This window comes from Homo sapiens, chromosome 13 (genome assembly GCF_000001405.40).
Source record: "Homo sapiens chromosome 13, GRCh38.p14 Primary Assembly".
NCBI classification, from domain to species: Eukaryota; Metazoa; Chordata; class Mammalia; order Primates; family Hominidae; genus Homo; species Homo sapiens.
In genome coordinates, this window is record NC_000013.11 from 61,394,898 (window position 1) to 61,466,986 (window position 72,089).

The 72,089-nt window shown below is 34.4% G+C and overlaps 1 protein-coding gene and 1 long non-coding RNA gene across 2 annotated transcripts; both read right to left on the reverse strand.

The window, feature by feature from the left end:
- Positions 1–14,787: 14,787 nt before the first annotated feature.
- On the reverse strand, positions 14,788–20,952 carry PCDH20 (protocadherin 20). The gene is made up of 2 exons (NM_022843.4): positions 20,130–20,952; positions 14,788–19,069 (listed from the first exon to the last, which is right to left on the reverse strand). Exons 1-2 carry the CDS (start codon positions 20,259–20,261, stop codon positions 16,346–16,348), a joined length of 2,856 nt encoding a protein of 951 aa, NP_073754.2. The 5' UTR covers positions 20,262–20,952; the 3' UTR covers positions 14,788–16,345.
- An 8,839-nt stretch (positions 20,953–29,791) lies between these two features.
- Positions 29,792–33,049, reverse strand: LINC02339 (long intergenic non-protein coding RNA 2339). Its single transcript, NR_134946.1, has 2 exons — positions 32,596–33,049; positions 29,792–30,089 (listed from the first exon to the last, which is right to left on the reverse strand). It is a non-coding gene; the product is annotated as a long intergenic non-protein coding RNA 2339 (long non-coding RNA).
- Positions 33,050–72,089: the final 39,040 nt, after the last annotated feature.

A 72,089-nucleotide genomic window follows, 5' to 3' on the forward strand; every position in this document is an offset into this window, starting at 1 on the left:
CCTCATATTAATGTATCATGAAGTGTGTATGCATCTTATGAGTAAACTTTTTTGCATGGAATGCAAAGTTCTTGATAAGATGTCTCCCATTGTCCTGTATTACCTCATTTTCTGTTTTCTGTTCATGTTTCAGTTACATGCATGTTAGGTTAAGAAACTCTGCTTTAGATGGATGGAGAGCCTTTATCGGGAGTGTAATAAATTAATATGTGAGAAAAATGAGACAACTCTAGGGATGATTGTCGCTGTAAGATAATTATATGGATGATACAATGAGGTGGTAAATTGCTATGAGGTTTATGAGCATTCAGACAGGTTTTGACAAAGGCAGAGAAGGTGCTCTATAGTCTACACTATGTTTGTATGACAATTTATTTCACCAATTACATATTAATGAAGATGTTTTTATTGCTATCAAACTCTGCAGTAAGTATGCTTATACAGAGGAGCTTGAGATTATTCTCTTTGGTTTTAGATTATAAGGAGAAGTGCAAAATAAAAGAATAATGCACATTTTTAAACGTATGCCTATTGACAAATAGCCCTCCAGGAAAATTTTCCTGGTTTTCACTTGCATGAACAATCTACAGGTTTCAATTTTCCAGCATCATGGGCTCCCTTAAATCATGTGTCTTTTTAATTGTCAATGTGATGATAAAATTATACTGGAAGAGAATTTCATTGTGTATGTTTTCACAAAGCAGGATCTATGTATAGTTGTCTCCTTTGTCCATTCATGGTTTGGTTAATGAAGGGTGGCAGAGATGGTTGCCTCAGCATGTTTACTATCTTGTGACTTAATTTCTAGTCTTAAAGTGCATCAGTGCATCTACCTGAAGCAGTATGACTGGTATGAAAGAGAATTGACAAATTCTCCATTTTTCCCAAACACAATGGTTTAGCAGTGCAGATAAGGAAGGAAGGAGCCAATTGAAGATGGCGTATATTACTGGCAACATGTCTCAGATGGAATGGCCAGAAAAACAAATGAGAGAACCATTTGGATGTAATTAGAGAGCAGGAGGCAGAGAAAAGAAGAAAAAGTCTGTAAAATAAGGAACAGATGATGCCTCTGTAGTCCAAACGCCCCAAAATTTTCAGCTTGCTTTTCCTGCTTGTTCTGCTGTAACAATCTATGTGGACACTCACTGAAATATACTTAGCCCTGAGATTATTAACAATTTTGAAATTGAAACCAGCTGCATACCAAAATATTGTAAACTAAATGTTTGAATTGATTCTTGGCTTTATTCATCCCCTATTAAGACATATATACCATTAAATTGCAGTTTTATTTTCAGTGCCTTATCTAAACTCTGCTCCAAAGAATATTTCCACTTGCAGTTTTAAAGTAGCTCTTTGTATGCCACATCCTAGGTGCTTAATTTGAATTTTAAATAAATTAGCTTATGACTCACTTTCCACATGTCTTTCATGAGTTTCCCTCCCATCTCCATTCAAAACAATTGAATCCCAAAATGATGGCTACCACTTTACTATTTGTTTATTCAAGAAACATTAAGTGCTAGCCCCTGAGGATGCAAAAATTGTCCCTGGAAATTTCTATGCCTATGATACCCTTAAACATGATGTAAAATAGTGTGGGGTGCCCAAAGGGAAGAAGGGAGCTAACGTTTGAATGACTGCCTACTGTGTACAAAGCATTGTGTTGACCACTTCACACGCATTCTCTCCAACCCTGAGAATTGCCCCAGGGTTATTCTTCATGCACATTTTCGGTAAACATAGCACACATATTAATGAAGTTTCTCCAAGGTTTTAAAGGAAGATCCAGGATGTGAACACCTGTTTTCTTTACCTTGTTGGATATTTCTAGTCCTTTCTTATTTCATTGAGCTAGGTAATATTTTTCCTGTTTTATTCAGTCATAGAAAATAGGAAGATAAGTAGGGAGATCCTCAATCAGCATGTCTTTCATTCCTAAAAAATTGCTAGGACTATCATTCTGTTTTTGTTTACTTCAGGTTTTTCTGCCTAGAATTATTTTTTACAGTTTTGTTCTATATTTTCCTCCTATATTTTGTATTTTTTGTCTTTACTAGACAAATCTCAGATGGACAGTTACAACAGGGTTTACAACTCTTAGAAATGAATGTCTCCTGAATAGTTACATCTCTTGCCCCAGTAGCCATACATGAAAGTTCTGCCACCCTATTCCTTCACTTTTGCCTCACCAAGCATGTCGTACTCTCCACCAGAACACTAAGGATAAGCAAAGGGCATGGGGCAGAGCATGCCTGTTCAGGTCCTTCGCAAAGCAAGACTTTCAGACCCAACTCCAAGCCTCTGTTACAGGACCTTCGAAGGTCAAAATAGATAATCCTTTTCTTCTAAAGTAGTGATATGGTTCAGCTGTGTCCCCACCCAAATCTCATCTTGACTTGTAGCTCTCATAATTCCCATGTGTTGTGGGAGGGACCATGGGGAAGATAATTTAATCATGGGGGAGGTTTACCCCATACTGTTCTTGTGGTAGTGAATCAGTCTCACGGGATCTGATGGTTTTATAGGGGGCAATCCCTTTCACTTGGCTTTCATTCTCTCTTTCCACTGCCATGTAAGAAGTGCCTTTTGCCTTCTGCCATGATTGTGAGGCCTCCCCAGCCACGTGGAACTGTGAGTCCATTAAATATCTTTTTCTTTATAAATTACCCAGTCTGAGGTATGTCTTTATCAGCAGTGTGATAATGGACTAATATAAGTACATAACTACTGTAATTTATGTTTAGAATTTCCTTCCACTTATACATTTAGTAATACATTCTACAGATTTTTTGTTGCTTGTTTTTAACTTTCTTTTTTTGGTAGATACATATATTTATGGGGTACATGTGATGTTTTGATACAGACTGGCAATGTGCAATAATTATATCATGGAAAATAGGATATCCATCTCCTTACACATTTATTCTTTGTATTTCAAACAATCCAATTACATTCCTTTAGTTATTTTTAAATGTACAATTAAATTGCTACTGACCATAGTCACCCTGTTGTGTTATCAAATATTCATAGTTTTTATTTATTCTTTCTATTTTTTTATGCCCATTAACCATCCCTACCTTCCCCCACACCACTACCTTTCCCAGCCACTGGTAACCATTTTTCTACTCTTTATCTCCATGAGTTCAATTGTTTTTATTGTTTTTAATTGTTTTTATTTTTTATTTTACTTTAATTTCTGGGCTACAAGTGCAAAACGTGTGGTCTGTAACATAGGCATACGTGTGCCATGGTGGATTGCTGCACCTATCAACCCATCATCTAGGTTTTGAGCCCCAAATACATTAGCTATTTGTCCTAATGCTCTCCCTTCCCTTGTCCCCCCATCCCCCTGACTGGCCCAGGTGTGTGTTGTTCCCCTCCCTGCATTCCTGTGTTCTCATAGTTCAACTCTCACTTATGAGTGAGAACATGCAGTGTTTGGTTTTTTGTTCCTGTGTTAATTTGCTGAGGATGATGGTTTCCAGCTTCATTCATGCCCCTGCAAAGGACATGATCTCATTCCTTTTTATGGTTGCATAGTATTCCATGGTGTATAGGTACCACATTTTCTTTATTCAGTCTATTATTGATGGGTGTTTGTATTGATTTCATGTGTTTGCTATTGTAAATGGTGCTACAATAAACATATATGTGTATGTGTCTTTAGAGTAGAATGATTTACATTCCTTTGGGTATGTATCCAGTAATGGGATTGCTGGGTCAAATGGTATTTCTAGTTCTAGATTCTTGAGGAATTAACACACTGTCCTCCACAATGTTTGAACTAATTTACATTCCCACCAATAGTGTAAAAGCGTTCCTATTTCTCCACAGCCTTGCCAGCATCTATTGTTTCTTGACTTTAAAAAAATCATCATTCTGACTGGCATGAGATGATATCTCATTGTGGTTTTGATTTGCATTTCTCTAATGATCAGCGATGTTGAGCTTCTTTTCATATTTTTGTTGGCTTCATAAATGTCTTCTTTTGAGAAGTGTCTGTTCATATCCTTTACCCACTTTTTGATGGGTTTGTTTGTTTTTTTCTTGTAATTTTGTTGAAGTTCCTTGTAGATTCTTGATATTAGACCTTTGTCATATGGGTAGTATGCAAAAATTTTCTCCCATTCTGTAGGTTGCCTACATACCACAGATGTTTTGTGGGTTCTCTCTTATGTACTAGCCATGATTCTAGGTTCTTGGATTACAACTGTAAAATAAGAGAAAGAAAAAAAGAAATAAGAAGAGAAAGAGGAAGAGGAAGGAGGAGGAGGAAGAAGAAGAAGACAAAGAAGATAGAGAAGAAGACAAAGAAGATAACAATATTGCTGTGCTCATCAGGTTGACAACTGAGTACTGTCGTAGACTAAAATTTCCAAAAGGTGGAAATAGACGTGTTAGCTACCATTCTAGTTACTTGATTTATCTACTTTTGATAATGATGATGACAACATTTATGTGATGATGATGGGGATGAAAAAAAGATCTGATTTCATGCTCACTTATGAGTTTTATCTTTAGATTTTTTTTAAATGATGTCCTAGTTTATAGAAGATTGTGAGTCGATGCAGATGAAGGAAGAAATCCAAAATAGACTGGATGCTAAAATACCAAGTAAAGATGGCAAATTACAGAAATAATGGGATCTCATACTGGTGATTCTCAAACTTTGCTGCACTTTCAAATCACCTGGGGAGTTTTGTTAGAATCCTGACTCTCATTTTTTACCCCATACCAAATAAATAAGACAGTCTGAGGTGAAACATAGGTGTCAAGTGATTTTTGCTTTGTTTTATTTTGTTTATAACTCCCTTGATTATTTCAACATGCAAACAAACTTGAAAGCCAATGCACCAAACATTTTGTTCTCAAAATTTAATGTATGTTCTAATCACCCAGGGATCTTATAAAATGCAGATTCTGGTTTAATAGATCCAGAGTGGGCCCCAGATTCTCTGCTGCTGCTGTTTTGTAGACCAAACATTAAATAGCAGGGCTCTAAACATTCTTCCCCATGTCAGGACTGTAAGAACTCTGTAGATAGCCACCAGCCCTTTTCTGAGCAGTGGGTAACTGAAACCCCATTCAGTATGAATGAAAGCATGTCAATGTGCTAGGACTAGGAAAAGCTCAGAAATATTTAGAGAAGAGGCTCTCCAACACAGGCTTCTGACATGTTTGAAAACAGCCCACAGTATGGTCTGAATGTTAGTGTCCTCTGCAAAATTATATCTTGAAATCCTATCCCTCAAGGTGATAATATTAGGATGTGGGGCCTCTGGGGAGATGATTGGTCATAAGGGCTGAACTCTCATAAATGCAATTGGTACATCAACAGAAAAGGTCCAAGGGAGCTTGTTTGCCTCTTCCATCACGTGAAGACACAGCAAGAAGGTGTCATCTATGATAAAGCAGGCCCTTCCCAGACACTGAATCTGCTGATGCCTTGATCTTAGAATTTCCAGCCTCCACAACTCTAAGAAATACATTGCTGATGTCTATTAGATATGCAGTGTATGGTATTTTGGTATAGCAGTGCAAATGGACTAAATGGGATTCCCATCCCAATCTGAGCATGAGAAAGACTCCTGGGACATACACCTGGAGATGCTTATCTTCTTCGAGGCCTTCAGGGAGTATCATCATCACATACTCGGCTCATGTTTAATCAACAACCAAACTTCTGGGAAGAGAAGAAAAAGGTTTACCATCTCTTTGTAGAACCCCAGTCTTGTAGCTTCATATCCTAAATGTATTTTGTAAGTGAATAACCTGAGTACAGGTTATTGTTCTACCTAGCGGGTGATTACACAAATGATGAATTCTTGGTTATCAAAATACTCATATGGCTTTGGGATTTTGAACTGGTAAATATTCATGATGTGTGAAAAATCAAGACACATATTGTATAATCTCAGTCCCATAAAATTGGATGTTATTTTATATACAGACAGGACCTAGAAGAACACATAAAACTGTAAACTCTATGTGATTGTGGATTACTTTGTTCTTTGCTTCTTATGTTTTTCAGTTTCCTATAATGCACACATTAACATTTTTTTAAAAAAGGGTTATTTTAAAAATTAAAAAAAATGATGAGAAAGACGTGATTTTTTTTTGTGAAAACATAGGCAACATTTAGAAATGAGATATCTAGTCCCAGGAGTGAGCATTCCAATTTCTTCCTAAAACTGTATTCTTAGTAATTGCTTAAGATATCTTTTTCCCCACTCCAAATATTTAGTAGCTCTATGAAAAATTTATTCTTGAAATATGCTTTGCCCATTTGGATTTTAAATTTATTTGAAACAGTGTCCCCACCTTTTTAAGATAAATGTTAGGACAAATACTCTAAAGCCATCAAAAATGACTGACATGAAATAAAAAAGAAACGTACCAGTTTAAGAATGATACTTGTTTTTTGCAAAATGAAGAAAGACATGACTATTTTAGCCTTTCAATCAGAAGAGTTCTGATATGAATCCAAAACATTTGAACTGCACTTGCAAAGTGGTATCATTTTACTAGTACAAAATGCAATGTATAATATCATCCTATGTATTATGTATCGGATATGCCAATAGTAAATATCCAATAAAAAGTTGATGCATAGTAAATCAATTATTCTAATGAACTTCATCTTCTACTGTAAATTTATTGTATAGAGTGAAGCAGCTTTTGAATTGGAAGTAGAATTGATAGAAAAGTAGAATAAGAATCTATTAAAAACATAAAAACACACAACCTCCTGAAAGTGCTTGTTTTCAGAGAAGTTGAGATTATAAACCACTTCAAATAATCCATGGATTCTCATTCATTAGAAAAGATACTTTGTCTGCAATAACATAAAAACCATACATTTTAACAAGTATCTTGTTTTCATGAGGGCAAAATGTTACATATGCAATCAAAACACATCTACCCACAGTATCTCAATTACAAATATCATTCAGTTAATCCCATCCCAAATTGGGTTTGAGATGAATTCAACAGTTCAGAGCTATTCATCCTAGCTCTAATCAACTGAGAAAATATTTTATGGAAATAAAAACACCTCTGGTTTTTTCTTTCCTTTTTTTTCCCGTGACTGTTAGTAAAAGTGCAATGAACATAGAGTGGAACTGGCAGTGTTACAGTGCCTGGAACACAGTAGGATCACAATCTGTGATCTTAATTTCCATTTATATTTACATTAATTATTATAAGATTTTTAAACTTAGAAAATGATACGTATTTAACACCTTTGAATCATAAAAATTAAAACATGTATTGTAAAAGTTACCTGAATAAAACAATATTTTGTTAAACTGAGTCAGTTGAACTTGGCCTTAAATGGATGTGTTATGTGTTTTTCAAGATAGTGTAGTTGTTTTCTATTACTGCTGTAATAAATTGTCACAAATTTAGCAGTTTAAAATAACACTCATTTATTAACCCCCAATCTTGTAGTCAGAAGTTTGGTTACCGACTGGCTCAGCTGGTCCTTTGCTTAGTGCTTTGCAGTGCTGAAGTCAAGGTGTCAGTAGAGTGGTGTTTCTTTCTGGGAGATCTGTGGATGGATCCCCTTCCAAGCTCATTCAGATTGTCAGTGAATTCAGTTCCATGTGGTTACTGGACTGAGGTTTCCATTTCCTACCTGACTGTCATCTGGGAGCCTCTCTTATCTCCTTAAGGCTGGATAATCTCCCTATTTTAAGGTCCATATGTCAATTATATTTGCAAGGTAAATGCAACTTCCCTTTTGCCTTGTAACAGTCACAGGTTCTATGAATTAAGGCATAGGTATCTCTGGGGAAGTATTATGCCCACTGCAGTTAGATAGATAAATGGTGATTGTGAGAATATTGAGCTTACTTTATGAAAGAGCAGCAGCATAGTGACTGAATATGATCCAGGAAGCTGAAAGGGGAAGAAAACACTGGTTTCTTAGAATTCCTCCTGGCTCCATGAGACAGAGGTTTTGTATATTGTCAGAGATTTTACCTATCTTTTCCAATACACATACTTTTAATGCTAAGGTATTTTATCTTCAATCGAGTAAAACAGCATTTCCCATCAAATGATTTGATTGCAAATATTGTTGTCACATGGCATCTAAACCAGGGTGTCCTGAGTCAAACATGAAGTACAAAAAAAGGAACTAATTGGATTCCCTTAAGTTGTATTAGATGTTTTATTTGAAGGAATTATAGGCCAACATAAATTCAGTTATTCTTATACTCAGTTACTCAGAAATCTGTGCATTCATGGACTGAATACATTTACAAATAAGACTGGGGAAATGGTACATTCCGTAGTGCTTTTTACAGAATACTAATATTTTGTCGGACTAGTTCAAGAAATTGGACATATACAGGATAGTTGGCTTTGCTAAATTTAAATGCTTAGATGATTCAGTGGAAGTCTTTTAGGGATAAACTTAAATACATGTTACTGAAATTCTTCTGTTTGCAGTGTATTTTAACTGCTATTTACAAGAAATTCTGTAAATCAAATGGCACTTTTTACTGTTAAAAAATGATTGAAAGCATCATAAATAGGAAGCTGTCTCAACATAGACCAATAGTATTTTTTAGCACCTGGTTCATGGTTAGCATTGCTCACATTCATTTGACTTTGAATATGTTTAGATTTTATAATTGAATTAGAAAAATGTGAAGGAAACTAGTTTCTCAATTTAATAAGGCAGTGGGTAAGTGGGAGAGGAGCTAGGTGGATGATGCCTTTTTGGGGGGGAAAGAAAACTAAAATAATTTTATTTATTTTTAGAATTCAAAAAAATATTTAGTTTATTGTCTTCCTTTGCTCTTTTTATTCTACCTTTAAGGTGTTTTGTTTTGTTCTATGAATTGTTTAGAATTACCTTCTGTAGAGTAATTTTTCTTCATAGTGAATGTATCTGCAGTGATTTTATACATTAATATTAAAATGTCCTTTCATCATACATTTCACCAGACATTATAACATTGAAAAATACTGTAATATAGTATTATTTGAAATATTTATGCAACAAATCGCGAAGTCCATTTTACATTCCATTAAATCAAAACTTCACGTTGCCAAGAAATTACCTTAAAAAAATTTACACAAAACTATAAAATTGAGGTGATATAATTATATTTGCAAAACAAAAACTAGTGCTATTCTTTTGAAATATAGTGGCAGGGTTACTTGTAAATATGTAAAGTCAATTAATATCATAATTATTTTTAAATTATTGTGGAAGGTAAGCATATGATCTTTTTAATGAGAATAATTGGTTCACATCTCAGTACAAACATTTCTTTGATCATTTAAGTGAAAGTTAAACTTTGGAGCTATAAGGAATTTTAATATTTCAAATGCATAAAAGAAATACATAAAAGCAAAAGTAAAAAATTAGATTTGCCTATTCCAGCCATAGAACACACCCAACCCTAATTTTGTAATTCATATATACTGATATTCTCCTCTATTAGCTTCGAATATATAGGGTATATCTCCAAGTAGTGCTTTTATCTGTCATAATGTTTCTTGTCTCTCTCTGGTAGAGGTGCTTATGGAAGAGCTACAGGTCGGGGGTAGATTGGAGGAGGAACATATTCATTCCTATATGTGTGTGGTTCACGTTAGTTCTCCCAAGCTGGAGAATAATTTTGATGGAGAAAAATTTTATCCCTGTGTACAGCACAATGATTTGCTTGTAATACGCACAGACTAATAGTAAATATATTTAGTAAACGAATCATTGATGATAATAGTGTTTATCTTCATTGAAGCTTCAGAGTATTGGACCCTAAAACTGTAAGGAGTAAGAAAATGATCCCAAGTTCCCTTGGAATTGTAACATTTTATGATTTACTGAGATCCTAACATTCAGTTATCCTGAGTTTACCTTCAATTACCTTATTAAATGTAAGCCTGGTCCTTCTCTTTTTTTTTCTTTTTGCATTTAAAAATATTTTGACTGACATCTTTTTCCCTCTCTATATAGTGATTCCAAATTATCTAATGACAAACTTGTTTTTCTCCACTTTTAAAAAAAATTCCTTTAACAAATATCTCCCCATTCTCATTTTCATATCAATCATGTCCTTTGTATTCACACTTGAGCCTGCCTTTTCTATAATCTGTGTGAATTTTATATAAATATTTATTCACATATTAGAACCAAATTTATTCCTTCCATCTTTCTGCTAGTCTCATAAAGCTTTTCTTGATTATTCTCACATATTCTCTAACTTTTTAAAATTTTTACTATTTTATAAAAATTATTATATTTGTCAAATATATAAATTTATTCTTCATATATTTTTCTCTTTAAGAAGGTACAAATAACTTCATTTGGAAAATTGTATCTTTTTTCTCTAAGTACATGCAGGATAAATATGATTCTTACTAATTCATTTTAATAATTAATTTTGATTGACCTCATTTTTAGATGAGATTTTATTTCAGAAAATTTATTTTAACACCTGGTATATTGCCTTTGTAAATATTACTTTGGTTATCTTTCTAATAAAGGTGAAATTAAAGGATATGTCTTCATGGAAATGTTTGAAGGAAAAGTAACTCTGCTAGCTATTTTTCGCAGGATTTTGAATATTTCTTACATTTATGATTGCTGTATTCTCCTTTAATGCACCCTGCTAATTTTTTTTCTTGATTCTCTAGGTCTTAGTTTCTTCAACTGTAAAATGAAGAGGTTGGACTAAGTTACCTCTATGGTTTCATAATTTAAATAATAATTTTTTTTTAAGGCAGGGTCTTGCTCTGTCACCCATGCTTAAGTGCAGTGAAATAATAATCTTGACCATCACGAGATTTCCAGATGAGAAAGGATAAACTTGTCATAGGAATAAAAAAAAGTCAAAGTGTCCACAAAATGCATAATTTGAATAAATAGAGCATATTGAGTATATATAGGCCTTTAATCTAAAACACTATCAACTTTAAGGAATTGTTTTATGTAACAAAAATATTGGCTTGGTGAAAGAATGAGCAAATAAATTGATAAGACAACCTCCCATGGGACACCACTTAATTACAATAGCAATAATTAAGCTAATATTTGTGGAACACAATCTGCGCAAAATATTTTGCATGAATTATCTCATTTAATTTTCATTACACCATGAAAGACAGTAAGTTCATAATTTACACATAGATGAGTCTTAGGAGGGGAAATTAGATTTTTCTAGATGCTGGGACTGTATATAATATTGTTTTTACATCTGCTAAATGTTTATTTAGCCTGAGTTTGAAAATTCTACCATTTGGTATTGGTTCTTATTAAATTCTTCTTTTTAAACAACATGATACTTGAAGCATAAGACATGCTAAATGACTTCACTGGGTTTTAAAATGATGTTAAATGTTTAAAATAGTGATGTTAAACCTCAAGATCTGCATACTTCTTGGCTCTAACTAGCCATTTCACCTGGTCATATTTCCTGGATCCTGTTAAGAGTTGCCTACAACCATCATATCATTCTTTCTTGGTATTCACATAACACTTGAAGTTATATTTACACCTTAAATTATCCACTTGACATTTTATTATCTTGTTTTCAACAGGAAGGACTCCTCTACATGTGTCTATTTTTAGTACAACCACAAGTAAAATACCACAAATGGCTTAGATGAAATGTTCTTGATGACGTCAACCTCATATTGGAATATCTGTCACATGGGCATAGAGTAATGTTTGTTAAATTGAAGAGGATTGACAGTCATAAAGATGGAATAAACTGGGTAAATTAGTGCCTTTATAATTCCATCTGTGTTGTAAAACCCAACATTGGAGAAGCGGGTTATGGCTCCGATACTTTCATTGCTGACTTAATGTTTAGTAAATGAGTTCTGTATCTTTTTCAAATTTTTACAATAAGCTCAAAAGCAAATTATGAAAACTATTTACTTTCTGGTCATCCCATGCAGATTAACTCCTATGGCATCACAAGTTTAATCAGCTATACATTATTTATATCCTATATTACCTCCTATAATAGATCTCTTTTATATTCTCTGGTTCAAGTCCCCATTTTTCACTTAAATTGTCACTAAACCTTATAACTAGCATCCAGAATTTTCTTCAACACAAGCTGTACAGGTGGCCAAAAGTGATCTTTTAAAAACATAAACTCTCTGGTCTAAATTCTTAAAAGTCCCATTACCTTTCAGATAAAATTGTAACCTCCAAGTATGGCATATAAGTTTCTTCATTATTTGCTGTACACTTATGTCTCCCAGCTCATTGTTAATAATCTTTTTTATTCTCTTCATCCCTTTAGCAAAGGAAAACTGCAATATTTGTGGCTCTTCAACCATGACATGCTCACTCCCACATGTGTGCTTTGCCTACTGTTCCCCACTCAAATGCCCTTCCCTCCTGGCTGCCATTTTCTCTCATTTTCTCAACTTTTCCTTTTTTCAAGCTCATAACTTCTTATGAGAAGGGTTCAAAATAGACATCACCTCCTTTAGGGAGTCTTCTCTGACTTTCCAAAATTGGGTTAGGTCCTGCTCACATAGCATCCAAAGAATAGGCATTTATCACATATGTTTTGAAACTGGTTTTCTTATTGGCTTTCCACAGGATGATGTAAGTTCATTAAAAGAGTTGTAATATGGGTACTAAAATATGTATGGGATAAATGACTGTATGACTGATTTTTTAGAAATCACCACGGTATTCTTACTTCTTGACATTAGTGGGTTAAGTTTTAAAGTTCACTCAATTTTGTTTTATATCCTTAAAGGAAGACGTTCCTAGTTTAGGAGTCTATTTTACAAATGCTACTATATAAGGACAATATATACAAAAAGTGACATTTAAAAATGATTATAGGTTATGTATTTATGTATATATTATCTGAAAAATATACATGGTTTGTTATTAGAAATAGAAATAACTAAAAAAAAATACTGTGCTGCGACTTTTTAGCTCAGGAATCCAAATTGTTTTAATTGATTTTTTCTCTGAGTCTTCTTGTGGGCCCATCAGTTCTCTTCAATAAATATTTATTGACTACTTGCACATAAAGGCACAGTGCTAGGCAGAGAATGCCTAGATCTGCAATATGGCATTTCGTGGCAATTTTGACTTTTTTCAGTGAGCAAATTTACCATAGAGCGATGAAAATGCTCAGGTATTTATGTCCCTGGCCTCCATGAATTGAGGCTGCCCAACGATTTGAAGAACACCAGCTGGTTGGTGCTGCAGTTTCATTACATTCTCCATTGTCTGCCAGGGATCAGGACCTCACAGAGTCCTCACCTCAGGAGGAGAGATCGGAACCTGAACATCCAGAGGACAGAGGTTTGCTTAATTTCCCCCTTTATAGTTGTCAATTTAGGCATTTTCTGGGAGCACAAATTAGAATCCTTGTGAGAGATCTTACTGCAATCAAATCAGCTTCATACACCACTCCTAAAAATTGTTTCCAGTGATGTTATTTCACAGTAAAATCATGCCTGGTGTTTTCCTAAAATACATGTAGAACATCTAAAACACTCAAAATTTACATTTTTTAATGCATCAATACTACAAAACTGTTTAAAAAGAATTTATTTTTCTCTTCTTTTCCAACTACCATTGATGAAAGCCTAACTGCCAGGAGGGCTTTTTTTTTTTTTTTTTTTTTTTTAATAGGGTCAGGAAATCTACCCTAAGTAGTCAAATAACGTAAATTGTTTTTTTCCCTGTAGCTGAAATTGCTATGTTGGTTTTAAACTTCCCAATTCAAATTAATGAACAATTTTCTCTGTAGTGTAAGAGTGAATTTGGCAGTGCAAAGATCACAGCAATCTCTTCTTCATTAAATTGGGCAAAGAGAACTCATTGGTTCACAAACTGTTAAATGGATATTAGGGGTTTTAATGAATGGAACATTTATTTTTGTGCCAGCTCAACTAACAACATTGACATGATTAGCATACATTTTGGCAACTATTCTAGCACAAGGTGTCAGTAAAAAGGGGCTTTTATCTTTTAGTTTAATTTAGTTTAGCTTTCCTCGCTATTAATGTTTTTAATGTGAATGAGATGTTTTTGTAAAGGAAATCCTGCCACAAGAAGTTATTCAGAAATACATCTTTTTATTAATGTTACAGGCATTTCTCATGCTGGAGATCAAGTCCATTCCCCAAAACACATGAACCTTCTTCAGATTTGGAAATGAATCGAAAATTGTGCTATTTATACTGATGGTAAAATTATTGCACTTATGGAGGCTTCTTAAAAATAAATAGTGTTACTTTTATCTCATGAAGTTCCTTTCTTTAAAAAAGAGAAATAAGAAATAAAATATGACTAGTAAGAGATGTTTCCTCCATTGCTACATATCAGTTATAAATGAAAAGTTTTGGGGGTTAAATGATCTTAGTCTCTTAGCTCAGATGCCTCTCGTACAAAAGGAATTTCCAATAAAAATATATTTACTTTTTGTAACAAACATTGCTGCCTCATATACTTATTATTTTATTTATTGAAATTCTCAAATTGAAGAAAAATAAGATAAATGAGTTAATTAATACAAATCTAAAAGAACTTGGTTGTTTGCATTCAATGTCTTTTTTGTAGAGTATTTTTGTTTTAAAAATTATTGCAAGCTATTGCAACACAGCTAACAGAGGATTTGTTATAAATCTGTAGTAAAATGAAAATTTATAATGATATTAAATCTATAATAAATTAATATGCATGTGCACATACATGGGTGCAAATTTTCATATGAACTTACATCAAACATTTAGGCATACTCTCTTTCTACTATATATATGTCTATAACTACACACACATTTAATAATTTACCCAATGTTTAATTGAGTAATGAATTCATTTAATATAAACTTTAGTATAGCAGAATACTACAGGTTACCCACATTTAACCCTAAAAACAAACAAATGACAGGCACTTCAGTGAAATAACAAGCCCATGTTCAAATATAAAATGCTAAAAGTGAGAAAGAAATTATGAAAATATATACCTTTAATTTGCAGACATATAAACACTTTTGGTACAGTACAGATGCATGATGCCAAAAAGTAAAATGATCCAGTTTAAGCTAACACATTCCTTGTTTATACAGATTATTTTGCTATAGCTCTCATATAAAATAATATTTCCAGCTCACACAATGAATTGAAAGTGATAAATCACTGATGAAATAGCTTTCTTCATTGCAAGAGATTCAGTAAAAGCTAAATTATCAAAGAAATCTGCTGCAGGGCTTACAAATAAACTGTTGGATTTAATCCAAAACCAAAGAAAGGAAGCCAGAAATGGTAGTCAACAAACCTAAACAACAACAAAAAGATAAGTACAGTATAACTTTCATATAAAAGGCCCAACTAAAACAACCAGTAGTGTACACAAGCCTCTAGAAGAATTCACTTTTAATATGATTTCTATTTTCTTATGTGATGGATGATTTCAAGCCTATAAAAGTCTAATATATAACCCAAGTATAAAGTACGACCAACAAGTTGTGAAAGCACTAAAATGTCATGAATGCCTATGAAGCAACTAAAGATTGAAGCATTTCTTTGCTTCTGGCTGTTTTTCTTGGGCACAATATCTAGTTACATTTCCTGTAATGAAGAATATATATATGTATGTATAAATCTATTTCCCTTGTAATAATAACAAGTGCAGTGGTAAAGCAAACAGAAAGCAATTCGAGTACACAGAAAGTGGAATACTCTTCAGCAGGCTGAATCTGTAACACAAGGCAATGATTTTATCCTTGCTAAAAAGGAATTGCACTTCTTTTTAATGCCTTCTCTTTCACACTATATATGCACTTATGAGGTAATAAACATTCTGTTTACAAGTGCATTTCTTTTTTTATCATATGTTTAAATAGGGTGAAATTTAATTTACTTTAATTTCATATTTGTTTAATGTTAAAAACAATATATTTAAAATATACTCTTTCATTAATTTCATGTACAACTGCCAAGTACAATACCCCAGTTTCCTGCAAAGGAGCAGCTGATGCCCTCTTGTGGTGACAGGAATTTTTAGATAAAAATTTGTTCCATTTTTCTTACCTTACTCCCAGGTTTTATCAATCATCTGCTTGGTGTATGAAAGCTGCAAACCATGTCCAAGCTTTTTTTTTTTTTTTAAATACAAGTCCTATAGCTGTTAGTACTAATTTTCACTTAAAAATGCTGTACACATTTTATAACCTCTGAATTTAAATTTAAAAACCTGTAAACAGCTATTTACAATATAGAACAAGTTATAAATTAGTTGTCCTTCATTGGAACTGCCATCAACACACTCTTTTTTAGGTGATGAAGATCCAAAGTCAGTTAAAACATTTCTCTGTGTTATTCCACCATGAAATATCAAATATTAGAAATATCCATTGGCTTTCTCTCTCGCATATGCAAGTCAATTTTTCCTTTCAGTGGAATCTGTACTTCCAAATTTTCATCTTCCCTGGGATGCTTTTCCCCTTTCCTTAAACAGATGTATATGCCCATCCCTGTGACCAGTGTGATGGAACCCAAGCTTATTACAGACAGAGCTACTAAGGTGGGCATACAAGACACAGATTCTACCTTCCTATGAGTCGGTTCTATTGAGATTTGTGGTTCTTTCTCCTCTATATTAATCTCTGGTTCTTTTCTTAAAAGACTCTCAATGTAACTCTCATTACTGACAGTGTCATTGACAAATAGGTTCACCATGACTGTGGAGTGGAGAGGCTCGGGATAACCATGATCACTCACTTTCACCAGTAAGCGATGGAGCCCATAATCTGTCTGCAGCAATGCCTCTTCCAAAGTAATGTTGCCAGTTTTAGGGTCAATCCTGAAGGACTCAGGCCTAGGACCTCTTCTCCCTATGATGCTGTAAGCTATGACAGCATTCATGCCTGTGTCTTTGTCGACAGCATAGACTTCTGTAACCGGGGAGCCTGGCAGAGTAGAAGGCAGTACTAACAGATAAGACATATTAGACTGAGGAAACAAAACAAGAGGAGGGTTGTCATTGATATCTAGAAGGAGAATTGTGATTTTTGCTGTAGAGGAGAGGGCAGGCTCACCCCCATCAACAGCTTCAACCCACAAAGTATAGGAGCTTTGCTGCTCTCTGTCCAAAGAGACTTTAGCCCTCAGCATACCCTTTCCTGTATCTATGACAAAAATATCACTCTGGTTCACCACAGAGAGGGCGACCCATCCATTTCGTCCAGCGTCAGCATCTGTTACACTAATTACTCCAATCTCACCATAGCCTGGAAAGTTTTCAGGCACAAAAAAGCTGAAGTCCTTGTTGATAAACCGAGGACTGTTGTCATTTTTATCCAACACTGTGAGGGCCACAGTGGCTACTGATTCTCTGGGTGGCTTCCCACAGTCAACAGCTCTGACAGTGTATCTGTACTTTTCTTTCTCTTCTCGGTCCAGCTGAGTAGAAACTGTCAGAATTCCTGTGACACTGTCTAAGGAAAAATATGATGGAGCATCAGGTCCCAGAAAATATGAAACTTGGCCTCTCTCCTCGCTGTCGGCATCTGTAGCATACAGCTTAGTCAAAAAGGCATTGGGTGAGTTGTTCTCTTCGATGGTTAGTTCTATTAAGGGTTGAAGGAAAATTGGAGCATTATCATTGTCATCTAAAAGTTGCACTTTAATGACCCTTTTGACATGAAATCCCTCAGAGTTCCAAGCCACCACAGCTACTTCATAGAACTGCTGTAGCTCATAGTCCATAGGTTTTGTGGTCTCTAGTAAATATTCATTATTGTATGGTTTGTAAGGTGATAACCTAAACGGCCCTTCACCATCCAGGTAGCAGTTAACCTTGTATTTACCTTCTGGATCTCTTATGGTGAAAAACGCAATGGGAGTGTTAACGGGTTCCAGTTCTTTCAGATAAACCACACCATCTATCTCGTTTGCTATGTAACGAGGGACAATTTCAGGGGGTCTGAAAATAACTTTAATAATGGACACAAGAGCAGTGATTACAGCAGGGATGCAGCCTGGTCCATTAGCAAGGATGGTGAGCTTGTGGGACTCCAGAACACTTCCTCCAATCTTACTGAAAAGTTTAATGACTCCAGTGTTTTCATCCAGGTGAAATAAATCCTTAGATGCTTGTGGAACTTTCTGACTGTAAGAATAAGTAATTTGAGCATTGGTCCCCAAGTCTTTATCCACAGCCTGGACAGCTGCAATTGGGGTGCCCACTGTAGCATTCCCATACACAGTGACATTGATTTGTGAGTCTGTGAAGAGAGGGCAATTGTCATTAATGTCACTGATGCCAATGGTGAGAGTGGCACTGCCCAAAAGTGGTGGAGACCCACCATCCTCAGCTATGATGATGCTCACATACTGGTCCTGGGTTTCCCTGTCCAAAGCACCCATGACAATTAGGTAGGGGGTGCGCTCCCCATTCTCATTCTCCTCCACGTCCAGGGTGAACATACCATGGTAGTCCAGTAAGCGATAGGTCTGTACCCCATTAATGCCTACATCTGGGTCCACAGCAGGATGCTCTATGGCCAGTCGGGTGTTTACAGGTGCATTTTCCGGGACCCACACCGAGATCTGGGAAACAGGGAACTGCGGGGCGTTGTCATTGATGTCTCTGATGGCGATCTTCACCTTCACAAACCTGAAGTATTCCTGAGGCAGGACAAGCACATCCAGCAGCAAAAGACAAGAGTCAGAAGGAGAGGAGGAGATGGAAACGCTGCCGCTCCACGCAGTCCCTCCACCCCCTTCAACACACAGGGCCTCCCTGTCGATCTCCTGAGCTGAAGTGTGCAGCTCCCCAGAGCGGTTGTCTAGGGTCACGTACTGGCCACTCAGTCCCCGGGAGGCCAGGCTGAAGGAGAGAGGGGGGTTCCACTCAGCACCGGTGCGCTCTGGCAGCTGCGACTGCGGGTCCGGCCTCCCTGCAGACCTGGGCAGCAGCCGCAGGTCCTCGGCCAGGCTGCCGATGAGCACCCCCGCGGGTAGTCCCTCGTTTAGGCTGTACAGAAGCTCGGTGGCCCGGCTGTAACTCCCGAGGCAGCTGAAGGGTCCCACGAAGAGGAAAAACAGAAACAGATGCTGGAGTTGGGGGAGGGAAGAAAGCTCATTACACACACGGGGAAATAGGGGTCCGAGAGAGAAACTAGCGCCCCTGTGATCCTTGCTGTCCCCATCCCCGTTCCCAGAAGCAAAACCTCTAATTAGAACGGGGGCGGAGAAGAACCCTGCTGCGAAGGAGAGATCTGTGGGGCAATATCGTCTCCAAAACTTAATTTTGCTGTTCACTTTCTATCCCCTCCGCCCCCGCCTTCCCCCCTCGTTTCCCCATCACCACCCTCATCCAGCTAACATTCAGAATCCCAAACCGTAAAACATCCCTGGAAACACACACCGGAGTGGAGAGGATTCCGACTCAGAGACTGCGCAAAGCGACACGGAAACCCAGGGTAGGTGATGGGGAGGGAGGGGGCTGGTAGTAGAGAGCACTGAAAGGTGGGCAATTTATTTCTCCTTGAAGTGATTCTGCCATTAGAGTGCTGGAACACGCAGTGTGTTACATCCCTTACTAAGAGAACCATAAAAACAACCACAATCGCAATAATAATAATAATATAGAAAAAATACCAACACTTCCTCCTCCACCTCCAACACTTTAGGTCTTAGGTCGGAAAGAGTGATTTTTATTTTAGCACACATCTGAAATCAAACCGAAAGGATCTGGATTTCCACCCCTTACCAAGCAGTCACTAATCCCCCTCCCTTAGGGGGAAGCAAAGTAAACGCGGAAAATGGCTATGCAAAAACAATTTGTCAATTGCAGTAGGCATTCATAGCCAGACGCCAGCAGCAGGAAACGATCCCGAACCCCTGTAGCTAAAGCGGATTGAGCGCACCCCCGATGCCCTCGACCTTATCTGGATACATTTCTTGCTTCAGAAACTTCCTCTCATGACCCACGGACTTCCCTATTCCTTGTTAAAAGGAAGACACATTATCCCAAACTCCCTTTCCCTCCCGGCGCCATCCTTCCCGTGAAGTTTAGATAAAGGTAGAAGGTTTGAAAAACCATCCGAGTGGGAATTGCTTCACAATACTGCAACTTGTCGGGGTCGCGGGGTTCCTTGACCCTAACCCTTACCGGCAGGTTCCTGTAGCTGGTGCTGCTCCTGGGACGATGTAGACGCCCCATATCCAGGCGCGGGTGCCAGGTCGCCGGGCACCAGCTCACTCCCAGGGCCTGTGAGCTGCGCGCATTCCCTCGGCCGCGCATTCCCTGGGAGGCTGCAGTCAGAGCGCTCTTGAAGGGAGGGCGGCAGAAGACACTCCCTCTCGGTTCATGCAAATCGCTGGGGGAACTTCAGCCAATAGTCACTGGCTCTTCAATTAAGGACGGGAACTCAAAGAGTGGCAGAAAGGCAAGAGGGCAGAAGGGCACATTCATGGTTTCCTGCCCCGGACGCAGGTAACTCCATACTCTGCCAGAGGAGCTGGAATGGGGGACTTGCTCCTGAAGACTGCGAAGAGGCAGCTCGGGGTTGGGCACAGTAGCGCTTACCTACCAGCCTCCTTCCTTGCCGCACCAGTCAGATGCCAAGTCCACAGGTTGCTAGCAAGAGAGGGAGAATTAAAATAAATAAATAAGCTTGCATTTGTATATGGATGTAACAGAGAGAGGAAGTCGGCGCCACAGAGCAATCACAGGCGCGGTCCCAAAACGCCTGCTTTGCCAACAGTTCCTCCTGGAGCCTCGGATCCAGCAGTGTTGGCACAGAGAAAGAAAATGCACTTTTCTCAGCGGAGGGAAGGAATCTCAACTTCTGTGTAACGTAGGGTGAACCGGAAAAGTAAATATATGAATTCAGTGAAGGTTTCGACATACCCCAATTTTGAATCTTTGCTGTGGGCAGTGGTAGAGCTTCTGCTAGTTTCCTAGTTGGAGGCTCAAATGTCTCTGGGTGTTTGCCTTGTGGTCTTATTTTAGAGGCAGTAGTGGCTTCTGGATGCGGGGAAGAGCCAAGGGGAAAGTAGAAACAATTGTGCTGTAACACAAGTAGTTCTGCCTGCAAGTAATCTTAAACATATTTATCTAAGCGGTAAATTGGTGTGGGGAGGGGGAGGTATTCACTGAAGCCTAGGTAAAACATTGGTTATTTTTCAAATTAGTCCTTCCTTCCTTGTTTCCTTCCTTCCTTCTCTCCCCCCCTCCCCTCTTTCCCCTTCCCCCTTCCCTTCTTTCCTCTTCCCTGCTTCCTTCTTTCCTTCCCCCTTCTTTCCCTCCCCCTTTCCTCCTTCCTTCCTTTCCTTCCTTCCCCTTCCCCTCTTCCCCTTCCCCCCTTCCTTTCTTCCTTCCTTCCTCCCTCCCTCCCTTACTCCCTAGCTCCCTCGCTCCCTCACTCTCTCCCTCTTTCCCTGCCTCTCTCCCTTTCTCTCTCTCTTTCTTTCTCCTGGATTGCCTACTGGAAAACTGGTCCTTCATAAAGGAATTGTGGAAGAGTGTGGTGCCAAATGATTGCCTATCTTCTATGGCTTTGACACTGAATAGCTATGTAACCTGGAGTCACCTAACTCCTGGCCTTCTGTTTCCTCATTTATAAAATCAAGGCTAGTGGGATACTCCAGTGCATTAAGCCTCTGAAACACTTTTTGATCTGCAGGTTGCCATGTAAGTAATGGAAAAGCCCATGATTCGGCCTTTCCTTGAGAAGACATTTCTCTTCATCGCTAGGCTTCCAGATATCCTCTGCAGGGTCCTGAACATAAAACCTCACATGCTGAATGACCAGTGACTGAGCCTAGAGTGAAAAAAGGTCTTTGATACCTGATTTCCATATGCTTTCTGTAGGAACTACTTCAATTTTCCCCTTCCACCAAATGCTAACTAGAATATAAATTGCTTGGCTGAGCTAACTGTTTTGCTTCCTATCCTTCCTATTTTCTCCTCATTTCTAATAATCCTAAACACAGAGTCCTAAATATGGACAACACACTACATCAAAACACCTGGAGGGTAACAGCTTGTTATTGTGCAAATGGGGCTGTACATGGAGTTCACAAGTCTCTCTATAATACAAATTTGGCATACAATTTGAACCTGGCTGGTAAAATCAGTTCCTTCAAACCCTTTACAGTGAAAATGGAGCACTGATGAAGTGGTAAACCTCAGCCCCCAATCACCATCACCCCACCCCTCACCCCCCTACCCCTCTCCCACTCCACCTCCTCCCCACCCCACACACACACTCAAAGGAACATGCACATCTGAGTTGAAGGTTGGTAAACAAGCTGCAGCCAGGGAAGCATGATCTCCCTCCTTGTGCTTTTTAGCTGCTGGTTCTGCCCTACAGCTGAACTTTTGCCATATTAGTAAATATTTACTTTGAGGTCTGTAGTTGAAACATACTTGACTCCCCAAATCAGTACCAAGCTGCTTCTGAAACGTGTTTAACTTACATCTTTATACAATACCCACAGCTTCCCGAAGTTGGAGGCCCACGGCCAGAGTTAGGCAATCTGTCAGCAGTCAGAGAACCTGCAGTCTGCAACAATTCTCCCCCAGAGACAGAGCAGCAGAGTGGGCTGTTTATCCGCTCACAGCTCATGCCCTCTGCAACAAGTTAAGATCATCCACCTTTTTGGTGGAAACGTAGGGAGCTATTTTCTTCATTTTTCCTTTGTTATAAGGACATTGTACAGGAGCTGTTGTTTATGATGATAGTCCAGGTGAAGTGACATTTTCTCTTTGTAATTATATCTCAAGTTTTTACTTTTCCCTGGCCCCTTACTCTCCCTTTCCCTACTTTGCAGTGGTTGCTTGTAGTACAGATGCACTTCCTTTTTAAAGTGTTTCCCCCAGCCTACACCAGCAGAATCTTCGTCTTCTGACCCTATCACCCAGCTGGTCTCTGTGGAAAGGGTTATTACCACACCTCCCTTTATTAAGTTGAAAAGAAATTAAATATACCCATTTGGCCATAATTATTCTCTAGAGTGTTTCTAAAAACCATAAACATGAATTATAGCAAAAGTTCTTCATGTAAGTTGAAACACTAGTATTGAACACATCTTGAAAATAATGTTTGGAACGACACTAACAACCACATTTGCTTTAAGTGACTACGGTGATTGCAAAGTCCCTGCATGGAAGTTTGTCATCAAGATTGGGAGATCTTGGCATAATATTGAACAATACCTTCCACGTCGCATTTCAAACCATTCACTGAACTACTTGTTATTATCTTTCCTCTCTGAAAATCCAAAGGTTTTACACAATGTTTATACCCTAATTGGGCTTAAATAAAATAAAAAGGACTAAATAGACATCTTTCTTCCCATGTATCCCTTCTCTGGGCCTTGTGAAAGCATTCCCAAACTCTTATTCCTTATGATGCCAGCCTGCGACCTACCTTCTGGTGTCACATATTTCTAACGATGACTCAGAAAGCTTCTATGCTATTAGTCCCTTGAAAATAATACTTATGAACTTCTTAGACGTCTCAATTGCTCTGGGCCTGCTTCCCACATGTTTTGTAAAAATCGATCTAGAAGAATAGTTAGATTATATGCCTCCCAAGCCTATTTTTCCTATAGACAAGGAAAACAGCAGGATACAATAGACGGTGCACTGAGCTGAGCCAGAGGAGTGGATTACATTCTCTGGGTTGTTGCTAAGTTCTGTGTGACTTTAGACAAGTCATCAAACTTCTCTGTTTCAATTTCATAAAAAAAGACCCCTACACACTTCATGCACGTATATGCATGAAATTGCTTACCTCATATCTGGCATTAACAGACACTGCATGCTGATACACGGGTTAACTTGATTATTACTTATTGCATTCTATCACTAAAACATACTATTTTTCATTTACTGCAAGCCTTCTTTTTGTAATTTTATTATCTCCACTACAAAGATGTGAGCAAGATTATAAGTATATATCAAGATACCATCTTTGCCTGGGCGCGGTGGCTCACGCCTGAAATCCTAGCACTTTGGGAGGCTGAGGTGGGCGGATGGTCTGAGCTCAGGAGTTCAAGACCAGCCTGGGCAACATGGTGAAACCCCATCTCTACTAAAAATACAAAAAACAAACAAACAAACTAGCCGGGGCGTGGCAGCGTGCGCCTGTAGTCCCAGCTACTCTGGAGGCTGAGGCACGAGAATGGTGTGAACCCGGGAGGCAGAGCTTGCAGTGAGCCGAGATCGCACCACTGCACTCCAGCCTGGGCTACTGAGCGAGCGAGACTCCATCTCAAAAAAAAAAAAGATGAGGAAAAAAGATACCATCTGTAAACTTTTTACGTTTTAAATCTTTAAAAAAAATTTTTGAAGCACTATGCTTTACAGGTAGTTTTATTTGTATTTCTCAATTAAATCTATTTCCACTATTTAGATTAGTTTAATAATATTGTGGTATACACAAAGTTTCATGTAATCACTATATACACAGATATTTAAAACTATCTTGAACCATAACCGTGTACATGTTCTGGTTAATTCATAATTGCAAATAAATATAAGTTTAGAATATTACCTTATTTTAAGGCCATTTCTCTTTGTCTTAATAGAATTTTTAAAATTAGAAGTCCCTTTTGATGAATTAAAATATATGTACATGTGTACACAAAATATATTATTAATATATAGGTACATATGTAAAAGTGTAAAATATACCACATATAAATATAACATATAATAAATATATATACAATGAAATATTATATCTGTATTCTTTTTTGATTCAATCATCAAGGTTAAAAGGATGATTACATTTGAAAAACCAATAAAATACCTGAGAAATGATAGATTGGTTACCTAGTGTCAATTATGTTTCAAACATGCTACTAGGTGGTTGACATATGTAATTTAGTTAATCCTCACAGCAGTTTTATAATATAGTTATTATTATACCAGCTTTATAGCCATACATAACATGCTAGTCCAGAGCCTGATCTGTGACCTTCAAAATATGTGATCTTTCTACTCTGGTATGCCTTTCTCATCAGAATGGGAAAATAAAGGGCCCACACACATTTAAATGTATTTCTATTCAACAAACATTTATCACTCATTTAAAATAAAAAAAATTGGAGGCATAGATGTGTTATATGATGCCTTTTCGAAGGAAAGGATTCTTTAGTCCATTACTACTTCGTAAATAGATACATACACATGGATATAACTTGTCTAAGCTGTGTGGCTAACTTAAATCTCCCAATGTATACATGTAAAATATATAATGTGTGTATAGCTGTGTGTATACTTGAAAGTACTGAAAAGCTTTGGATAATTTTAGGGATCACCTAGTTAGCCCTCATTTTACATGCTAGGTGACAGTAAGAAAGATGACTTATAGCTGACTCAAATTATGAAAATACTCCCATTTCTTATAATAGTACTAGATTTTAACCTCACAATTGCTCTGATATTAGAGGATAACCTGTAAAAACAGTATATTTTTTAAACCATCTACGGTTAAGATCAAAAGCCTTGATTTTAAGAGTTACTCTAAACTTTATTTTATTTTATTCATTGTTCAAATTTACAAATATTTACAAATATTTTTAAGTAACTACTGAAGTACTAATTATTTTTTAAGTATATCACACAAACTGAAAAAATCCTACTTCATTTCCCTACACGATTCAGAAATTAATAGTGAGACTAACAGGGAATCAGCAGTGAGGCCTTTTGCTAAAAAAGCTGGACAGTTAATTCAGTAAATAAACATACATTTACACACTTGCAAGAAGAAGGTCCAAATGAGCTAATTTACTATAAAACTTGTATTCTAAAACATTTACTGCTGTACTGTGCAACTTATACATGGGACCTTTGTAAGCATTATTCCGTCCTGATGACTCTTTTTTATGTTTTAGAAAACTTTGTGTAAATAGATTGTACATTTCTCCTCTTTCCCTATATATTCCAATAGGAAAGAATAAGATAGGATGGAAGGGTCCTTTCATTTCAGAACTCAATTAGCATCACTTTAACAGGGATAAAAATAACTGTGTGAAGTCATTAGAAAACCCCAGGCCTAATTTTAGCTAACATTTTCAACTTTTCCTCCTTATCCTGAAAATAAATTTTAAAAGTCATTTTCAACTCATTTTAATTTCACATTCTTCCTTCTCACCTCTGGTAGAGGTGATAATGAGCAGCGAAATCATCAAAAGAAAGGTGGTGGGATTGAGGAGGGAAAGAAATGAAGGGCATAGAAAATTCCACGAAGTGGATCAGGAGTTGCCGAATAAAGAACAGTTAACTAAATGTGGTTTATTGATGATGCATATGCCTTACTTCCTGGAGTCCATCCCTGGGAGATTTGAAAGAAGGAAAAAATACAGGCTGTGCAAAGAATAAAGCAATCGTAAACCCTCTGAATTAGCATAGAAATTAGGTCAGGGCCAAAACAAATCTATTGAAGGAGAGAAAGAATTTTAAATTATGTTTTAGGAGACCGATCGTCTATTTCTTCAGATACCTATTTTTGATTCTCACAAATTTAAGTGTTACATATGGGAAAGTTTAATGAAAATTTATGCTCAAGTAATGTTTTTATACCGATCAACAGATCTTTTGACTGGCTTGATAAAATCTCTTTTTATCTGACTCTGTGAGCCTAAAGTGCGATTGTTAAAAACTGCATGACTGTTCTAATCTCAGCATGTGTGGCATATATAAAGGCATTGAGTGAGTATCATAGGGTCAGTAAAAGACTTTGTCAATGATGTACGTAGTCAATATTTTCATGGCGAAAATATGAAACGCTATGATCACTAGCTACTTCTTTCTTGATATCTCTTTAGAAGGAGGTAGAGTTTGCTGATCTCAATTTCATTTACTGCTAACAGCCAGCAATATTCAGCACCTAACTTTCACCAAGTGCGTGGTGGACATTACATTGAATATTCACAAAGTCTCTGCAAGTTAATGATGACCCCATTTTACAGATGAGGAATAGAAGGCTTTTAGAGGTTAAGTAGGTTCTTGTGGTCACACAGCTTTGGAAGTGGCTAAGTTAGGAGGAACAAGGAAAATTTGAGTTAGTTTATTATAATGTTGGTGAGCCTTTTAAAAACAAATATGGGCGATATTCTAATATTAACTGAAGCAAGCACATATGTTGAATAAGGAATATGTACACATTATAAATAATGCATATAATCTGATAGTAAGATAACCATTTCAAAAATACCAAACATCTGGAAAAAATTAAACAATTATAAACTTCCATAAAAATGTACATAAGCTATACTTCTGAAACAATGAGTGCTCTGTTTTTTCTAAATTATTTGAATTATCAAGAAAAGAATGTGGGTTTTGTAACAGAATTTTTATAAACAATTTAGAATTATATGGCAATAAAACATTTACTTGGCGAAAAGAATGTGCTTCTTGATAATGAAATTGTAAATATCCTAAAGGCCCACCATTTCTTAATTGTAGATAATATTAAAATTTGGTCCAGTTGATATCAACTTTATTTAGAATATAATAACAGTTTTTTTGTGGATTCCTTCTCTTTATGAATAAATATATTCTGCATTAACTAGATTTAAATGAAATATGAATAATAATTGGTTTTTAATGAAAAATTTTATTAAAGCTTATTTTAAATATTCATATGTTCTTTTAGAATTCAAAATGTCAGACAAATGTAGATAAGAATTTAGATTTTGTGCAATTTAACAGTCATGTAGACAAAGGTCAAAAAAAGCTAGAAGGGAAAAAGAGATTTGGAGATTTCCATGGGAAACAATATTTTTTATGGTATTTTTCTTTAAATAAAAAGAATTAAAACTTTTTAAAATGTGCCATAAGCATGGCATATATTCTCTTGAACGTCTAACCTCAAATGATTCTCCTGCCTCGGCCTCCCAAAGTGGCAGGATTTCAGGCATGAGCCACCACGTCTGGCCAGGATGGCATATATTCTATATAGGAGCAACTATTCTTATTCTAAATGTGGATGTACATGGTGTGCTTTCTTAAAAAAAAAAAAACACAATTACTGCCACTTTGTATTTCAATACTTCTCCAAAAAAATCCAAATCTATTAGAGTCCTGCCAGAGCTTGTTAAACTATTCAAGAATGATTATAAAAGGTGTTTTACACATAATGTACACCAGTCATAAAGCTGAGAGACCTCAGGTATCCTTACTAGCTGTGACTGTGACTATTTAAGCATTTCTGTAGGATTTCTGGATCCAGGGTGATTCAAGATGCCATCTCCACACAGCCATACAATATTTAAGAAAACCTCAATTAGGCTAGCCATGGATCTATCAACTCTGCATCATTGTCACAGGCTCTCTGAGGTGTTACATGCAGCCTACAATAGACCTCCTTAATATCATAATCAAAATAGCAGTGAGCTTTTCAGCAAAAAAGACAGGTTTTCACTTATCACTTAAAACCATTTATCACAAAATACTAGAAATCTTGATTCAATGTTATATTCTCCCTCCAGTAGATTTTGGCAAATGAATGCCATATTTCTCAGAAGTTATCAGACACTAAAGAAGGGTCATAACAACAGAGAAAGTGTCACGCTCTTCTTGTTATTGCTTTTCTTACAAGTCCTTTTCACATTCATAGTCCACTTTCCCTGACTTCAGTGGCACTACACTTATTTGTTTTGTACCTTACATCTCTGTCCTATTTTTGTCTTTGCTCCTTTTATCACCTTTTAACTATAGGTTTCTCCAAAGGTCGTTTCTGTTTCTTTCTATAATCACTCACTGGGGAGTCCTTTTATTGTAATTCTAGTCATCCACTTCTATATTTAGGCCTTCCAATTGCACTCCCAATGCCTTCAAATTTTATGCATCCTCAAATTTTCCTGTAATTAGGAAACATCATCTAGAGTTGAAAAGTCATTTTTCCCTAGGTGAAATCTCATCCCTAAGGATTTTTATTCCCTCTTCCACAAATGGCCTGTTCCTAGTCAGACAATCTACATATGACAATGCTTCTAGCATAAAACAGAAACATCCATACTTACAAACTTTTTAGCTACTTAAAGGTAGTTTGCAAGTATATTTATTTGTACATCCAAATTATTATGAAACCAACTACTATTGCCAGCTCTTGGTGGAAGGCAGAACTGAGGTACATGGCTTTGTTCTCACCATATTAGTACATAGAGGACTGACTATTCTTGGAACATAGCAGATGTAGAAGTTTGAAAAAAGCACACAGTGGAATAGAGCACTGTTGCCTAAGAAAAGTCAACTGCCTGACTCACAAGAGGCCTCAGAGAGTGGCATTAGAGTCATGAGACATAATAACAGCTACCAGTTTTTGAGTATTCACTGGACTAATGTATTTATGTGTATGTGTATGTATACATATGTAAATATGTGTTTGGGGCGTGTGTGTGTTGTATATAAATTCTCACAGATAGATATCATTATTTGCAATTGAAAACTGGGGAAATTATAGCTTAAAGCATTATGTACCTTATCCAAGATCACACAGACATCATTTAAATCATATCAAGCATTACCTTAATTCAAGCACAATTACCCTGAGGGTATTAGGCTATGCAGTCTATAGGCTGAAAAATTGAATTTGGGGAAGGAGAGAGGATGGAGAGAATATTTTAAAATCTCAGGCATTAAGTCATATTGACCTAGCCCGATGATAAGCCCCAAATTTCCCATGAGAGTTTGTTTACAGCCTGGTTTCCCATGGCATTGATTGGGCTCTTTTTTACTCTTAAAGTACTGTGGTTTAAACAATAAAATATGCGGTCAACTTAAATTATTCATATTAACAAGATTGGTTCAGAAAATCAATGTGCATGAAAATATAATGAAAATGTGTTACAAAGACTTCCATATTCATGCGGCATTGTCACTGCGCTTTTTTCTGAAGATAGATTGCAGTGAGAAGCCAAAGAAGAACCAAGTGAATCAAACTGTAGAATGAATGAAATGTTTCTTCACAGCAGGCTGAAGCCTCGAAGTATTCAGCCAATGGAGATGGGATACCTACAGCCATTTGGCTTTGATTCCCTCCATGCCTCTTGGTGCTTCCATGCATACTTCCCCTGGGATGCTCTTCTTTTGGTTTCAAAAGCTGGTAAGTCTCTGCCGATCAACACATGATTTCTTTACAAACACAGAACCTAACTCAGGGTGTGGGAAGCCTGAGGTCTACCATTCTCTTTTTCAAAGAGCTCTTTTGTGCTTCTGTTCTGATTGTGTATCAAATCAGAGGAAAATATATCTTCCCTTATTTCCAAGGTATGAGAAGGCATTTCACTGTAGCCTATGGGTATGAACCAAGGAGACAGCATGGTACTTATGAGCCCAGGCTTTGTGATCACACGGACCTGGCTTCAAGTCCCCATTCTGCAAGTTACTTACTAGTGGTGTTACCTTGAGCATTACTTAGAATTTTTAAGAATCAATTTATAGCCCAATTACCCTGATTTGATTGTTACACATTGTATGCCTGTGTAAAAACATCACATGTACTCCATAAATATATGCAACTATTATGTACTTGTAATAATTATATACAATTTAAAAAATAAAATTAAAATTTTAGAGCATTTACCATTTGCTAGACAGTATCATAACATTATATGTGTTAAGTTATCTAATTTTTATAGCAATAATTGAGCTAGGTACTGTTATTGTCATTATTTTAATATGAGTCATAAAGCAGCTATGTAACTTGATGAGCTTTCACAGCCAATAGTAGAGGAGCTGAGATGGGAAAGAAGGCAAGTTGCCTCCAGAACTCTCAGTCAACCATTTCTCTGCACTTTGTCCTGTTAAACAGGATTGGGAGTACTTACCTGCCTCAATGAATAGTGGTAGATATTTAAATAAGTAAGTGTATTTAAAATGTTTATCACAATTCTTGTTACAGAGTAAGTTTCAATAAATACTAGCTGTAATAATCTTAATTATATTCTCCCCTTTCCGTCTCCTTCCAATCATTCATTTTCATTCAAAGTAAACCATGGTTCTTTTGATTTCCTGTACACTATATAATTATTGCTATTTCTGTACCTTTGCCAGTGAATTTTTCTTCGATTAAAAATTCTTGTATTGTGTGGACAGCTTTTCCAAAACATGATTTTTCTTCACAGTCCGATGTACGTGACTTTATTCATTCCACTTTTTGGTGCCTTTATCCACATTCAGTTTGATTTCTCTGGATTTTTACTGAACTTAGAGATTTTAAAAATCATCTAATTTATGTTTTATTATGTTATAATCATTTTGCATGTCTTTACGTATTCTGTATCATTTTTGGACAGAATAGAATTTCCTCATATCAGTTTGTAATGTGGATATGAACATTTTACTTGTTCAATATTTTATATAAATATATTTTCAGTGAGGCTTATTTTATCGACATCTTTGGAAATATTTATGATAATTTAGCATGAATTACTAAATATTGAATATATGTTTTAACTGGAATGTAAAATTTTAAGACTTTCTGGTATATGTAAAACAAATACCTCCAGAAATTTTAGTTATTTATAATAGCACTGTAACTATATGAGGGTACTCATTTCTTCAATGATATCATTATTGGATTAAAGGTATTTTATTTATTTCCAATATGATAGTTCCAAATAGCATTTATTAGATGAGAATATTAATAATTTTTAAAAATGGGAAATTTCTTCCATGTGTTTTTGGAGGGGGATATTAATAGTTTTTCTTATTTTTTCAGGAACAATACTATAAATACACCATAAAATATGGGTGCCATTATTTTTATTCAAATATTTGATAAGTTTCTTGCGTATTTACTGTATCTTGACTTGGATTTCCCCAATTAAATAACAAGCTCTTAATGGATAATGGTAAACACAGACCAAGCAGGTAGTCAACGTTCAATTAATAATTTTTAAATGGCTGAAAGCAGTAATCTCTTAAATTTTAGTTAATTAAATACTATTAAAATATCCTTAACTCTAGCAGTATAAATGATAAATTTCCAGATATAGGAGACTCTGCCTGCTTAAGTAATATCTGCCAACACTATTTATTTCTTTTTAATGCTTGTAATAATGAATATAAACATAAACGTTATTTGACTATGATATGTTATATTGTTCTCTAGTGTGAGCATAATCAATTTAATTAATATTCTTTTACCAAAGGTAAAATGTAATGTGATTAACTTTGCTTATTGAAAAAATGTGAAAATGTTTTTCTCCAAATTAAATACATTAGAAACATCGTATTCTCATTTGTATTTCTGCTGAATGGACCTCCTACCATCTGGAGACTCTCAGTCCATGAGATCTGCTAATCCACTTTTTCTTCTTTCTTTGGTCAAATTGTTCCCTAAAGTTTAGCAAAATGAAAATAATGTAAAAATTCTTTGCTCCTCCAGAGAAAATGTTTTCTTTTTGTCTGCTTTGAAAAACTGCTCTTTTCATATTTTTCTCTAGCTTACAACGTGAGAGTTAGCAATAAATGAACAACTGAATGGAAATGAAGACCTCAGAGTTGTTTTCCCCATGGAGTCAATGCCTTTGGGTAACCAGTGACTCTCTATTCTTCCTGTGGCTTATGGTATGATGGTATATTTTCATTATCTGCAAAGTACAGAAAATAATACCTTTCTCTGATGTCATGCAGATTAAGTAAAAAGTGTTTCCGTATAGAGCTTAAAATTTCAGAAGCAAAAAAGAAAGTTCTTATTTCACTCCCAGGGTTGGAGATGAATTCACATGGTCTTCAATGCCAAAGCTTGATAAGATAAAGCTGTAATCAGCATCATAGAAGAATCCTGCAGTAATCTTTTGTAGTCCAATGTCCACCAGTCTTCACTATTGTCTCTCTCTACCTTTTCTCATTTCTTCCTGTTACCTAGTTTGTATTTCCTTATATATAATAGGAAAAAAAATTCAAATGGTCAAAGATATTATCAATAAATCAGCCACTGGGATATTGCTGTCAATATGCAATATTTTATATGACAAAAATATTATATATCTTATTAGAGCCATTTTACATTAAGGCAAAATTTGAGACTTTTTTTAACTTGAGATGGTAGGCATTGCAGAAAGTGTGAACTCAGTGTATATTGTTTGGACTTTATGACGCGAAATGTTCTAGAATTTAAGATCAATTAAATAAAGGATATACAAACTATTTTTATTTATAGGAATTACAAAGCTGTATTAATCCCTAAGTTCAATAAAATTTTGCTGACAACCATCCAAATAACTAGGTACTGTTATTCTGGTTATAGATGCAAAAATCAAGGCACAGAACTTATATTATTTTTATTACCTTAAAGGAATACCCAAGACTGGGTAATTTATAAAGAAAAGAGGTTTATTTGGCCCATGTTTCTGCAGGCTGTACAAGAAGCATGGCACCAGTATCCGCTTCTAGTGAGGGTTTCAGGCTGCTTCCACCTATGGTGGAAGGTGAAGGGGAGCCAGTGTGTGCCGCGATCACATGGCGAGAGAAGCAGCAAGAGAAAGCGAAGAGGTGCCAAGGTCTTTGAAACAATCAGCTCTAGTGAGCAAGAGCAAGAACTTACTCATTACCCTGATAAGTCATTCATGAGGAATCTTCCCTTGGGACCTAAACATCTCCCGTTAGGCTCCACCTCCAACATGGGGATCAATTGCAACAGGCAATTTGGGCGACAAACACCCAAACTATAGTACACTGTGAGTATGTTAGGCAAAGTTATAAATTAGTTCCAAACTCTCAGCAGCTTAACACAATCAAGGTTTATTTCTTACTCATATTACATGTCTATTGTTATTCTCCATATATTTTCACTCAAGGATCAGGCAGCTCTCTTTCACCATGTAATCTCTGTATGTACTGGCACCCCTTCACCTTCCACCGGGAGTGGAAGTAACCTGAAACCCTCAAGAATTGGATGCTGGTGCCATGCTTTTTATACAGCCTGCAGAACAATAAGCCATATAAACCTCTTTTCTTCATAAGTTAAGGAAGACCGTTGCTTGTGACTCCTCGTGTCCAATTCTTAGCTTTCAGTGTCACTGTGGAAGGAAGGAGTAAACATGGAGCACTCATAGCAGCTATGAAATGGCTTACCCAAACTGGGCACACATTGCTTCCACTCATAGCTCACTGGCCAGAACTTATCACATCCCTCCCATTCCTACTGCCTGTAAGAGATTAAAACATGTAGACCTCTCTTATACCCAGCAAGAAAAACCGAATCAGATCTGAACAATTAGAATAATTTTAGAAGAAAGTTTAAGTAGCTCATCCAAAACCCAACAGCTGGTAAATGGTGGAACTGAGATTTAAATCCAGATAAACTGGCTGCAGAGCCAGCATTGCAAACCACCTTTTTATCATTAATATTCATTTAGAAAACATCTGATGTCATTTTATGGCCTCCATTTCTTGTTTCAAATTGTAAGCTTATGATCTGATTTTAGAATCATTTATTCCAAATATCTATTGCTCTAAAATCCAATAAACACATGGCTTCTTAAGAAACAGTTTTACCCTTATCTAATACACATCTATAAGTGAGTGCAGCTATTGAACATGTTCTCAGTAAATATATATTTGTGTGCAAATATAGACACACATATTATAAATTGCATACATATGTATTATATGATATGTATTACAAATATATCATATTATATATGTATTTACACAAACATATAGACATGGTATTTACAAGAAACAGCACTGACAGTACTGTTTTTAAAAGAATCATTTTAATTGCTCATTCTCTTTAGATTTTTAAATGTCATACTACATCTGTTACCTTATAAGGCTACTAGCCAAAAAAAGGACAAAGCATTTTGGATATTTTACCCATATTCTGAGATGATAAAAATTCTATTTCCTCAGACTGCCAAGCAAACTTAATATTTTAGTAGCTCTAAACATTAAAGAACTCTTTGTATAGTGTCTTAAATAAATAGCAGATGGATTTCAGGTTGTCTACATTAAAACGTACATCTGCTCTGAAAAAGATATAAATGTAGAATTTTGAGCTTTCTGTTTATACCTTCAGCCTAGTGAGGAAAAACAAACAAACAAACAAAACTTAAAGCACACATTAGATTTCAGAATAGCTTCTTGTTATTGTCTGCTCAATAGCAAATAATATGAAGATCATAAAGTCTTGAAGAAGATGTTGAATTTCTTCTGGGAGTTGTTAGAAGTGCTCTCTGGTGTGTTAAACTCATTTCAAAGGGTGCTTTCTGGAAAGAAAAACATTTTATTGCCAAAGAAATTTTAGGTATATGTGGGTTCACAAACTTCTATGGACCTGCTAGAAATAGTAGATGCAGCAATGAAGTAAATAAATCAAGATATTGAAGGTCTTGTGTTTTGTGCTTAGATACTGGTGTCTGTCTTTTGATTTGGATTAAATTTTAGCTCATTTCAACAATTATTACACTATCAGCAAAATGTTGAAATATGTAATAACATATTACCTTTAATCTGTTATTGAATTACCATTCTGATAAATTTTCAATTTAAGATATTTTGAGGTTTTTATAATTAAATATGAACATATGTTACACATGCTTTAAATTTTACTGAATAAGCAACAACAGAATTGAAGCAATGCAAAAATAAGTTAACAAAGGCATTTATTAATTCGCTATTATGACAAATTTAGTTGTGACTTTAGAAAGCTTAATTTGCTTCTCACTGTGTTATTCCACAGGTTACAATATCATTTAGTCATCTCAAAAAAGAAATACTTTTTTCTTGTGGAATCTATGAGACTATGACACTTGGACAATTACATACAATAGCTTTTTATTGCAAAAATACATTTTAATTACAATGTTGTACTCTTTTTGTAAAAAAGCATTTTTTAAGAGATTTAGAGCTCTGCAATCTTGATATTATTCCAGTATCTGCTACTACTGTATTTCTTCAGAGAAATAATTAGTAAAATATTGTTGTAAAACAATGTACTACAGTAGAGAGCCTTTCTACTTATAAGTCAACAATTAATATATCACAATAGCTAAAAATAGATCTAAAATATTAATTTCATATTGAAATATACCTCTTCCTGATCACAGATTTCTAATCTTTTTTTGAGTCTGTAATAAGCTACTCTCCTGTTCTGTAGAATAATATTGGATTCTGAACTAATAGGAACAAGATAACAACAGAGAAGAAAACCAAGTTGTGAGGAGTGTGTTTCCTCTTGGTATGTTTGCATGATAGTTGGTAAGGAGCTGGAAAATTTTTGGATGATTATGGTTCCTATTTTGTCTATTTTTTTGAAAATTGGGAGAATATTTTTTAATGGGGGAAAGGTGACAAGTAATATATTACTTGTAGAATTTCATATGTCTTATTTGAGAAATAATTGTAAAAGGGCTTAGAGAAACTCTGGAGAGAGGTTATAGTTAAAGATGTGATAATTCTATACATACAGAAGTGGCAGGTGAAACCGTGGACTTAGTAAAATCATCTAAGGAAAATGGCCAGAGGGATGAAAGAAAAAGTCAAAGGCAAAATATGGATTATAATAACAAAGAAGAATCAGCCACAAAGGGCTAAGAGGCTGAGAAAGAGTAATCAGAGAGTTAGAATTTTAAAACCAAACTAGACAAGAAGACAAATGAAGTAAACATGTCAGTAGGGAGTAAAGTATAAATTAATAGTTCTTATATGTTAAAAACTGTACCGAACTCTTTTCATACTTTATCTCGTGTCAAGTTCCCAATAATCTTTTGAAGTAATGTTATGTTCCTAATTTACAAATGAGGTGAATAAAGCAGAGAACAGCTATATTTGCTTCCTGCTGCACGTCTCATAAGTACTAGAGATGAAGTTCAAACTCCGGTATGTCCGACTGCAGCTCACACTCTTAAATTCCCCTCTCTACCAGAACAGGACAAGAGCTGATGATTTTGAATTGATTTTTATTTGACTACTTTTGACTTTGGACATTATCATTGAAAAAAAGATTAGATTTAGCAGCTAGTAAAAATACATTTGGTATATTAGAACAAGGAATCCATTGAGTCTTGGGGAATTTATGAAAAAAATATTTTATAAAATGTAATGTGAAGGAAAGAAGGTTACAAAGAAATTTATAAGAAATAATGATACACAGCAATGATCTGTATAATTATACAAACTGTGAACAATAATGAATATACTACTTAATATTTCAACGTCAGTTTTTCCTTTGATAAACTGAACATGATGCTTGAATTATTTTAGGTGAATAAATTAAGTAATATACACAAAATATCCTGTGACTATGAGTAGTACATAATAAAAGCTCCAATAAAAATAATATTTACTATCTCTCAATATGTGATTTTGCTGAGTTCTACTTTTGAAGAGTTGAGACTAATAGAAACCAGACTGCAATATGCTGATGAATAGATGAGATATGTGCTAGTGGAAACAATGAAAGTAGATTTTTTTTTTTTATTGTTTGACAATGAAAAGAATTGCATTAGGGATCCAGTTGAATGGGATGATGACAGTTAAAGAACAAAAATGTTTACAGACTAGAGAGAGAAAAAACTAAAGATGAATAAGTTGATAGAACAATACCTTCGAGGAGGCCTGATAAAATTGAAATCCGTTAAAATCATTGAATTTGCAGGATTCCCATGATAATTTGTTTCTTTCCCCCTTCTTTTCAACCCTTTTTAATAACAGGTACTGGAGATCTTGACATAAAAGATCAGGTTAACTTTCAGAATATCTGAAACCAGGTCCACTCTCTCTGCTGTGGACTAACGATGCGACTATGGGCAAGTCATTTGGTGTCCCAGGGTTTAGTTTATTCATTTGTATAATAGGGCAGTTGGATTAGAGAATTCCTGAAATCCTTTGCTGTTGTTCAGACTAGTTTTGACTGATTAAAACAGGTTGTTTTTGAATTTGATACTTGTCATCTCTTTCTTTGTTCTTAACAAACACTAGTCTCCAAATATCTGGAGGAAAAAAACACAGAAAACAACACAAGAAAACCTTTACACATCCTAAGGGTGGGTGAAATTGGATAGGGAGGAAAACTTTCAGTCTTTTGCCTAGGTGATCTCAGATGTTTATGGCCTAATTATGTATATATATAATTATTTATAATGTATACACAGAAATAGATATAAATATACTATAAATATAAATGTCAAAGCTTTTTCCTCCCTCCCTCTTTTTCTCCCCTTTTCTCTCTTTCTCCTTCCTTGGCTGACTCCCTCTCTCTCTTTTCTCATTCTCTTTTCTTCTTTTTCTCTCACTTCCTTCCTTTCTTCCATCCTTCCTTCATTTTTTTCTTCATTCTTTCCTTTTCTTCCAAACCAGCAAGGCAAGCTATTTCCTTTACAGTGGTCTTGCTATTTCTCTTACTCACTGCCTAAGTGAGAAGTTCATTTAGATTAAAATAACAAAAATTTTCATATAGGAAATAATGAAAATATGCAATGTAAACAATATTAAACAAAGTTTGTTTAATAAATGCAAAGCATTAAACACTACGGAATCATCTACTTTTATGTTTTGATAATTTACAGACCTAAGATTTCCTTCTGCAGAAGATAGGAAAGTGAGTATAAATTATCTTACTATTTCACCTTTTAAAATCAAATATTTATCCTTTAAAACCCAACATTAAACTCAGAATTATTTTATTTTAAAATCTACTAAACATCTTACCAATCTATGTGTATAATAATTTCCAGGAAAACTGGGTAAAATTTAAACTTATTTAGGTTTGAGTTTCAGGAGACTATCATTCAGTTCAGTTTTTGATGATCAGCCACTGATTAATGCATCAAACATTTCATGTGTCCACTATGTCTGCTACTAGCAAGGTTGCAAGATTTAAACTAAAAAAATACAAAAATGATGTCAAAATATGACCTAAATCTAGCCAGGAAGTAGACAAAACCTAACGGAGACCACTAACTTCTATAATCTTTACTAAGGCAGTCATTAAGCAATTAAATGAAGTCAGTGTCTTCCATAATGTCTTCTTCATACAGAAGACATTATCTAAAATTTCACCTACATCTCTAAATTCTGAGTAAATAAAATTTATTTTCTTCCAAACTGAAATAAGTAAATAGATAAATTACTTTTATTCTGTATGTTCAAATGAGGTAGCTGAAGTGTTTTATGGATGAAACACTTTAGGCAATTTCGCATATAGATATTAAATATCAATTTAATAATTTTTACTTTAAAATTTGTCCATCTTTTTTAAAGAACAGAATAGGTATTCTACACTAAATATATTGAAATATGTATTTCTTCCCAAATCATTCAGAAAATTTGAAGATCAACATCTTAGATGATTTTACAGATCATTCCAGATCTAATTCTATGATTACTGCCTGCTGTTTAAGGACATGTAATTATACCTCCATACTCACAGTCTGTACACACCTTTACACATATACACAGTAATGTACATATACATACACAAACGAAAAAAAACCAAATGCATCCACATGCACATATACCCACATTTCTGGTTTACATTGTGAAAGGAAAATAAACGTCGGGACCTCAAACTCTCTAAGGCAAAGGTAGAAGTCAATATGGGAACTACATCATGCAAACCTTCCTCCCTCACAATTCGTGCACTAGGAAATTCCTTGTGGGCCCCAAGATATCTACCTTGATACAGTCTGTTGAATTTCACCCTGACAATGTAAATTGATAGCTTTTCTTCACAGGTATGGGACAAAGGAGAGAACTTACATCATCCCTCTGCTCACCTGAGACAATTTCATATCTGATTGCTTCTTCTGCCTTATGTTTATTTTATCTTTTGTAAAAATGCAGATTCACTGAGCTAGATGAATGCATAAGTGACTATTCCTCTATGCCACTCTCACATGTTACAACTGATCAAAGACTCAAAATAATGCAACCAATGGCTTGCCTCTTATCTACCCACACCTTTGTAAAATTTCTTCCTCTTTCCCCAATATCTGAAATTTCCCCTTTAAATAATGAAGCCTACAAAATCATCTTTGGAGAAAGGTACAGACATGTCTCCTGAGTATGCATCCTCATCCTGGGCAAAATAAAATTCTAAATTGATTGAGATTTGTCTCAGATACTTTTTGGTTTACAAGGTAATCATTTGTGGAGGAATAAGAAACAATACAAATTTTCCACAAAATTACTTTAGTGCATTTGCAGCAGACATTGTAAACCAAATGTTTTCAGACATATGCTGATTTGGGAAAGAGATTTAAAGATACATTGTTTTTTAAATAAAAAAGTGGAAATCACAATGCATTTTAGATCTCCTATCCCATTAGTTCTTTTTTCAATTATTCCTTAGGAGAAATGTCTTAACATAATAGTGATTTCTGTATTGTGCTGAGGAAAAGTAAGGTCTGTGGTATGGTGCTAATATGATACAGCTGAAATGTTTAATACCATAAATCTTTCATATCATTTCTTATCATATTAACACAGGGACAGCATTCCTCTCTTGGCCAGCTTAGTTTTCCCATTGCCTGCAACTACTGGGCATTCATGAATACTTAAAAGTTGTGAAAATAAGCTCTTGTTGACTCTGCGTTATGGTTCAAGAGCTGAGGTTGAGGTTTCCTTTTTTTTTTTCCTTACAGTAGTTAGATCTCTCAAGGAAGATTCTATCACTTGCAATGGAGCACAGTACCTGAGAGAAAATGGTTAGGCCTTGCCAGGTACTTCTCAGAACACTGGAGCAGGGATCTATGATATTGTTTTGTTTCCTCCAGTTGACTACAGAGGGCCCACGAGCTGCAGGCAGAAACTTCACCATGTTAACGGCAAAAGAAGAAGTATGTATATTCGGAGAGTTTTCTGTTTCTTCATTGCCAAGCTTCCTGCTGATTTTCTTGCAATTGAGGATGTAGCAATTTAACAGTTTACTATTGATCCCTCTGAAGCTGACAGATTTGCATAAATACTGTGCATAGGCACTAGTTCATTTCATGTGTTTGTCTATGTGATTTTGTGTTATTTCTTGATTCCTTTTTGCTGAAGAAAAAAATAGCAGTAAATGAGTCTGGATTCCATTATGACTTCTAATTTGTAATTTTTTTCTTTTTGTGAAACAGACAGAAAACATATCCATTCAATACATAAAGGATGGTGCTGATAGTCCTCTAAAAGCGGAGATATAATATCTTACAAAGATACATTTTAGTTTTGAATGGTTTGTTTAATTTAATTTAAATATGGCTTAGGTAAAATTATTATATATCATGTGGATTCAGCATAGCAATGGTTATTCAATCAACTTTCATTTGTTCAATGATCACAAGCTTTTCACATTGTCCTAAACACACTAAGCACAATAAAATCAAGCTATTTGAACTTTATTAATTTACATCCTTTCATCTTGGATAAATGTAAAGACTCATATATGCTACTTTTACTATGAAAACATTTAAAATGTTAATATATTTTTTCCCTGTAACTTATAGAGATTTAATCTTTTTTTTGTTTGTTTTTGAGATGGAGTCTTGCTCTGTCCCCCAGGCTGGAGTGCAGTGGCGCGATCTCGGCTCACTCCAAGCTCTGTCTCCTGGGTTCATGCTATTCTCCTGCCTCAGCCTCCCGAGTAGCTGGGACTACAGGCACCTGCCACCACACCTGGCTAATTTTTTGTATTTTTAGTAAAGATGGGGTTTCACTGTGTTAGCCAGGATGGTCTCGATCTCCTGACCTCGTGAGCAGCCCATCTCAGCTTCCCAAAGTGCTGAGATTACAGGCATAAGCCACCACACCCAGCCACTTAGATATTTAATCTTTAGCCAATTTGAATTTAATATTTAAGAAGTAAGAACTACTTCAACTTCTAGTTATAGTCATTATATATCATGGGTCAATGGTAATTTAGTACGTATAATCTTAAAATACAAGATTATCATGAATTAATATGCTGCATCCCTAACAAAACCTTCAATCAAGCTGACTTAAACATTTATGATACTTATCCCAAATAAAAGAAAACCTAGAGATCAGGTGGATTCTAGACATGACATGATTCGGGCCTCTGGTTCAACTTCTCCTTGATTTTCTTATCTGTACGCTCCTCCTTACGTCAGCATTTTTAACTCCATCCTGATAGTCCTTCTGGTTAAGTCAAAGCAAAAAACCTAAACTAGACAAAGTTAAGCAGGCAAGAAAGAGTTTATTTAAAGCTATTGCAGTCGGAAAGAGAGAACAGATCTGAGTTCAAACTTAACTGTGGTAAAACACAAGGCAGGAGGATTTTCAAGGACTAGGTTAAGGTATATCACAGGTCATCGGTGTTTGCTAACTGACTTTGTCCAAACTACAAGTTTCTTGTATCTTCATGACAGAAGATAGTTTTGCAACTCAGAGCAAGGGAACAACAGGCGTTAGCCTCCTCCTCTCCCATGGATATTGCGAGAGAGGGACACTGTCTCCCTTGATGACTATATTTCCAAGAGATGGTTCATAGTCCTTTAGAAAGACAGTCCTGGTAGCAAAACTGGCAAAAGTCTTTTTAAAAGGTTTACATCTCAGAAGGGCTGAGAAAGGATTTATAATGAGAAGTTTTCTAAAATAAGTGTTCTAAGAAAAGGGAGGTCAGGGCCTAGAGTCAGGCAGGAGCATGTCTGAAGTTAGGTCCAGCTGAGGGGAACACTAAGGCTATCTTAATCAGTTTTACCATGATTTCCAGTAGCAATTAGGCAGCTTGCTTTATTCTTTAAGTCTCATGGGAGGGAGGAAAAAAACCTATCTTTCATCTATAGATTATAAATTCTTCCTTATAGTCTATTTAGCAGACTCAGTCCACATGCTCACTTGTCAATGTCAATAAAGATTAACAGGACAATGTCATGTGATGACTGGCTTATGCCTGGGTTCCTGAGTCAATCGTTGGAAATAGGAATTTCATTATTGGTTTGTATTTACTCTGGATTTGACAATGGAAAGAGTATTTGAATTACATTTGGGGTCCCTTTTGAAAAACAGAAGAGAGAAATGGATTCTGGGTAGGCAAGAATCATTGTCACTACATCTTACTTAAAGATGTTTTTCATTTATCTATCAATTTTATTAGATCATGTGCTTTATTTTAAAGCACTAGGATAGCATTTTAAAAAATATCTATTGCTAGTCACAAAAATCCACGTACCGCATGATTCCAATTCCACTTACAGGCAGTATTTAGAGTAACCCAATTCACAGAAACAGAAAGTAGGGACTGTGGGAGGGAGAAATGGGTAGCTGTTTAGTGATTAGTAAGTTTCAGTTTCGCAAATGGAAAAGTTCTGAAATTCGTTGCACACCGCAATGTAAATATACTTAAGAATAATGAACTGTATACTTAGAAATTGTTACGGTGATAAATTTGTTATGCATTTTTCCTCAGTAAAAAAATTAAAATCTATATAAAAATACCGAGGTAATTTGCAATGAATTAGTTTAACAGTTTCTATTATTGTCATCATTCTATTTGTGAGGTTGTCTTTTAAATTCGTGTGTTTACATTTTGCTCATAAGGAGATTTTAATTTTAATTTTTTTATCATAATAATATAAATTATTGTAAACCCTGCTACATTGAATATGTTTTACACTTCTCTGGAAATATTTATTATGTTAATTTTTTAAAAATATTGGAGTTAATTAGTTTATCTTCATTCCAAAATGCATAAAATAGTTGCAGGAATTTAAGGCACTACAGTGACACACTTTAAACACACAAATTAGAAAGCAGAAAACTTATTCCCTTTACAATTCTAAAACACCTTTCTACACCTCTTACCCCACAATCATACACATATATCTTTCTGATATAAAGAGAGATACAATTTTACTATACAATATTTTATGTACATATAATACCACAAGACAAAGTTTCAGAGGTTAATGTCCATGAGAAACCTATTTTAGAACAAAGTATGCAACTTTTCTAATCATAATACATCTTCTAAAATAAATGTGAAATGTTTCTCCATTAAGATAAAATTTATGAGCTCTGGTTTATGAGTCATTAACACATTAATTTACTTCTTGAATTAAGAAGGACATATACCAGCTGGTTAAGAATTAATAAAATTAGGTAATTATCATAATTTTTAACTTTTATTTTCTTTTTCTAGGATACAAACTTTAAAGTTACTTCAAGACTACTCAGAATACTCAGACATAGCCTATATAACCTCATTCAAATATGAAAAGCATAATTTTACCAGTAACAAATTAGTGCTTGGCAATATAATTGTATTGTTTATTTCACATACTTAATATTTGTCTAAATATTAAATTAAAATTTTAAAAAGTGAAAGTTTAGCTAGATATAATTAATCCCACTTAACTACTAACAACACTCGAATAGTTATATACTTTTGAATATCTGAAACTCAAGGAATAGACAAGGTGGGGGCCACAGAGAGAACTCAAAGCTGCTAGAATGTAATATTTTAACTTCATTTAGTATATTGATCAAGTTTTCTAGGTCTTAATCCTTTTTATTATTTCTTTTTTCAGGGAAAACAATTACTGATTTTAAGAAAGATGTTATACATCTTTCTTAAATGGTAATATCTATGGATATTACCATTTTTTACAAGGGTGGGGACAAGATGGCCAACTAGAAGCAATGGCAATGAGAATCAAAGACAAAAACCACATGATTATCTCAATAGATGCAGAAAACGACTTCGATAAAATTCAGCATCCCTTCATGTTAAAAACTCTCACTAAACTAGGTATTGATGGAACATATCTCAAAATAGTAAGAGCTATTTATGACAGAGCCATAGCCAATATCATACTGAATGGGCAAAAGCTGGAAGCATTCCCTTTAAGAACCGGTACAAGACAAGGATGCCCTCTCTCACCACTCCTATTCAATATAATATTGGAAGTTCTGGCCAGGGCAATCAGGTAAGAGAAAGAAATAAAGGGCATTCAAATAGGAAGATAGGAAGTCAAATTGTCTCTATTTGCAGACGACATGATTCTATATTTAGAAAACCCCATCATCTCAGCCCCAAAACTCCTTAAGCTAATAAGCAACTTCAACAAAGTGTCAGGATACAAAATCAATGTGTAAAAATCACAAGCATTCCTTTAAAGCAATAATAGATAAGCAGAGAGCCAAATAATGAATGAACTCCCATTCAGAATTCCTACAAAGAGAATAAAGTACTAGGAATAAAGCTAATAAGGGATATGAAATACCTCTTCAAGGAGAACTACAAACCACTGCTTAAGGAAATAAGAGAGGACACAGACAAATTGAAAAACATTCCATCCTCATGGATAGGGAGAATCAATATCGTGCAAATGGCCATACTGCCCAAAGTAATTTATAGATTCAATGCCTTTTCATCCAACTACCATTGACATTCTTCACAAAATTAGAAAAAACTACTTTGAATTTCATATGGAAGCAAAAAAGAACTCATATAGCCAAGACAATCCTAAGCAAAAACAACAAAGCTGGAGGCATCACATTACCTGACTTCAAATTATACTGCAAGGTTGTGGTAACCAGAACAGCATGGAACTTGTACCAAAACAGACCTATAGACCAATGGAACAGAACAGAGACCTCAGAAATAACAGCACATATCTACAACCATGGGAAAACTTGTTAGCCATATGCAGAAGACTGAAACTGGACCCCTACCTTACACGTTATACAAAAATTGACTCAAGATGGATTAAAGACTAAAATGTAAAACCCAAAACCATAAAAATCCTAGAAGAAAACCTAGGCAATACCATTCAGGACATATGCAAGGGCAAAAACTTCATGATGAAAATGCCAAAAAAATTGCAACAAAAGCCAGAATTGACAAATGGGATCTAATTAAACTAAAGAGTTTCTGCACAGCAAAAGAAACTATCATCAGAGTGAACAGACAATCTACAGAACGGGGGAAAATCTTTGCAATCTACCCGTCTGACAAAGGTCTAATATCTAGAATTTACAAGGAACTTAAACAAATTTACAATAAAAAACCAAACAACCCCATCAAAAAGTGGGCAAAGGATATGAACAGACACTTTTTAAAAGATAACATTTACTTGGCCAACAAACATATGAAAAAAAGTTCAACATCCCTGATCATTAGAGAAATGCAAATCAAAACCACAATGAGATACTATCTCATGCCAGTCAGAATGATGATCATTAAAAATTCAAGAAACAATAGATGCTGGTGAGGTTGCAGAGAAATAGGAACGCTTTTACACTGTTGGTAGGAGCGTAAATTAGTTCAACAATTGTGGAAGACAATATGGGATTTAGAACCAGAAATACCATTTGACCCAGGAATCCCATTACTGGGTATATACCCAAAGGAATATAAATCATTCTACTATAAAGACACATGCACTCTGATGCTTATTGCAGTACTATTTACAATAGCAAAGACATGGAACCAACCCAAATTCCCATCAATAATGGACTGGATAAAGAAAATGTGGTACATATACACCATGGAATACTATGCAGCCATAAAAATGAATGAGATCATGTCCTTTGCAGGGACAGAAATGAAGTTGGGAACCATTATCCTCAGCAAACTAGCACAGGAACAGAAAAATATACACTGCATATTCTCAATCATTAGTGAGAGTTGAACAAAGAGAACACATGGACACAGGGAGGGGAACAACACAAATGAGACCATGTCCTTTGCAGGGACATGAATGAAGCTGAAAACCATCATCCTCAGCAAACCAACACAGGAACAGAAAACCAAACACAGCATGTTGTCACTCATTAGTGGGAGCTGAAGAAGGAGAACACATGGACACAGGGAGGGGAACATCACACACCAGAGCCTGTTGGAGGGTGCGGGGTTGAGGAGAGGGAACTTAGATGATGTGTCAATAGGTGAATCAAACTACCATGACACACGTGTGCCTATGTAACAAACATGCACTTTCTGCACATGTATCCTGAAACATAAAGTAAAATCTTAAAAAAATTGCAAAACTAATGTTTGCTATGTAAAAAAAGTTTAGGTATGATTTTATTATATAGTCTCAGATAGAATTATTAGCAATCAAGTTGTGAATTAGTTTCCTTTCATGATTTGTAGAACTTAATTGAATTAGACTAATAGTAATTGTCCTTTAGGGATTATTTGTCTTTTCTATGTATAAAATGATAAGTAAAGAATTTTATAAATATTTCTTGCCATTGGCATATTCTTGTTTTACTTTAATAAAGCAACAGCAATATAGTTTCATCCAACAAGAACTACCAAGAGAAGTATTATATTTTAGAAAGGTTACATAAAATCAGTTTTTTTATGTCTTTTTATATAAAAATTCTGTATGCTATATAACCATTATTAAAAAAAAAAACTTAAAAGCAACAGAAATGCTAAAAAATTTTTAGATTTAATCTGTCCAAGTTTTAGGAAAGACGAAAACCCAAATATTCAAAACCAACACTACAAATGCCTTTGCCCTGTGGGAATTTGCCTATCTAAAGCAAACAGCTGTGAAACTGAGCTATGTTTTTGGCAGCTTCGAGCTAAAAAGAAGTAAGAGCCAAAACCCAGGATTTGCATAAGGTAAAGAGTTTGATAACTTTCCCCACTTTAAGCTGGAACCCTGATCAGCTACAACTTCATGGTAAAGGTAAACTGGAATTATCAGGACCTCATCAATAAGATAAGTCCTGGTTTCTGGCACCTGAGCGGTCCAGCTACCTTAATGTGTTATAATTGGACTAAAATGTTTCCTGGAATTGTAGTGCCCATAAGATCTCAAATAAAGCTAACAAAATTCCTCTCTGGGAAAATTTTCTGCTAGCCTAGACCTCAAATTATCCCATAAGTAAATTTTCACTCAATGTCCAAGTATCCAAGCTATAGCCCCCAATAACTAGGAATACAAGAAAATAAAACACAATGAATGAAAACCAATAAAACAATAGGTAAAAGAAACAGCAGTGTAGAAATGTGAGATGCTGAAATTATCAGACATGGATTATGAAATTAGCAGACAATATTTTCAAAGAGATAGGGAAAATCATGAAAATGTTTTTGGGCAGCAAGAAACTGTAAAAAGTGAAATTCCAATTTGGAAACCAATCAAACTGATATCCTAGAAGTGGAAAATACAATAACTAAAATGGCCAACTGCAGATCAGATACAACTAAATAAAATTCATTCAGAAGCATTATTGAATAATGCAAGCAGAAAACTGAGGAAAATATAGGAGAGAAAATGGAGAAAGATATTATGAAAAGTCATATCTATTACAGAAGACAGTATAATTAGGGCTTCAATTAAAAAATAACCTGGAATACTTTGTCCAGTGAAGTATATATTTTAAATCAGAGCAAAAAATCCCTTTTTAAACAAACAGAAACGTAGAGTTTACCACCCAGAGAACTACGCTAAAGGGAGCTATACAGGATGTATGTCAGGCTAAAGCAAAATGATCCCTATTAGAAGGCTTGAGGGGTAAGAAGTAATGAAGAGCAAAAACAACAGGATAAGTATACACGAAGAAACACAACAAATTAACATTAACTACATGAAACTACTCAACAAACAAAGAAACACTCATTTTTTTATTATAAACGAGACATTTAAGTGCAGAAATAGTGACTAAATTGACAGAAAATAAACTTTCAGTAGTTAAGTAATTATTTTGATGAGTAGGAGACCAAAGATTTTTATTAAAGTTAGATTTTGTGAAGTAGTGGATGCATGATGAAATCCAGAAGAGCGAATCCAAAAGATCTCATTTTTAAATCAAGTGCATGCACCTTATTCAAGACGATTTGACAATGCAGGGAGACGTCTGGGCAGAGAGGTCGCTACACAAGTATTTTCTTCTCTTATGGCCCAGCCTCTGGCTCAGAGTGGAAGAGTTCTCTAATTGTGGTGTATTAATTGTTACCTCACACAGCGGGGAGTATTCATTCTATTAAAAATATCCATTCATTTTCTTAACTTATGTTTTCTTAGAGGACAATTCTTTATAAATCTATAGATTCCAAAAGTTTATTATTATAAGTAATCCTTTAGCCTGGGATTCCTGTTTAACATTACATCAATAAAAACTTTCTCCTTGGAAATATCATTCTTACTTAGAGCTTCAGTTACCATGTTAATCACGAAGTTAGACTAGTCACCTGCTTTGTTTTCTTTCCCCCAAGAGCATCCTTTTAGTAATCTGGAAGAGAATGGATTAAAGGTTAGCTGTTTAACTCCTTCCTTTTCATTATGGTAATCAAGGAAAAAATAAAAGCAAGATAAATAAATTTGATATTGGTAGAAAGGACAAAATGACATAATAAAAAATATTCACTCAATCCTACAGAAGGCAAGAACAGGGAAAGGCACAGAGGGGACAAAATATACAAAATAATATAGTAGAGTTAAATAGTTGTATTAAATATGCTGTAATTATATTTAATGTTAACATATAGCACACTCCAATTAAAATATAATAGTTATTTGGTTCAAAAATAAAATCCAATCATGTGCTGTTTGAGAAATCTTTAATATACTAATGGAAAAACCTTTAATTTAGTATTTACAATCAGAGAAACGTAAATATTAACAAAAGGCAGTTTTAATTACATTGATGACATTCAAAATACTCTTTATTACAAAAAGTATTACTAAAAACAAAAAGATTTCATCATGATGAAAAGATTTAATTCACCAGGAAAGTGTAGTATTTAATATCAATAATGTTCTTAAATTACATTAAGAAACAAAAATAATTAAATCCACAACCATAGTAGTTGATTTTAACTCATCTCTATTAATAATTAGTGAAAAGAGTTAACAAAAATGTATAGAAGATCTGAGAAACATTTTAACAATTTTGACTTAATGGCCTATGTGGAACATTTCACCCAACACCTGTACAATATCCATTATCTGGAAGATAGAACACAATTACAAATATCAACCACGTATTAGTCTGTAAATGAAGTCTCGATAAACTTTAAACAATTCAAATCATACAGAGTGCATTCTTTGACCATAGCACATTAGTGCAGAAATGAATAACAAAAGATAACATCTTTGTGTGTGGGAGCCAAGATATTGTAAACCAAAAAATGACTGAGGCAGGCCTCAAGGGATTAGAGATTTATTTTGGCAAGTGATTACATTCTTGTGAGGCTCTGATTAGCACTCAATGAATCTACATTTTACCTGTGAAAAGAAGGGAGTAGGAGAAAGTCGATTATGCATTCGTCTCACACCGATTTACACACAATAAATCTACATTTTACATAGGATAAATTGAACATGTGAAATTACAGCTGTTTGGGAAAAAAAGGAAGGCAGTTTTGCGTAATCCAGCTCCCAAGCTTAACTTTCCTTTTGGCATAGTGAGTTTGGGGTCCCGAGATTCTATTTTTCTTTCACAATATGTAAATCTAAATGATCCATCTAAAATCTAGCCACTAAATTCTAAACGATCCTTCTGGGTAGAGGGTTGGAGGTAAGTTGGGTTGAAAAAAAAGAAAAAAGAAAATAAAGAAGATTCAGTTTCATATAAAGAAAAATGAGAGCCAAGAAAGCATAGACTGATTTTCAACTCATAAATTTATTTTCAGCAAGACTCTGAAGGGAATGTAAAGGTAGAGGAAAGCATTTTTAACCATGAAAAAGTTCTTAAAATTTACCTTCCATGCACTCTTTCTTACTAAGGTACTGAAGAATGTACTTCACAAAAATATGATAAGAAACCAGTTAAGGTACAAAGCTGAGGTTCAAGAAAAGATATAGTTAGCTGAATAGAGTAGCAACAAAGAGTCCTAGAAATGAGAATGAATTGGAGCTAGAAGACTCCAGGAAAAATCCAAGAAAACAAACAAAGTAAGTGAATAAATAAATGAATAAATGTGTGAATGAAGAATAAATTACAATTTAGAAAATAACCATACTATACCAGATCAATGGTTATCAACCATGACCTCCTACCATATTACTACAGCCTGGGGAGCTCAATGCTGGTGCATAACTAAAGAGCATTTGATTTAATGAATCTGAGTGGCTTTGGTGGTGGACATGGTAGGTTTGAAGAGAGGGTGTGCTTCAGGGGCAGAGGGCTGAGTTCACCATACTCCTCATTTTAGGGCCATCATTGTCATTCTTCCTTGCAAGATCTGGCTCATAATTTTTAAATTTCCTTTGACCTTTATGCCACACTTCCTATCCTACCACAGGAAACCAATTAATATATTTTTTATGTATTGTTTGTGTCTGCAATGATTATGCAAAAATAGATATTATTTTGTATACGTGTATTTTATTAATGGTAATGCCAACAGATGATATATCTTATTCTGATTCTTATTTCTTTTCCATGGAGAACTATGTTATAAGGTCACTCTATGTCCCTCTGTGTACACAATTTACATGAAGCAGCAATGACTTATTATTTCTCATGTTTCTGGGGCACTTCGGTTGATTTTCTGCAATCACTTATATCTTTGCTTTTGGACATAAAAAGCAAAGGGTGTCTGGGCCTCTCTCCTTGTGATCTTCATCCGGGTTCTTCACATCAAGTCATCACATGGTTCCCAGAGAACAAAAGCAAAATCTGTAATGACTCTGAAGGAGTTAGCTAGGAAGTAAACAATATAGTTTCTTTTCATGTTCTATTGGTCAAAACAAGTCGAAATCCAGCCCAGATTAATGAGGCAGGGAAACTGAGCTTTTTTAATGGGAGAAATAGTAAAGTAAGTCACATTGCAAAGGGGATGGACAAAGAGAGGCATGCTGCCATTGGGACCATCATTGTAACCATCAGCCACAAAAGTAAAACAAACAAAAACCAAAACAGTGAATGGTGGAAAAATAAGAAAGTATTAAAATAGAGAATAATCATAGACCACTACATGGCTCTAAATTATATTTACATCATCATAATAATGTAAATACTATTTATCAATATGCATTAAGAGAGTGTGGTAACTCTAGGAAGGTTACATACTCGACAGATAAATTACCAACAGATAATTTAATAAAATCATCTTTTTTTTCCCTCAATACAATAAGGAAAAGTAGCATATATATATTATATCCTAAAAAGTAAGATAAATATTCAAAGAATATCTTGAAGAGTTGAAAGTTGTTGCCTGTGGGCAATGGTTTGTTGGCTTGAAAAGACATGAGTCAGGAACTCCTGCTTTTCATTATGTGTCTTTTGCCATTTTTTAAGTGACCACAAGAGTTATTATATTTGTAAGAGAAATCTGAACCAAATGAAACCCAACTAAATAAACAAACAAAAAATAACTGATTGTTTTCTCCTTAAAATATCTCTGAATTGGTCTCACTAGAACAAATTCTTCCAACATCTAACTAAAATATTTAAGGAGATACAGAATAAGACTAAACCTCTCAACATTCCACAAACTAGGATTTGAAATGAGTCTATTATCAAACTCCAGGAAGAAATTCTAATTACAAGGATGAGAAGTCTGCTCTTTTAAAAAAGCACAGTTTAAATAACTTCTCTTTGTGAATATCTGCTCCCTGGTTCAGAATTTGAGAGCACTCAGAAATTCAGTCTGAAAGCTGGGCAGTTATATCTTCTGAGATGATGGCTACATTTGATAGCAGAACAGCCAGAGACTAACAATCTTCCTGAATCTATTCCTAGACTGCAAGCACAACAATTTGACAGGAAATCTTTGTGGTTGTGGGTGAAGCGTGGCCTGGGGATAGTGCGGATTATCAGGGGTGCTTTGCATGTTGCCAGAGTCCCAATAGACAAAGTGCTTTAGGACGCTTCAAGCCAGCAAAAAGCCCTAGTAACAGTCTATATTGTTTTGCATTTGTTTATTTAGTATTTTGCATTTAGTTTGTATAAACCTGTGTATTATAATTTTGTCCTTAATGAATCGTTTCTCTTTTGAATTTCAGAGAACTAAGCATGCAGAAAAGAAATATCCTACTTCAATTCAGGAAAGCAATAGTAAAAGAGAGCCTTCATAATGCAGGGGTTTGAGATGGAAGCTACACATATGAGCATGTTTTCAAGCCCTAAAATAAAGAGGTAATTTGTGAAGAAACTATTTTTGCATAGAGTGAAGTCAACAAAAGATATATTCAATTGTACATACTAGTTTTATCACATTTCTAACAAATATACATAGGAAAAAATAATGTAAGAATATGCTGTATCATGTTAACTTATGATTGTATCTTGGCTGTGGAGTTCTGGATTTCCTTCCCATCCCCTCTATTTATATTTTCCATAGTGACCAAACTAACTTTTAGGACAAGAAAGATCTATATTAATTTTTAAAAAAAGATTAAATAGAATAGTGAATATTCTGAAAAAATAGGGAAAAATGCTCTAAGAAAAAAATTTTGTGCACAACTAGCTTATTAGAAAGATTCCATTTGGTAGCAAAAATAACAAAAGAAAGCTCAGTGTCTGCACAAAGTAGGCAACTAGCAAATTATTCTTTTTTCACCTCCCTCCTCTTTTCATCCTCATGGCATTCTTGAGTACTATGATTATAACTCTATTTTTCTTGTTTTTATTTCTGGCTTACATAGTTGGGTGTCTCCTTCTTTCTTTTTTTTTTTTTTCTGTGTACAGCTGTTTTTATTTCCATGAACCAAAATTTTGGAAATAGAATTTGCTGGGTCAAAGAATACACACACACAGTTTTTACTGAATAATAAACAGATATAAATAATATTCATCACACTTAGGATAGACAAAATAACAAAACAAATATCTATCCACTTACTTCATCTAGTTTAAGAAAAAAAATTTACCTGTGCGTTGAGGCCTCCTGGGTGTCCCTTATATAATCCCTTTTCCCGTTTAGAAAGGAAACTTCTAAGTTGTTAAATTTGTAAATTTTTTTGTAGGCCCTTTACTTACTAATAGTATTCTGACTAAACAAAACCTTGAATGCGGGGTGGCTTAACCTCTTTGGAGAGTGTGAAATTATTTGTTTAATATAACTTAAATATCATAGGTACCAAATATAGTGTAACTCATAATAATAAGGAATACTTTAAAAGTAAGCAATAATAAGTTATTGCCATTTTAAGCCACTAAGTTTGGAGATGCATTACTATACCGATATAGATATTAGGTAAGTGGGATACTACTAATAATTATATATAAAATATGTATGATACTATATATTATAGGATGAGCTGATCACTCTACAAAATTTTTTAAAAAATTAAATTTTGGGGAAAGTTGTTGCCTGCAATGACATGCAATATAGTAAATGTACCTAAAGATTTTTGTCCCACTTGTTCTTTAAAAGGATGGACAGGGCCCAGAGTGGTGGCTCACGCCTGTAATTCCAGCACTTTGGGAGGCCGAGGCAAGTGGATCACCTGGGGTCAGGAGGTCGAGACCAGCCTGACCAACATAGAGAAACTCCGTCTCTACTAAAAATACAAAAATTACCCTGGCATGGTGGCACATGCCTGTACTCCCAGCTACTTGGGAGGCTGAGACAGGAGAATCACTTGAAGCCAGGAGGCGGAGGTTGCGGTGAGCTGAGATTGCGCCACGGCACCCCAGCCTGGGCAACAAGAGCGAAGCTCTGTCTCAAAAAAAAAAAAAAAAAAGAAAAGAAAAGAAAAAAAAGGATGGATAGTCAGGTGGATATTGAAATAATGAGCTTTACGCTGGCTGCATATAAGGTTCTGCAGCACAAGAAAGAAGAGCTTAGGAGAGAATTAGCCAGTTTGTCAGGAGGATTGTTGGATTGGAAATAAATCTTTTTTTCTCATCTTTAGTCAAGCGAGTCAAATTTCAAAACCAGAGTGCTGACAATAGCATAACTTCAAGGTAAAGATGAAGTCAAGGATATGGCTCTAACAACCCTTTTGTTAAGTTCTTTAGAAGTGATAAAGTAATTTCTAGTGGAGACTGTTGGTAAGGCAATAGGTCTCCTTGGAAAAAATTAAGTCTGAACTAAAAGGTATTGATGCTGTTTTAAATAGTAAAAACAAACAAACAAATGATTTCTGGGTCCCTAAATTTCTACACACAGAAAGCAGGTCAGGAGGGCTTCCCTCTTGCTAAAGGCGTTCATTTTACAGTGCCCTGTTCAGACATGACCAAGGAGGATGAGAAAAATGTGGAGCAGCCCTGGACCCATTGAGCTCTAGCTTGAAGCAAAGCTCTCCCTGCCTATTCATAGATTCTTGAGAATAAATATTTGTTGTTCTCAGCCACTTAAAATTGAGTGGTTTGTTTAGTCAGTAATAGCTGACTGACACAAAGGCCGTTGCATATGCTCAGAAATTGATGTAAGGCTCCATCATTACTTTGAAGGAGATTTAAAGTTAATGAAAGTTTCAGATGCTGGCTTCCAGGCATTGCGTATTTTCCTCTTCTAATTGCAAAATGAATACTTAATAATATCATTGACTTAATATACAGCCTACAGCTGGCAGAATTTTGGTATGTGTAGTAAATATGCCCCCAAGTTTTAGTGTCATTGAAACATTTAGAGAGCATGGTCCATTCTTTGTATGGCCTATGCTAAAAAGTAAAGGGGGAATTTGGAAATACAAAAGCGCGTGTGATGTAAATAAAAATATTTGCTATGGCTTATCACATAACAAGAGCTCTCAGAATCTTGATATGATATTAAGCTTTATTTCTACAGTGGAAGGAATGTCTTAAAAATGTATGAAGCTCTACATATTATGAAAAATGTCAATGTTAGAAATAAACTTAAAATACAAAATATAGAAAAACTAGCTTATTAATTGAAAAGCTATTTATAAAAATAAATAGATAATTGAACAAAATAACTTTACTGTATTTTGAAAAATCAGTGATACATGAGAGTCTGTACTGGTAGAACAATGCTAATTATTAATAATATATGAATTATTAACTACTGAAGGTAAGTTGGTATCAATTAGAAGTAGATTGTTATAAATTTAGTATGTTAAATGTGACCTCCATGGTAATCATGAAGAAAATATCTAAGAAGTATACACAAAAGAAAATGAGAATGAATACAAAATGGTTCATTGTAAAAAATCAACTAAACAATATCAAAGGCTGTAGTAGAAGATACAAAGGACAAAAGGGCTTAAGACAACAAAAAACAAATAGAAAAATGGCAAGAGTAAGTCGTTCCTTGTTAGTCATTACTGTAAATGCAAATGGATTAAATTCTCACATTGAAAGAAAGGGATTGGCATAATGCATACAAAAACCAAGATCCAACTGTAGGTGGTTTACAATAGACCAAGTTAAGGTTGAAACACAGAAATAAATTGAAAGTGAAAGGATGAAAAAAATATTCTATGCATATAGTAACCAAAAGAGAGCATAGGTGGCTATATTATTCTTAGAAAAAATAGACTTGAAGTAAAAAACAATTATGAGATAAAAGATTAATTAATTATATTAATGAATAATACACAATATTTGTGGTTTATATTATTTTAGTATATTTATAATAAACTTTGTTTTATGTATCAAAAATTGTATCTCTTCAGTTTTCACAGAAAAGTTATTGAACTAAGAATAAGAGACAAAACTTAGTTTATATCCCAAAAATGAATGAAATTCAATTTTTCTCTTCAGCAAGAAAACAAATTCCCACTTTTTTACTATTATAATAAACACTGGACAGTCAAACTGTTGAGTGTTCATTTAGGGCAAAGTATTGTGGGAATATATGAATGTTTTCATATCTTTTTAAATGTCATTTAAAAGAAGCTGAGAAAAAAGCAAGTAAATATTGAAATACCAAATATTATAAATATATTCTACAAATATAAATTCTGTTTGTAAAGCTCACTAAAAGATTAAATGGAGTGAATAGAATTCATGGAAACTTCTTGAGGTTCTCAGAAAATAGCTTTGATTTATCAAAAGTAAACATATTGCTGATTTATGCTATTCATGTTTTTTTCCTAAATGCCTAACAATCACTTTTATTTCTAGGAAGTTAAGTTTTAACTTCAGTCTCCAAAATCAGAATTATGTATTCATTGTGCAGTTGTGTTCCAATTAAAAAAAACTACTTTCTTACCAACTTTCTTATCAATTCACTTCTGTTTCACAATCTGAGAAGCCATCACTTCTCCAGAGTTCATCCTTGTCTCAGAATAGTGAGAAATTTATTGTGAGAAACGAAGGCATGATGTTCCACAGCAGATTTCTACAAACTTACTCACCTTGCATAACTGAAACTTTATACCCATTGAGTATCTACTCTCAATTTCCCACACCCTCAGCCCCTGGCAACCACCATTCTACTCTCTGCTTCTCTGAGTTTTACTATTTTAGATACCTCATATACGAAGAATCATACAGTATTTGTTCTTTTTGATTGGTTTATTTCACTTAGTATAATGTCCTCCAGGTTCATCTATGTAATCACATGTGGCAGAATTTCTTTATTTTTAAAATAATATTCTATTATTAATGTACCATATTTAATTATTGATTCATTTGGCCAACAATGGACATTTATATTATTTCCATATATTGGCTATTGTGAAGGATGCTGCACTCAATGTGAGACTGATATCCTGATTTCATCCCTTCTGGATATATAACCAGAAGTGGATTTGCTGGATTATATGGTATTGCTCTATTTTAGTTTTTTTGAGTACTCTTTTTCTTAGCAGCGTCAACATTTTACATTCCCACAGTGTACGAGAGTTTCAATTTCTCCACATCTTTGCCAACCCTGATCTTTTATAATAGCCATCCTAGCAAGTTTGAGGTGATATTCCATTGTAGTTTTAACTTGCATTTTCCAGATAAGTGATATTGAACATCTTTTTATATATCTGTTGGCCATTTGTATATTTTCTTTGGAGAAATGTATATTCAAGTACTTTGTACATTTTTAAATGGGTTATTTGTTGTTGTTGTTGTTTTGCTATTGAGTTTTTTCTGTTCCTTGTGTATTTTGGATATTAACCTCTTATCAGACATGTAATTTGTAAATATCTTCTCCGGTTCCCTAGGTTGCCTTTTCATTTTCTTGACTGTTTCCTTTTACTGTGCAAAAGGTTTTTAGTTTGATACGGTATCACTTGCCTATTTTTGCTTTTGTTGCTGTGTTGAAATAGCCTATGTTGTTTTGTATATGCCTGTGTCATATCTAAGAAGCAATTATCAGGACCAATGTCATGAAGTTTTTTCCGTATGGTTTCTTCTAGGTGTTTTACAGTTTTCAGTATTACGTTTAAGTGTTTAATCCATTTTAAGTTGATTTTTGTGTATGGTATAAAAGGCTGGATTTTGTTCCTTTGAATGAAGACAGCATTTTTCCAATACTATTTGATGAAGAGACTATTCTTTCCCCCTTGTGTATTCTTGGCATCCTTGTCTAAGATTAGTTGAGCATATATGCATGATTTTATTTCTGGACTATTTTGTTTTATTGGTCTATGTGCCTGTCTTTATGTTAGCACCTTACTGTATTAATTACTATAGCTTTGTAATACATTTAGAAAAGAGGAAGTGTGATGTGGCTAACGTTATTTTCTTTCTCAAGACTGTTTTCACCATTCAGCATCCTTTGAGCTCTATATGAATTTTAGGATTTCCTAAAAAGTGCCATTGGGATTTTGATACAGATTGCATTGAATCTGCAGATAGCTTTGGGTAGTATGGACATTTTAACAATATTAAGTCTTCCAATACAGGGACTCAGGATATTTTTCCACTTACTTGTATCTTTGTTAATTTATTTTATCAATGTCTTGTAGTTTTCAGTACATAAGTATTCCCTCCTAAGTTTATTTCTAAGTATTTTATTCCTTTTGATGCTATTATATCTGGTTGTTTTTATTAAGTTCTTTTTGGGTTATTTGTTGTTAGTGTATAAAAACACAACTGATTATTGTATGTTGATTTTTTTATCCTGAAATTAACTCAATTTTTTTATTAGTTACAACAGTGTGTGTGTGTTTGTGTGTGTGACTTTAAGGGTTTTCTACAAGAGATCATATTATCTTCAAACAGAAGTAATTTTACTTCTTTCATTTTGATTTGGATGTCTTTCATTTCTTTTGCTTGCCTAATTGCTTTGGATAGGACTTCCAGTAACATGTTGAATAAAAATGGCAACAGTGGGCATCCTTGCCTTGTTCTAGATCTTACAGGAGATGCTTTTAGTTTTTCATCATTGAATATGATGTTGATGGTGGCCTTTTTAGATATAGCTTTTACTATGTTGAGGTATTTTTCTTTTATTTATATTTTATTGAGAATTGTTTATTATAAAAATGTGAAATTTTACAAATATTGTTTCTACATTATTGAGATGATCATGTGATTTTTATGCTTCATTTTGTTAATGCGGAGCATCACATTAATGATTTGAGTATGTTGAACCATATTTTTATTCCAGGGAAAAATCTCACTTAGTAATGGCATATGGCCCTTTCAATGCGCTGTTGAATTTGGTTTGCTAATATTTTTTTGAGGATCTTTACACCTCTGTACATCTGAGATATTGACCTGTAGTTTTATTTTAGTGTGTGTTTTTGTTTGGCTTTGGTATTCAGGTAATGCTGGCCTTATACGTTTGAAAATGTCTCCTCTTCTTCAGTTTTTGGAGAGTTTAGTAAGGATTGTTATTGATTCTTTAAATATTTGGTAGAATTCACCAATGAAGCCATCTGATCCTGTGTTTTTCTTTCTTGGGAAGTTTTTGATTACTGTTTCAATCTCCTTACTCATAATTATTGTGTTCAGATTTTCTATTCTTTCATGTACAGTCTTGTCAGGTTGTATATTTCTAAAAATGTATCAATTTCTCCTAGCTTATCTAATTTGTTGTCATATAATTATTCATATTAGTTTCTTATGATCCTTTTTTCTATGGTATCAGTTAAGTGAAATATTAATAATTATTATTGATAAAAATAATCATCTTTCATTTCAGATTTTGGGTACTTGAATTCTATTTTTCCTTAAGTGAGCTAAAGGTTTGTCAATATTGTTTATCTTTTCAAAAAACCAACCCTCAGTTTCGCTGATTTTTTTCTGTTGTTTTTCTATTCTCTATTTTAAGTCTGCTCTAATATTTATTTCCTTCCTTCTACTTACTTTGTGCTTAGCTTGTTTTTCTTTCTCTAGTTCTATTTAGTGTAAAGTTATATTTTTTATTCTTCTTTTTGAAAGTATTTATCACTATAAACTGACTTCTAACTACCACTTTTGCTGCCTGTCATAGGTTTTGATATGTTTTTGTTTTCATTTGTCTCAAGAAATTTTCTAATTTCCCTTTTGATTTCTTCTGTTGTTTAAATGTGTGTGTTTTTAATTTTTATTTTATCACATATTTGTAGATTTTTCAATTTTCCTTCTGCTATTTATTTCTAGTTTTACGCCATTGGGATCAGAAAAGACTATTCGGCATATGTCTATATATTTATCTGTTAGGTCCATTTGGTCTATACTATTTTTCAAGTCCACTGTTCTCTTTTTGATTTTCTGTCTGGATATTCTATCCATTATTGAAAGTGTGGTATTAAAGTCTCCCATTAATTTAATTCTGTTTATTTCCTCCTACAGTTCTGTCAGTGTTTGCTTTATGTATTTTGCTAGTCTGATGTTGAATGCATGTATGTTAATGATTGTTATATGAATCAGTCCTTTTAAGAGTATATAATGTCCCTTGTCTCTTGTGATAGCGTTTGACTTAAACTCTATTTGGTGTGATTTAGGTATAGCCTCGCCTGCTCTCTTTTGGTTACCATTTGGATGGAATATCTTTTTCTATCCTTGCATTTTCTTCAGCCTATGTGTGTCCTTAACTCACTTAAATCTAATGTGAGTCTCTTATAGAAAGTATATAGTTGGATCCTATTTTTTTAATTAATTCAGTCACTTTATAGCTGTAGATTGAGGGGTTTCATTCTTTGTATTTAAAGTAATTATTGATAGAGAATAACTCATTATTGCCATTTTGTCAGTTTCTTTTTTTGTCAGTCTTGTAGTTCTTTTGACTTCTTTTCCTTTTGTTGTCTTCATTCGTGTTTTATTGATTCTTTGTATTGATATACTTTTATTCCTTGCTTTTTGTCTTCTTCTTTTCTAAATAAACCATTTTATGTATTACTATTATCATATAGAGACAAGATCTCACTCTGTAACCTACAGTGCAGTGGCATAATCATAGACTACTGCAGCCTCAAATTCCTGGCCTCAAGTGATCCTCCCACCTCGACCTCCCAAATTGCTGGGATTCCAGGTGTGATGGCTCACGCCTTTTTTTTTTTCTTTTGTATATCTTCTGTGGCTATTTTTCTTTGTGGTTACCATGGAGTTTACATAAAATGTTTTATAATTATAACAGTTTGTTTTAAGCTGATAACTTCAATCCTATACAAAACTCTACACTTCCCCCTCTATCTTGTATATTATTGACTCACACTTTATTTCTTTTATACTGTGAATATATTAACATATTTTTATTGTTATAATTGCTTTTTATACTTTTGCCTTTTAACTTTGTACTGGAATCAAAATAGATAGACACACTTTTATTACAGCATTAGAGTATCCTGTATTCTTGTATATATTTATGATTTCCAGTAAGTTTTATATTTTTATATACTTTCATAGTGCTGTTTAGTATATTTTTGGTTAAAGTTGAAGAACTTCCTTTAGCAATTCTGGTATGGCAGTGCTAGTTGTAATAAACTCCTTCATCTTTTGTTTGTCCAGAAAGTTTTCATCTCCTTCTTTTTTGAAGGACAGTTTTTGCTAGGCATAGTATTATTTGTTGGCAGTTTTTTCGGGGAGAAGGAAGGTCCAGGATTTTTAGTTTCACCATCTTGCTGACCTCACTCAGGTAATACATGTATAGAAAGCAATTACAAACCAAAATGTATAGCATTGAAAACAAATGAAACCAATTGGAATAGAGAAGTTTCTTGATAGTGTGAGGAATAGTAGAAAGAATTGAAGAGATTTGGTCAGCTGAGAGGTGGAAGATGATAACTACCCTCAAATATAGTCATGTAGAAGAGGTTATAAATACACTGTATGTCATTTTACAGAGGAAATAGTATCAAATGTAGAAGGTAGGACAATAATTGATGATTGGCCTTTTCCACCTCTCTAGTTTCCTCTGCAGCATTTTCCCTCTTGTGCAATTTTCTTCAGTCACTTTGTCTCTCTTTTGTTTTTTTGAATGGAATTATTTGCCTCCCTTCTCAAAATTTATGGATTCCATCTTGCTCACTCTGACTTCTGAAGTAAAACAGTCTTTTCTTTTATTCCCTCTTCTTGGCATAACCTATTCCTATTCCTCCATGCTCTATTTAACTACACTTCTCTCAGCTTATTCTCATATTTTGTTTAGACATGTTTTTGTTAGCTTTGGAGAGAATCACATTTCCCAGCTAAATATTAATAGCAATCTCTGCATTTACCTCAACTTATAATAATGTATTTGTGTTATTACTTGGGTTTTTATATGTATTTTTTATTAGACTGCAATTGTTGTAATTTCAATGTCTCTTCTATATCAGACATTAAATAAAAACCTATAGCAGCAGTGCATGGATATAGGGAAATGGTTTAACAGAAGTAAAATGTAATAAAGTATCCTGCTGTCCAGATGCAAGATGGGCTGCTTTTAAATTACTGAGCTTGCAATCACTTGACATTTTTAACCAAAGGATGAATGGCCATCTGTTTGTAATAGGGATGTTCCAGAAGGGTTTATACAAATATTGAATAGCGATGTTGAAGGCCCCAAAGGTTCTTTTTGACATTTTTATTTTGTGACTTACCAATGAACTTTATAAAACAACTTTCTTGTAAGTTAGAACTGCCAGTATTCTACAAACAAACTCAGTAATTCTACAATACCATAGGATGAGACCCATTGATTACTACCCATTAAATTCATGACCAATGTTTGGATAGAACATTGAGGTTTAGCAACCATTTTTTTATTTTTATTTTTTTCTAGACAAACTTATTTAAAGGCCTGCATTACATCAATGAGGTATCAAATGGTCAGAATGAAGAGGACTCCTTTACATTGTGAATAGTGAGTTTATCAACTCTTCATTTTCTTAGAACACGAGAAGAGTAAGTATATTACTTGGCATTCTGAATGATTGGAATTAAAATAATGTAACACATGGGTCACCAAGCCCCAGCCATGGGTCAGTACCATCCCAGGGCCTATTAGGAACCAGGCTGCACAGCAGGAGATGAGCAGTGGGTGAGCATTACTGCCTAAGGTCCACCTCCTGTCAGATCAGCTGTAGCATTAGATTCTCATAGGAGCTCGAACTGTATTGTGAACCGCACATGGGAGAGATCTCGGTTGCCTGCTCTTTATGAGAATCTAATTAAAGCCTGATGATCTGAAGTGGAACACTTTCATCCCAAAACCATCCCTCCATACCCTCATCGAAAAATTGTTTTCCACGAAACCAGTCACTGGTGCCAAAAAGGTTGGGGACCACTGATATAAAAGACTTATCATTTTCCTAGTGAAATTGAAACTACTACATTCAGAAAATTCTGCAATTTTTGGCCTGGGCACAGTGGCTCATGCCTGTAAGTCCAGCACTTTGGGAGGCCAAGGCAGTTGGAATGATTGAACCCTAGAGTTCGAGATCAGCCTGGGCAACATGTTGAAACCCTGTCTCTATAAAAAATACAAGAATTATCTGGTTGTGGTGACACATGCCTGTGGTCCCAGGCACTTGGGGGACTGAGGTGGGATCATTTGAGCCTGGGAGGCCAAGGCTGCAGTGAGCCATGATTGCTTCACTGCCCATCAGCCTGGGCAACAGAGTGAGACTCAAAAGACAGAAAGAAAGAAAGGAAGGAAGGAAGGAAGAAAGAAAGGAAGGAAGGAAGGGATTTTGCAATTTTGATTCACTTTGACTTCTGATATCAAATATTACATTTTATATGATGCCAGATTTGAGCATATGTAGTATTTTCTTCCCATGAAGTAGACTCTTTAAAAATCTACATTTATTTATTTCAAATATCTTACAACTTATACAAAAAAAACTCTGTAAAGTTAGAGTGTTGTCATGCATCAGATGCAATCATAAAAATACCATTCAATTTCTAATGCCAAGGATGTGTTTACACTAACATCTGTAAACTAAAGTTATTTTGAAATTCAAGTTATGTTTAATTATGATAGGCATTTGCCAGTATACCTACACGTGATATATATAATTTTTTTACAACTTAACATTTTTCATAGAGCTTTCTAAGGGGAGGCACTGTTTAACCACTTTTTAAATTATTAACTTATTAAGTCTTGATTTTTAAAAAAATGCCCTATAATAGAAGTAATTTTAATTTTCCATTTTACAGAAGAGGACATTAAGATAAAGAGATGTTTAGTCAATTGACTAAGGCCACAGGTTGTAAGTAGGTTTGAACCCAGGCAATCTGAGTGCAGATCCATGTATTTAACTATTATATGATAGTACATAAAATATCAACAGTACAGTGGGATCAAAAATGAAAAATAAAAGTCTCTTACTCACTTCCATCCTCATCTCTTTTACCACTTCTTAGAGGTATGCATAATTAGCTTTTAATGTCCATAACTGCTTTTGTTAGCTATTACCCTAACTTTAAGTAAGGAGCATATAGTTTATTGACAGATTTAAACAAACTCATGGGGAAATTTGAAAACATTACTTCCAATTCTCTTTTAGCTTCCATACCCATACTTCCTTTAGTTGTGTTTTGGTTATTTTAGTTCTTACCTTTGATCTTTTAAAAATACACTTAAATATTTAATTTTGATTCACCCACTTAGAATAATTTTCATCTAGATAACCCTCTTTCCTTCTTCATTTTCTGTGAGACAAGATATTTTTAATTATCAAATTTTATATTATTTGTATTTTCATGGAGAAGTGTGCTTGTTTAAAAGTCAAAAATCAGTAAAGGCCTTTGTCAAATTATGCTTATGTATTATTATCTAACTTAGAACCAAATATTGTGAAGGACATGTGATCTGATGCCACTAAAATTTGGGATCATTTTACCTTTTTTCCTTGTAATTGCTCAGAATCATGCAATGATTTTTTGTTTTGCTTATTATGAAGACTGTGCTTTTCTCCTGCAGCTTTGAGTTTTACCATGTATTCTGTATTTTTATGTACTTTATTAAAAATGTGTATAATAGTCTTCTAATTCATTATCCATACAAACCCTGTAAGCATCAGATTCAATTTTTTTATGTAAGCATTGAAACAAAGTTTACAACATAGCTGATTCATTTAGCAATATCTGTATATATATGCATAAATATATACAAATTAGCAGATCTCGATACTTAAAGGTTTTTATAGGTAAGCATAAGAATTTTTGTGTATATGATAATTAACACTTATATAGTGTTATTTTATGTGTAGTAAATTTGTGAAGTATACTAGTTTGAAATTTGTCAATATTGTTCAGGAAATATCTTTGGTTCTTTAGTTAATAAAGCCATTTTTGTGTCAACAATGATTTTTTAGCTTCCAAGAAATCTAAAATAATTATACTGAGTAGCCCATTACAAAACAAATATAACAGTATATAATTTTAATATCTCTACGTAATCCATATATATTTTCCCGCATATATATTTTACTGTCAATAAAATCAGTAATTCTGAGACTTTTAAATAAACATAGTTCATTTAGCCTAGAATTTTAAGATATTATGGTTGCTAACTGTGGTTACCATTTAAATTTTCAGGGTCTATTTTTAACATATTTTTATCATGGGATGCGATTACCTTATCTCCTTATGTTGATGTTGAATGAGGTGCTAACTATTGTGACTAGTTGCTGAAAAATTTTTGTTAATAGGTGGGAACAGAGACATTACTTGCTTGCAAAATTGTTCCTTTCCTACCCCACTTAAGGAAAGGAACCAGAAGAAAAGGAGAAAGGGTGGGACATGTAATTACTAGGGTGAAAATAGCCTAAGGAAAGACAATAGAAAAAGATATCTGCTCTGCTAGCTTAAAGTTATTAACAACATGCACATTTTATTCATATGGAAGATTATGTTTTCTCTGTAGCTTTTTCTACAGTATAATGATGTTACTCAATATCTAGCTTTTAATATTGCTTTTATTGCATTTGACAAGTTAAGATTTATAATTTAAAAGTGACTGACACTGCAGTACAAAATATAGGATTGTATGATAGAATGAAGCATTCTAGCAAAGGTTTTAAACTAATAAAGTGGTAAATTTTGCCTCAGAGTTCACATGAAGCCATTTTTATATAATATTTTACTGTGAGAATAATGTAACTATGCATTTAAATGTCATTAATGTATTAATTATTGTATTTAATGTGTTAATTGTAATTAATGTATTTAAGTGTAATTAGTGAATTTTCACAAAAGGAAAAGTGTCAGTATTCATTGAATAATCAGAATGCCTTCACACCCATGATTTTTTTGGGGGTGAGGAATAACCTAAATGAACACTTACATTGTATACAGAATAACTCATACAATGTCTAATATTTTACTGATCAATATGCCAACTCATATGATGTCTAATTTTTTTTTTTTTTTTTTTTTTTTTTTTTTTTGAGACGGAGTCTCGCTCTGTCGCCCAGGCTGGAGTGCAGTGGCGGGATCTCGGCTCACTGCAAGCTCCGCCTCCCGGGTTCACGCCATTCTCCTGCCTCAGCCTCCCAAGTAGCTGGGACTACAGGCGCCCGCCATTACGCCCGGCTAAGTTTTTGTATTTTTAGTAGAGACGGGGTTTCACCGTTTTAGCCGGGATGGTCTCGATCTCCTGACCTCGTGATCCGCCCGCCTCGGCCTCCCAAAGTGCTGGGATTACAGGCGTGAGCCACCGCGCCCGGCCTGATGTCTAATATTTTATTGGTTGTATATTACTCACTGCAAAACTGCCATTGCTTACACATGTTAAATTCTTTAATATAATTTATGCAGTCATGTAAAGTTTATGCAAAAATAATAACCTCTTTTATCAAGGCTTGAATAAATATTTCTAAAAATGGATATGTTAACATACTAAATATCATCAGTTTTACAATTCAAATCTCCTGTATATCTATAACTTCATCCTAATCTGATGGTGCTTAGCATGGAGGATGTTTCTGAGTTTTGTTAAAGTTTTAAATCAATATATGGGGTAGAAATAGAAAATATTAAGATTTTCACCTTTGTAAATCAGTTATTTTTTATTAAAAAATACATTTAGATTTTCTGTTCTATGCTCTTTAAGGTGATGGCCACAGTTTTTCCATAGCTTAGAGTGTAGGACAAAAGTTCTTTCTAAAATTAGGCAGAATGAGCTCAGATTAGGCAAGGCTCAGAGTGCTACAGTATTAATATTTCCAATATGAACCAGGAAACCTCTTTTATAATTAACATAGCAATGATTAAATCTTAAATAAATTCTTCATGTTTTCATGGAAAGATGCAAATGGCTTTAATACCTTTTTTGGAAAAAGGCAAGGATATGCAAATAATTATATGAGAACAAATGCGAACAGCTAAGTTTCATGTATCTTTACTTTGATAGCAAATACAGAAAATGCATATATTCCCAGTTTAGATGAAGATAATTATTTTCAATACCGGAAGTAAAAGTAATATTTTCCATTGATTTTTAACCTTTTTCCTAAAAACATTCTCTTGTTTGACAATTGTCAAACATTTATTGCTAGAGAGATAGCATGAAGGTGAAGCACCCTGCATTCATCATATAGTAACTCTGGTTTAGATAACATTAAAGCTCCCCGTAAAAACGGAACTCTAAATCTCTTATGTATCACATTTTCTTTGCTCTAACTTGAATTTTATCATAAAGAAACTATAGTGTTTAAGAACAAGAGAAGATGAAAAGGTGTTACCCATAAAAGAAATAAACACAATTAAATATTATCTTTTTAAAAAGCAGACAAAAGTATTTAGGTAGTTTATTTAAAATACAAATAGGTTTATTTATTCAAGTAAGATGGAAATCTTGATTTTGCTGATTTGGGGAAAACATTTGTTGGGTTGGGGACAATTTCACAGGAACAGTCTTAAGCAAAGAGGAAAGAAAATAATACTTTGATACATATTTTTAATGTTAACGTGAGTCTCACCAAGGGGGTGGGTAATCAAACAAATTAAAGCTAAAGTGTTTTATTTTGCTCTTGGTCTTTCCCTACCGGCATCTTTTGTCAGAGGAAAGTTAATACGTTATTTATGTCTGATGATACACTTGTCCCATTTAAAAGGCTTCAGTGGTTCCTCAATGCTTACAGAATAAGTAACTACAAAACTACATAGCAAGACATTTCTAAATGTGGCTCCAGTTTTCTTTTCAGTATCATGCTCTTTGTATCACCAGTAAAACCATACTCAGTGCATTAGATCACTCACGTACTCTGAGCTAAGCACCATTTGCCTGACTAAGCAGCATTTATTTGCCTGTCAGCTTTCAAGGCCCAGAACAAATACACCTGACTCCTACCCAGGTGAATTAATCAGTCTCTGCTCTGTGATACCAAACCACATTATTGAAATCACTAGTATAACAAATCTATACTCATTTAGAGGTATTTTTGTATTTGTTAGCACTACTAGTCTGTAAGTTCCTAGAGAGTTTATATGCTGTTTTATTCATCTTCACAACTATGTTTCTCGGGCACAGTAGAAACTCTACAAATTCTTTTTTGAGTAAATAGTGATGTTACAAATTATTTCCTTATTGTTCTCTATTCAAACAGACCAGTTTGTGTGTGGAGGTTTCTTTTTAACAGTGTGCTTAAATTTTTATGACCAGACATTAGTGAAAATAAAGGACATTAATAAAAATCTACTAATGTGTGACATTAATAGAAAAAAAATTAGGTTGTATATCCAACTCAACATTCTTTTTAAAGGAATGCCTGTCAAATTTTGAAATTTAAGATTAATTAAGGTATCAGATAAATAAGATCTGATATACTCATTTTTCTTTTGTCTTTTGTTTCAATACATTTATTTGCTTCAATACATTTATTTGCTTCAATATATTTATTTGCTATATGTTAGAGATGTTTGTATAATCACTCTAGTTATGCTGCTACTACATGAATAAGTTAGAACAAGCTACTATATTGATTGAAAAAATATCAAATAACATATTAAAACAAAAAATTGTAACACTTTTTTATTCCTCTATAAGTATTTGCTTTAATTAGAAATGCAAGAGAGTTCATTCTTTTATAAAATCACTGGAGGTATTCTGTAATGTAAAATAACATGAAAATTTATTTCCAATTAAATAGACATTTCCAAAATTTAAACATGTTTTATAAATATGAGGCTGAAGGTTTTATAAACTCACATAGATTCATGTGAGTAAATCAAGAAAGATACTAGACACATACACATGTGAACACATACACACATATTACATATTTATTTTTAAATTGTTAGCATAGAGGCAACCCCAAACACCAATAATGTACAAACTTTAATAGGTTTAAAGACGAGCACTTAGAAATGTATAGTTATAGAAATCATTCATACAGTTTATATTTTATCTTCTAGAAAATTTATTTTCTTCTTTCTTTTTTATAATTTATAATAGATATCCACATTCCCATAAATTTTTTAAATATATATAATTATTTTTTGTAAGACAGAGTCTCACTCTGTCGCCAGGCTGGAGTGCAGTGGCATGATCTTGGCTCACTGTAACCTCTGCCTCCTGGGTCCAAGTGATTCTCCTGCCTCAGCCTCCTAAGTAGCTGGGACTACAGGCGCACACCACCACACCCAGCTAATTTTTGTATATTTAGTAGAGACAGGGTTTCACCATGTTGGCCAGGATGGTCTCGATCTCTTGACCTCGTGATCAGCCTGCCTTGGCCTCCCAAAGAAATTGTCCAAATACCCATGACAAATATGTCAGACTTTTTATGAAATATAATTTTTTGCTAGTAATATTTTAAATAAAACTTTTAAATTTAAGGGGGAATTACTTATAACCACAGGTACTATATTGCTTATGTCCATATTTTTAAAGCAATGATTTTGTGGCAATGCCTATGTGTCATGTCATTTTGCATGTAGTTTGCAGTCTGTAACTAGGGTTATAAAAATATATTTTATTTAACCTTAAAACAATGTAGTTCTTAAAGACTTATCAGCAAGAACAGAGCTCAGTACAGATACTTATTCAAAAGAAAAGCTTTTTTCCCTTATTTTACTCTTTTCTGTCTTTTAAAATATTGGTATTCTTTGGGAGTCCCTACCATTGTTTATAATTTTCTTTTTTCACATTCTTTTCTATGTAAAACTACCAGTCTCTGCATGCTGTCACATTTTATTGTAATCTATTTTTTTTTAAACACAAATCAAACCACGTCACCCCACTGTTCAGAATCTTTCAGTGTTTCCTCAAGGCCTACAGGATACCAACTCTATTTCTTTGCATGGGATGAAATGCTCTTTTCAATCTGGACCCGCCTGTCTTTCTAGCCTTATCGCCAAAAGTTCGTTCGGCATGTACTTTGTACTTCAGTCACACTGGGCTACTTGTGGGTCTCCATTAAGCCATGCAATTTCAAGTTTCTATGCTTGCCTCTTGTAATCTTAGAAAACTCTGTACTCTTCAAGATTCAATTCAAAATTCTACTTGTTTTTTTTTTTCTATGCTCTTCTAAGTCCCTGTGTGTATACGTCAGTTGGCATCTACCTACCTTTATTTTATTAATAGTGGTATATCTGATTTATACTTAACTGAGAATTCCTCTGCATCTTTGCAACTCCTGCTCCTTAGAACAATGCTGCACTCAGTCAGTGTAGAAAGATAGAATGGCTGAGGTAAATAAACAAAGCATTATCATGATTACTACTGGCAAGTTTGAGCATGATCATTTTGGAATATATGATGTTTCTTCACACTGCTTTTAAATCTCCTAGTTGTGATAAGATGCTCTTTATACTGGCCCTAGAGCTTTGCATTTATGTTTGCAAGTTTACACATTTTTAATTATTAAATATTCCTCATGATTTTCTAACAATTGTGTATTTGGGCTCAAATTCACTGTCAGGAGCAACAGAATGATATGATATGTGTATATATATATATAAACACAATCATATACACTTACAAATATATATGCATATGTATATTATACAGGTATATATTCATATATATATATGTCTTTCCAATAAACCTATGAGGGCTAGCTATATTCAGATGAATAAGCTGCAAAAAATAATGTTCAGAGTATAATAATACAGAGTCTGTAAATGTAGAAATTGACCAGCTGATTTAACCATAATGGAGGCAGTGTCAAGTAGATTTTTAAGATAGAAACAGATATAGATGAACTAATACAACACATAGAGAATTGTTCACTTTTTCATACTTTTCACATATTAAAATTAACTGTATTATTGAAATGATACTGTCTCTTTAGTTATTTTAATCCAAATATTCCTCTTCAATGTCTAGGTATTTCTCTTCGATTCATGTTTTGAAAGTCAATATAAGTAATATCTGTCTTGATTGATAGTAGTTAAGTTACTTGGAAATAATTAATTATGTAAAACACCCCCGATTTTGTTTAAATTACTGATTTTCAAATGGAGATGGTTTCACCTTCAAGGGGTCATTGACAATATCTGGCTGTTTTGGTTGTCACAGCTGGGAAGCCAGTGCTACTGACATCTAGTGGGTAGAGGCCAAGGGTGCTGTTAAATATCCAACAGTGCAGCTCCCGCAACAAATTATTTGACCCAAAATGCTCATAGTGTCGAGGTAAAGAACTCTTGCTTTAAGCAAATTGTTCTACTTATGTTCAGTCCCTATGTGTAGAGAGCATTTAAGATCATTCAAAGAAATTTCCCAAATTCCCATGTGACCATTAGGAAGACTCAAACTTTGTCATCATTTTGTACATCAAAATCATTGAAAGGAACTTTCAAAGCATCCATGTAAGTAATAATATTTTCCATTTCTTTCTAACCTTATTGACTTTTGGTATCTAATGATATTTTAATAATTATTTACATTTAATGATTCTTTACATTACATTAAGCCCTTTCATGGGGAAGGTGATAGATGCAACAAATTAGGTATGCCTGGGTTCAGCAGGACAGATTTCCATAGAGGACCCAGAGCCTGTGAACTGTGAACTTTTTCACTCTTTCCTGAAACTCATATTGTAAAAA

Excerpts from the sequence above, each read along its gene's own strand:
- PCDH20 (NM_022843.4), bottom strand. The coding sequence starts at position 20,261 with ATGCGCGGCCGAGGGAATGCGCGCAGCTCACAGGCCCTGGGAGTGAGC. Across the intron at positions 19,070-20,129 it reads CCAGCTACAGGAACCTGCCG|CATCTGTTTCTGTTTTTCCT; the intron begins GTAAGGGTTAGG and ends CCCCAACTCCAG.